At 40.6% G+C, this 72,089-nt stretch overlaps 2 protein-coding genes across 2 annotated transcripts; one reads left to right on the plus strand and one right to left on the minus strand.

The window, feature by feature from the left end:
- Positions 1 to 8,627: 8,627 nt before the first annotated feature.
- On the plus strand, positions 8,628 to 9,968 carry LOC311304760 (zinc finger MYM-type protein 6-like; the record flags this gene model as incomplete). The annotated part of the gene is made up of 1 exon (XM_084431996.1): positions 8,628 to 9,968. One exon carries the CDS (start codon positions 8,628 to 8,630, stop codon positions 9,966 to 9,968), a length of 1,341 nt encoding a protein of 446 aa, XP_084288122.1.
- Positions 9,969 to 23,058: 13,090 nt separating this feature from the next.
- On the minus strand, positions 23,059 to 48,599 carry LOC311304801 (uncharacterized protein C14orf132). The gene is made up of 2 exons (XM_084432048.1): positions 48,385 to 48,599; positions 23,059 to 23,893 (listed from the first exon to the last, which is right to left on the minus strand). Exons 1-2 carry the CDS (start codon positions 48,409 to 48,411, stop codon positions 23,663 to 23,665), a joined length of 258 nt encoding a protein of 85 aa, XP_084288174.1. The 5' UTR covers positions 48,412 to 48,599; the 3' UTR covers positions 23,059 to 23,662.
- Between the last annotated feature and the right edge of the window lie 23,490 nt (positions 48,600 to 72,089).

The following is a 72,089-nucleotide window of genomic DNA, read 5'->3' on the forward strand; positions in this document are numbered from 1 at the left end:
GCACCGGCGCACGATACTGGCGCCCATGTGTGTGTCAGGACATTCACAGGGAGCGTGTTTTCTTTTGTCTTGTCGTGCTTGAATGGTTTAAAAGCATTTGCATGAACAAGAGTGTGATCATATAATGTAACGCTAGCTAAAGGATGACAGAAAAAACGGATGCTGCGTTAATTGCGTTAAATATTTGTTACAAGGTTAAATTGGGAAAAAAAGAATGCATGCGTTAACGCGTTAATGTTGACAGCCCTAGTTTTTGTATTGTTTTTCTATCTGCAGCTTGTAATTCTCTGTCTGCGGCTGATGTTGATGTTGCATGTGCTTCTTGTCCTGCTCTAATGGCCATCCAGCCATGGAAACCTGTGGAACAGTGCCACTCCACATGCTACAACTGGTATTTCACCCTTTCAGTCCCTATCTATTTTGCCATCTGCTCCTGTGCACCCGCCAACTGACATGACAGTTCACAGAAGGGTTTCGCGGCTGCAACATAAAACGAAAGAGTACACTGTTGCTAAAGTTAAATCGTAAACCACTGTACAATTTTGGCCTTGATTTGGCCGTCTGAGATTCATTTTGCAAATCCTAAAAGATTCCTCTGATCCTAGGCTAAAATCTGAAATATTTGAACATTATTTTGACATGTTCACCGACAGCAGATGACTGTTGCGATAACATCTTACCTAGGGCAAAATTCTGGCAGAAACTTGACTCACAGTCCTGCGGTGTGATTTCTCCTAAGACAACTGTCAACTTTTTTCAAGACAAGCCATGACCAAAATTAACGTTAGAGATTTCTTTGTAGCCACCATTTCAAAATTGCTGGCCCTAGCATTTTGGGGGCCCAAAGCAGATTTTCAGATTTCAAACATTAACACATGCCACTTATTACCAAGCATTACTGTCTGAACCCCTAGCATGGGGCCCCCTGGTGGCCCCTATGTAACCGCTTGTATTGCTTATTATCAGTCAGAGAATTTAACCAAGTGAAAATGAATGCATTTTACAAAGTGACATTTTGTTACAATGTAAAACAAATGTATGGAAACCGTTTGAAGCATGTTAAGGTTACCATGGCCCTGGAGTCTCTAAGCCCCCAAAATCAAGGCTTAATATTATATTAATATCCCATATCTCAAAGCTTTGTTTTATTTTCAGTGGTGTGAAAGGCATCTCATTAAATTCCTCCAGCCTCTGTAAAGTGCTAGCTGTTCTCACTGAGCTCTAATGCACTTTAATGGTCTGTGAGACAGTGAGAACACTGTGAAGACATGAGAAAAGACTCATCCTGACCCCAAGGTCCATAAGAGCTCATTGGTGTTTTGACCCTTGATACTCCATAGTTTCTTCTCCCACCAGTTTGCTTGAGGGAGCATCTCGACCATCTTGAAATTGAAGGAAATTAGATGCGGGTGAATTGCCATCCGAGCGTCTCTATGGTAACAGCCACACAGGAGACCCATTGCATGAGCGGTGCCTCTTGTTTTTTTGCCTCTTTGCAGCTGTGGACTCACGGATGCTGCTTTCAGTCAACATCAAAGTGACGAGGCTTATGTTGATGCATCCAAGGGTATACATCACCTAAAGGAAGTAGAGTGTTCCAGATGTGTTATCTGACAGCAGCATTTTGTCACAGAAGGTGCCGATGGACTCAAAAAATGTTGTTTATGCAAAGTCTACACGCCTGCCAGAATTTTCTTACATGGCGTGTTGATAGGAAATAGTGTGCAATAAAAAAGGTATCCTGCAAACACAGACCATTAAAGTGCATTTATGAGTTTAATATTCGAACAGTCGTGTAATTATTTCCATAAACTCTATCCTCGGGTAAAGTTCCAATAATAACGCAGATTCCAGTAAGGTACTTTAGCCTTTTCCTGTCTACGTACCATAAACTTACCCTTAAGAAATTAAGAGACACATATAATAGTAATATAAAACTCCATCTAAAATTCTATACCATGAGATTATTTGTTGTGCATTTTCTTTTTTTGCTATTTGTTAAGTGCCTGAAAACCCTTCATCTGGTAGGCCTACCACCTCAATGCAATTTACAGTTATTATTATTTTTACATTTTTATTTTATTTTATTATTCTATTTTAAGTGTTAGTGCAAGGTCTAACAAGGGCAAAACAAATGAATAAAATAATAATAATAATAATACACATAATTTCACAAAATAAAACAAAAAACATTTTTGTCCTATAAAAAAATTTTGTTATAATATTGATAATACTATGATGAGTAAATCATATAAAATACAGTCTGGTAGTAAATAATATAGTTTAATTATACACTATTATATGGAATCATAACACACATTACAGTCTATTTCACATAATGGATGTTTTTCATATGGGCCACAAAATATAGCTGTATAAAAAAAAATTAAAAAAATTAAAAAGTTTTCATATGCTAAATTTGAATATGCAAATTAAACATATAAACATAATATCAAAAATAAGAGAGGCCCTTATTTTCCGCATTTTTATGATCATAGTGGATCAGCTATGAAAACATGAGGTAGTGTAATTGTATTGATGATTTGCCATACTTTAAAATCTATAGTTTGGAAGAGATTGTTGGTGGGAATTACCCAGTTTGCAATGTGTCTAGAGGATTACGTAATTCTTGGTGTCATTATTGATTGTTACTGTGGATGAAATGTGAGTTCCAGTTTAATAATAGGCTTGAGCTCAAAGTTTAGTGTTTACAGTTTATTTCAGATAGTACCATCTGCATCTGTTCATAAACTCTCTTGTGTTCATATTTTTTAAAGGTCATTGGTCAGATGTAATTGCTCCTTAATGGAGGCAGTCGTGGCCTAATGGTTAGAGAGTCAGACTGGTAACCCAAAGGTTGTGGTTTCGATTTTTAATACTGGCAGGAAGTGACTGAGGTGCCCTTGAGCAAGGCACATAACCCTCAATTGCTCCCCAGGAGCCACAGTGAAAATGACTGCCCACTGCTCTGTGTGTGTGTGTATGTGTGTGTGTGTGTGTGTGTGTGTTTGTGTGTGTGTTCACTACTCCGAAAGTGTGTGCACTAACTTGGATAGGTTAAATGCATAGGACAAATTCCAAGTATGTCACTTTCACTATAATTATGTGTTGACCAGCTTGCTACTTATGATAAAAACAATCCCATGTCGCCAGTGCTTTATAGTCAGCTGTATAAAATATGCTCACACATGCTCTGATCAGGTTTTTTTTTTTTTTAGCATAATTTCAACAGCCACTCTGTATATGGGTTAGTACTGTTTATTATGGCACTTAAGAGTCACAGTGATAAATTAAAAGCAAGACACTGTTATTTTCCAGACTTCTTTTAAACATAACCATAACAAAAGATTATTTTCATCCTAGAATCAGCACTGACAGTAATTTTCTCCAGATAAAGGCCACATCCAGGAAACTATATTATAAATGTTACTTGGTTCCCATAATCAGATACAGTGAAAACAGAGACGATTACTCAGCCAAGTCCGACATATCATGATGAACGAATAGAGACCCACAGGCCCATCTCATCAACCGTTTGCTCTCTTGCTAAATGTTCAAGAGACATAATTTACCTGCCAGGTGATGTCAAACAGAAGGTGACAGGTGGGATCCATTCATCAACATGCAGCTGTTTTGAGTTCTGTAGGATAATTGGAGCCAGGCTCCTCTAGTTCTCTCCATTACATCTCGGCAATGAGCCATCAATCCCACGCACACAGTATGTGGGAGATTGATGGATCCGGCGTGCTGCTGGATCTGCAGTCACAGGATTAATCAGAGAGTATGCATCTAAGTCTGTCGCACACATCCTGAGGAGATGAACGACATCGGTGTGAGTTTTCTTTCTCTGAAATCTGTTGCTTTGTGGTTCATAGCACTCGAACATCAGCTGCAGGGTCACTGACAGCTTAATGCTCGAAAACTGTTAAATTACTGTCGCCATGGTGATGCTGCCATAGCAACAGAGTTTCCGGAGGTAGTGATTTGCAACTAGTCTGCACACATTTGCGGGAGAGCATCACATAAGTGTTTTCCACATGTACTCAACTAAACACAATCCCACACAAAACTATTCCTGTTTTCGGAAACAATGAAACCTGATTCTGTTTCAGCGCAAACGTACAGTACATTCGTGAGATGGAAAGCTGTAATATCGAGTTACCTTAGCCTGACCCCGGGGTAGATGGAATATCTAATTTCATATCTCATAACATTGAAGGGATCATCATCTGTCTGGTTTAAGGGCAAACGCAAGCAGTGAAGAGCTTTACGGGAACATCAGAAAATCTAAACCGAGGCATTCTCGAAATGGACAGATTGAAATGGACAGATTGATGACAAATATAATAGTGACCTTTATGACATTAGTGGTTGTAGCATTCTGAGCTTTTAGCCTTCACGTAAGTGACCTACATGTGTGTGACAACAGCCTGAGGCAGAGAAAAACAGGGCTTGCTGGTGGTTGAACATGGCATGTGTTACAAATCTCTGTTTGGATCACACCATCAATAATCGTGAACAAATCAAACGCTGATGTGGAGGCTGATAACAGTCATTTTTCACCTCCAAAGAAAGCATTTACTTTCACATTAGTGGAGTATTAAGTAATCCATCAGTGATGTCAGAGGGACTGATCTTGTAAACAGGGGTGAAATGAGATCTATGCCGACCTGTCACAACCAACAGTGGATAGTTACCCACAGTGTACTATTTTGATTGGTTAATTGTTAAATTTGGTGGTCAGTTTTTTTTTTTTTTTGCATATTCACTGCAAAACTGTATATTTGAACGTTTTATTCATGGCAACCTGCTGATTGCTATTTTACTGTTTCTTATATCATACAGATGCTTGTGGATGTGACAGGTTTGCACAGTTTCAAAGATCAAAGTGCAGGATAAATTGAGTTATTGTCTCCCAATTGAAAGAACCGATTCTAAACTGCCTGAAAAGAAGTAGTCAGTAATTCCAGTCTCACTTCCTGCACAAACCTACCTAACTTTATTCCTTCATCGAAGCAAGACCAGGAGATGTTGGGATATCGTTCAAGCAGAAGTTATTCTTTATTGAGGACTTCGCTGAGCGTCGCTGCAGTCATCCAACAATCTAAAAATCTAATACAGTATGCATTGTAGTTATATACATTCCAAGGGGGAGGGATTACATAGAGGCGGAGACTCTGAACAAAGCATGCAAATGAAGTAGGAACACACCCTATTCTGAGAGCGCTACCAGTCCAATTGAATCAGCGTAACTATTCAAATGCTGATACTGGCCAGGAACTCCGGTTCCAAGAGCCATCCCAGAGCCATTAAAGACAAAAGGTGAAAGTCTCCCCTACAGCTAATCCAATCAACCTAACGATTCAACGTCTGGGCCAGGGCCTCCGAAAGCCATTTGGGCTCCGAAAACCATTTGCAGAACAAAAGGTGACAATGGAGAAAACAGGAATTGCAACTTTGCTGAGCAGAATCATTCGTGTGATATCATCATCTTAACCTTAAAAGCTAAATACAATATTATTCACCATGATGTTATGTAAGGAAGCATATCTGAAATAGATTCTTAAATTTGTAATCCTTCAGTTTGTAACAAATTTGCATAAGTCCCACCTATGCGATTCATGGTTTTCGGTGCCTGCAAATACTGTAGATGTAGCTAAGGCCTGAAAGAGTTTGGTCCGTGTGTTGAGAAAACGCTGTTTTCGGATGACGACTCATGCTCAGATTGATAGGGTAAAACCGACGCCATTGTTACTGTTCATATCACTGTGTATCAAGCGCTGAGCAAGCTTCTGGAGCTGAAATTCAGATATGGTGATGGGAGTTTCATTTCCGACACATGTTGTAAGTGGTAGACCAATCAAAACACATTGGGCCATCTGACCAATCAGAGCAGGGTACACCAATCACAACATACTGGACCATCTGACCAATCAGAGCAGAGCAGGCTCTCAGAAAGGAGGGGTTTAGAGACTGAATCCTTTATCAAACTGTTTCAGACACTGTGAGAACAGAGGTTATGTTGCAATGTATATTATGTAAAAATGTTAGTACTTTTTGACCTTGGATGAATGTAAACCTACGAGACCTCCAAAACAAAACTAGGATCCTTAAATCCCCTGGAAAGTCACATTTAATCCTGTAAAGATGCTTGCTTTTAAGCAATCTATTGTATAAAGTGATATAAATAAACATGACGTGACTTTACTAGAGTGCGAAATAGCAGTGCTCGAGCAAACTTTTCCACATTGCTATGATCAGATTCTTATGCTTATAAAAATGCTTGCTGTTTTCTCATTTTGTTGTGTGATTATTTTATTTTTGAGAGGAAAGCATGTAGCACATATTTAGATATTTATCCGCTATCAGCAGTGTGGGCAGCGTAAGGATGTTTGCTAAAATTATATTGGCACCATCTTGCAAAATGTTAAATTACAGCTACATATGTTAGCTAATGTCAGCGGACAGAAGGATACAACACAGGTAATCTAGTAGACAAGGTTTAGTAATGCCGGTGACAGAGAGCAGGTGAAACAAACAGGCGAGTAGATGGTGTGCAGATCACTTGAATATATTTAGCTCAATGGTAACAGTCTCTGTTTCTTTGTAGATGCTGATGACTGGAATATGGATGATCAGAACTGAAGAAGAGGATCGACGAAAGCTGATGACAATGGGGATCATGCGTGTAGCAAACAAGTCAGGAGTCAGGTAAGCTGAACAGTAGGTTTCAACAAGACCAGACAATGGTGAATGGAAGTGTGACTGCTTATTTCCGGTGTCCTATAGAGCTGGTGCAGGTTCGTGCAATTAGTATTCAGGTGAGGGTGAATGAGTGGGTGAAGCTGAAGGGTCTGGTGAGGACGATGGTGTAGCCTTCGTGACAGTACTCCCCCTCAACGGGCAGCTCCTGAAGACCGCACAGGATGACAACGACGGGGATGGCCTCGACCTCTGGGAGCCGGACGGTTCGGATGATTGACGTGGAAGTCCGCCAGTAAGGATAGGTCTAGGATGTCATCAGGGCTCACCCAGTAGTTGGAGGAAGGAACGCCAGACTCGGGATATGAACTGGGGCCCACGGTCTGAGACAATATCTTCAGGTAGTCTGAAGTGGCAGAAGACATGATGGAATAGTGATTCTGCAGTCTCTAATGCTGTGGATATCCCCTTCAATGGAATAAGCTTACAGGCTTTAGAGAATCTGTCCACGACTACCAGAATGCAAGTGTATGATTCCGATGGAGGAAGATCAGTGGCGAATTCAATGTCAAGATGAGACCATGGACGGATTCGGAATGGGTAGTGGAACCAGTTTACCAGCAGGAAGATGACAAGGAGTTTGTGAGATGGCACACACTGAACAGGTCATTTTAGGCCACCAGTATTTGTTTCGGAGGAGCGAGAGGGTTCGCTGGCTGCCTGGATGCCCAGAGCCTGGAGATGTATGAACCGAGTCCATGAGAAATAGGCGCAGGGCAGATGGTACAAAACCTGTCCCTCATGACCTCCCAGCGGAGCAGGTTCAGAGCGTGTGGCTTCGGCAATCGGGTCATCCAGAGACCATTGGATGGGACTCATGACTATGGCTGTAGGGAGGATTGGTTCTGGTGCAGACAGTTCCTGTTCAGGGTGGTACAGGCATGAGAGGGCATCGGCACAGAGATTCTTGTCCCCTGGGCTGTAAGTTAAAATTAAATGGGGTAAAGAACAATGCCCAACATGCCTGTCGGGGATTCAATCTTTTTGGCATCACGGAGGTATTCAAGTTACGATCAGTAATTACCTCAAACTGATGTTTGGCTCCCTCCAGCCAGTGTATCCATTCATCCAAGGCGAGTTTGATTGCCAACAGCTCACGGTTTCCGATGTCGTAGTTCCGCTCTGCCGGGGACAGTTTCTTGGAGAAGAAGGCACATGGATGGAGGACTGGTGGATCACCCTGCCGCTGAGAGAGTACGGCTCCAACCCCGGCATCTACTTCCACGATGAAGGGCAGTTCTAGATGGACCAGGGTTGGAGCAGAACAGAAGGCTTATTTTAATTGTTGAAAGGCTTTCATGGCAATGGGATTCCAAGACAGAGACTTGGGCCGGTCTTTCAGAACAGAGGTGAGTAGTGAATTGATGGAGCTGTAGTTGGAGATGAATCGATGATAAAAGTTGGCAAAACCCAGGAAATGTTGCAGATCTTTGATGGTGGTGAGTTGTGGCCAACTGTGGATTACATCCACCTTCCTCTGGTCCATTTGCATGCCATTCCTGGTGATTATGTATCCGAGGAAGTGGATGGTGTCGCAGTGGAACTTGAGATAGAGGTGGTATTTTCTCAGTTTCTGGAGGACCTGCATCACATGGTGCCGACGCTCGGCCAGGTACCGGGAGTAGATGAGTGTGTTGTCGATGTATATGATGATGATGATGAAGTGATGGAGAAACTCCTGGACACCTAGTTCATGAAGGCTTGGAATACAGAGGGTGAGTTCGACAGGCCATAAAGCATAACGTGATATTCATACTGCAGGTGTTTTGAATGAAGTTTTCCACTCATCACCGTCACATATCCGAATGATATCCGCGCGGCACGGCTACGGCTTCCCGGGTTAGTTACAATGCTAGCATAACAGCATGGACAAGTTTGTGACAGCGCTCCCAGCTAAACGCAAACCAGATGATGAATCTTCACCAAATGTAGCAACTTCAAAAGCAAAGACAAGAAAATATGACGAGGCATATCTCGCACTCGGCTTCACCAGCACAACAGTGGGTAAGGAGGAAAGACCACAGTGTGTTGTGTGTCTAAAAATACTAGCTTGCGACAGTCTGAAGCCGAACAAATTAAAACGCCACTTGGAGACAACACATCCCGAGCACAAAGACAAGCCGGTGGAGTTCTTCAGAAAAAAACTCACACAGTGTCGTGCACAGCAGAGTCGCTTTACTAAAGCAGCATCCCTGCCTGCAAATGCTCAACTCGCATCCTACAAAGTTGCCTACAGAGTTGCTCAGTGTAAAAAGCCACACACTATAGCCGAGGAATTAATACTTCCCTCTGCGATCGACATGGTCTCAACTATGATCGACGAAGCCACTGCCAGCAAGCTAAAGGCCATTCCTCTCTCAAACAATACTATCTCAAGGCGTATTTATGATATGTCAAAAGACATAGAAGAGCAGCTAAATGACAAGATACGGGACCGACGCTTTGCTCTGCAGATGGATGAGGCGACTGACAGTAATAAAGACTGCCTATTGATAACATACGTCAGATTCATTGATGCCGATGATTTGAGGGAGGATTTGCTTTTCTGCAAACAAGTGACGAGCAGAGCCACTGCAGACAAACTGTTTAAAATAATTGACACTTACTTGAGAGAGGCCGATCTGAAATGGGAGGACTGTGTGGGGATCTGCACAGACGGGGCTCAGGCCATGGCTGGGAGAAGAGGGGGGCTGCAAGCGCTCATCAAGCGCATCTCCCCTAACGTGCAGTGGACACACTGTATGATACACCGAGAGGCGCTGGCGTCTAAACAGCTGAGTCCCGACCTGCACGATGTTATGACGGATGTCATCACTACAGTGAACTACATTAAAACACGACCTGTCAAAGCACGTATTTTCTCTGCACTGTGTGAGGAAATGGGCTCCGACCACACAGCTGTTCTGTTTCACAGCGAGTCCCGATGGCTGTCACGTGGGAAGGTTTTATCCAGGGTCTTTGAACTGCGGGATGAGATCCGCATCTTTTTGGAGGAGGAGGAAAATGAACTTGCCCACAAGTTTAACAACAACAAGTTCCTCAAGAAACTTGCGTACCTCAGTGACATGTTTCAAAAACTCAATGAGCTAAATCTGCAGATGCAGGGCAGCAACACACACCTTCCACATCTGGCAGATAAAATCACATCATTCACAAGAAAGCTTGAGATGTGGGAGCAGCGAGTTACAGAGGGAAATATACTGTAGACTCGTTTGAGAACCTGAAGTCATTCATTGAGGTCAACAAGCTGCAGAACACAGTGATCCCATGCATGAAAGCTCACATCTCTGCCCTCCAAAAGCATTTCCAGAGGTACTTCCCAGTGCAGGATCCTACACAATATGACTGGATCCGAGACCCCTTCAGTGCAACACCACCTGCCGAATTCAGCACTACAGAGAATGAACAGTTCATTGATGTCACCTCTGATTCAACAATGAGGCTTGAGTTTAAGTCTAAGACACTAGCTGCATTTTGGATTGGAGTGGAGAAAGATTTCCCACTGCTAGGTAAAAGAGCTCTGGCCACACTCCTTCCATTTGCCACGTCTTACCTATGTGAGATAGGTTTTTCTGCTGTGGCCTCCATCAAGACTAAATACAGATCAAAGCTGGACATTGAAAATGAACTAAGAGTAGCAGTCTCACAGCTGCAACCCCGATTTGAGAAGATCTGCAGCATGAAGCAAGCCCACACCAGTCACTGAAAAGATGTGGACATTAAAGGTGCAGTTTTTGCAGAGTTAAATGTTCAGGATTTTGTTATTTTCTTCAGAGAGCTGGTAAAGTGTAAAAGGCCACTTTCATGCAGGAATGGAGTTTATAAGAAGATGTGTTGAAAGCCATGAACACCATTACATGGTAAAATTTTATGATACATGATGCAGTGTCACTTTTAATAATTGTGAAGGTGATTTGTCATTTTTTTTTTTTTTTTGTTCAGGAAGAAGTTGCCATTTTGTATGACTTACAATGTTAAGTAAAGTCCAGTGGAGTTTAGAAACAAAGGATTTGTATGTTTGTGTCAGTGTGGGGGGGCTCGAAAATATTCTTATCTTCAGAAAGGGGGGCCCTGCAGAAAAAGTTTGGGAACCACTGAGCTTAGTGAAGATGTGAGCTCTCCGCAACTGCTCCAGGGAGGATGGGACCAGAGGAAGTAGATGGCAGAATTTGACTATCTGGGCATTCAGAGTGCGTTAGTCTATACACGGCCTCAAGCCTCCGTCCTTCTTGCCAATGAAAAATATGCTGGAAGCAGCAGGGGAAGTTGATTGTCGAATTAACTTCTGCTTGAGTGCCTCCTTGATGTATTCCTCCATGGCCTTTTGTTCCGGGATGGACAATGGATAGATTTTACCTTTAGGTAAGGTAGCCCCAGGCAGCAGGTCCATGGCGCAGTCCCATGGCCGATGAGGTGGTAATTCCATTGCCAACTGCTTACTGAACACATCTTAGAATGCCCGATAATCGTGGGGAATTTCGGTGTTTTGGTGGTTGACACTTGACTCTCTATGGTAGTGGAGTTGAGTGCGACATTTGTGGTAGACGAAGGTGTGTCTGGAGGCAATACTCACTCCACTGAGTTATTTCCCCGTGGTTCCATTTCACTTTTGGAGAGTTTTGAGTCATCCACGGGCGTCCCAAGATGATATCCGTAGTGGAACCCTCCAGCACCAGAAACAAGATTTTCTCCTGATGAAGGCAGCCGATGTGGAGCGTCACAGTGGGTATGCAGTGTTTGATGCAGCCAAGGCCCAGCTGTTTCCCCAGGTTAGAGTGTAGATTAATCTTATGTGAACAGTTTTTATTTTATTTTATGGAGTTGCAGTTTGTGGAGGAGTTCAAGTGAAACAAAATGTCCAGCTGATCCAGTGTCCATGAGGGCTTGTGCTGAAACAGAGTGTTTGGAGGCAGTTAAGGAAACAGTTGTGCGAGTTAAAGGTGCTATCAGGGGAGGTAGTTGGATGGTACCAACCGCTGGGCGTGGCGGACGAATGGGACATTTGGGTAGTTCATAAAAGTAGTTTAAGTAGTTTATAAAAAAGTAGTACATCATTTATTTTTATTTTTTGATTGCAGAGTAATATTAGAAGTAAGTGGTTAATAATAGAAGCCATGGGAAAATGTATAGCCAGCTAGTCATTATGACAAAACAAACCCCTTTAGGATGATACAAAACCTGTCCTGATCACTCTGACTGATTTATTTTATATGATACCAACTGGCGGTAAGTAATTCCTTATATAAACTATTTGGACGTTGTATTATCTAACTGATCTATATGGCAACTATTAACAATAGCCCTGGTGTTCCCTATGTGTCCAGTCCATCCTTGTCTGTAAACCTCCCAGGCACTGTTATTTTCATTGTCAAATAAAGATGCAGTGTCAGAAGCAGAAATGTTATCCCCATAGGATTCAAACTGCTCTAAAAGCATTGCATTGTTCTTGCTCCATGCTTTTATATGCTCCTGCATCATAATACAAAATTAACTATACAAGAGGATGTTACAAGATACAACTTTTTTTCCAAGATTTAAATTAATTATGCATAGCAAAATGTTTGAGTAAAGCAAAGTGGTTTAGTCCCACGACCTTTTAAAACACTAAACACTTTATATGGGCCTAGACATACATGTATCTATGCAAAACAACATTTATGTTACTCTGAAATAAAATAATATTGTAGGGTCACTTAATTCTACAATCTACAAATTAGATAAAAGCATTGGTGAAAACTTGATGGATTTTTTCCCCCATATGCACAGTTTATGAATGACACCTGCTGTATTATAAATATTAACTTACTATAACATAAAACTTTATCTATATGTATGATATGTACAATATTTTAAATAAAGAATCTAAATATTTATATTTATAATTCCTTTAATATATTTATAATTATTCTAACTATTTAAGTTTCCTTATAGCAGGAGTATAAAGATAGAGAGAGAGTCAGAGAGATGAGAATGTTAAAATAAATACTAAGAGCACGAGTAAAAGCTCTTGGGGTAGTCATATTTGGGTCGACTGAAATCAGAACTGAGTGTTCGTGGGAGACATTGAAAGAGACGTGAGAGTTATGTTAAGTGTCGCTCTGAGCACCATTGAGGCGTCTGTAAAGCATGAGCTCTGAAACAGCAGATGTCTCTGGGGGTCCTGCCTCAGTCTGAGTCAACACAGATGAGGGTTTGTGGGAACAGGCTGAAAGGCTCATAGAATATGTATCAAATCAAAGGAAACAGGTTGGATACTGGGATTTTGCAGGCTCACTGCTTCCTCTAAAGAAAAAGAAAAAAAACATATCCATATGTTTGGTCTCCATAATAAGTAGATTTTTGTAGCTCCACAAAGCTTTTGATAAACTTCAATTGTTAAATTATTCTATGAATGGCACAATACTTGTTCTTGTCAATTTAACTCTAATTCCTGACAAGCGGGAGAGTGTTTATTGGGTTTGATGACAGAACTACAGTAGGCTCCATCATCATACTTTGATCTAAGGGAATCAAGCTGCAGTGATCTCTCATTTTATTTCCCAGGCATGTCAATGCAAGCAACAAAAAAGGCAATGGTTTTAACATCATTTGTTGTGTAAAACAAGTTAGTTAGTTTGGTAGTAGTTAGTTTGTTAGTAGTTGTTTGACTTTGGCTTCAAAGACATAAGCACAGGCATCAACATAACTTAAAAACAACTAACAGAAATGCATAAGGATGGTATAAAAGATCTAAAATGTAATATACATTACACTTAAACACACACATGTAATAGTGTAATAGTGAGTACAGGCCGTTTGTGTTTGTACATTTCTTTGTAATATAGTGTGATGTTAATTTTCCAATACTTTTAAATATGGTTTAAATGTTTATTTGTGCTTTATGTTTAAAAAGGAGTGTGTGTTATGCGCATTTATTCATATTATCATTTTCGCTTGGCATACCAGCGTGATGACGTCATCGCACGCATCGCATAGTAACGCGAGCGCTAGTGATGCCTCATTCGTAGTAAATGCAGAGACGAGAAGCCATCACAATAGGCTCTATGCACGAACGCTGCTGACGTATTTCCGGTAGGATCTCAGCCGGCGTCTTTACTTCCGCATAGCGCGTTCTATAGGACAATTCACTTCAATAAAATTCATTTTCTCAGAAACGGAGACAACGATTTTAGAAACTGATTCGCTAGTCGGATTTCGCGCGATATGAGAGAATTCTCACCCTCAAAGTTGTTGATGTAGCTCGTAATTTATAATTTAAAGAACTTCTCTTTTTTACTCATGTGTGACAGTTTAACTGCCTTACAATATTGTTAACTTCATTCACGTTAACCGCTGGAAGTTTTTGTAAACAGCGAGTGTAATTTGCCATTATCTCCACCTAATGCAAAAACTGCTTCTGACGCAGCACCGGATGTAACTGGGCGGGCTGAGACAAAACGCGGAAGCGATCGTGCATAGAGCCTATTGCGTTCTTCTCTTCATTGTCTTCTTGTTACTTACAGGTAACTGCAGAGTATAATGCCAAAACACATTTCCGATTTAAGCATAAACACTGTTAATGAGTTGTGCATATGTTTAACGCAGTTGTTTTGTTATATGAATAGTGCGTCATGAGTTTGTCATGTTGAGCACATGGTTATTATAAGTGCTCCGCGATTAGCGCCAGAGTCCGCCCCATAACTGGTTAAAGTATAAATACTATTTGAATCTATAATGTATAATATTGTTTAGCGTTAAACATTTATTTCTAATTTACATATGTGGTTGTTAATCGACAGGGATGTCTGTAAACTGTGTAATGCTTTACATTTGAGTGAATGTAGTTGATTGAATTTCACATGTCTCGTCATTCAAGGTAATACATAAGACAACGAACTTGTATGTGTTCTAAACTGAGAATAGGGAGTGAATTCTTAATGTATTTTACATCATCATTCTCATGTTATTATTTAGATAAAGGGTTAATGCTAGTTAAAGTGATATATATACATATATATAAAAGATTATCCATTAGGGTGTCACTTTGGCAATTGTAAATCCTGAATATGCAAAATGTTTAAAGTTGAAATGTTTTATTCAGGCATAGTATATAAAAGTCATACATGTGTTGACCATGTAATGTGCTGAAAGGTTGTAATATGCATATACTTTTATTCATTCGTAGTAAATGCAGAGACGAGAAGCCATCACAATTGCGTTCTTCTCTTCATTGTCTTCTTGTTACTTACAGGAGTACTACACACACACGGCACAAACTGCTATCAAGTACAAGTAAAACAGATTGAAAATATTCTGATAGCCTATAATATTGCCTTAAATACCAAATATGTTTTTTCTAAACTCAAATTTAATGTGTGCAAAAATATGCATATCAGTAAACAGCTTGTGATTTTCTCCATTAGCAACAATAATGTGGTGTAAACATATCCCATAGCCACTAATCAGTCTCTGACATCTGTTTTGAGGGCTTTTGCCCACTCTTCCAGAACTATACCTCAGAATTCATAATTTTCTTAAAGATGTGTAGTCATCGAGGCACAGAGGAAGAAACACAGCCAGATCTTGACATTTACACCACCATGCTTAAATGTTTATACAGTTTAGATGCCAAAAGCAGTCAACAAATTGTGTGATTTTAAATCTACTGAAAAAGCATGATCCTAACCTTTATCTCCATACCGAAATCCTAGATGGCCAGACAGTAATTCATCTTTTAAGAATTGTTCAAATACTGGTGACTGGCCAGTGACAGTGTGAGCAGCAGTGTTCAACGTGAGTTTTTAAAAGCTTAGATTAAATGTGATTTGAAGAAGCAGTGCTCATAAATGGCTGGTAAAATAGTATACTCAGGTGAAACGAGTGGAGGCTTGGACCCAGAAACAGTATTCCTTACGTCACAACTTATGTCACAACAAGCAGATAGACACTAAAGCTTTTTTCAGGTTTCATAACCTTTTTTCTCTAGACCCCTTTAACACGCGGAAATTGCCGTAAAATTGCCTTCTGTGTGAACGCAAACACGTCCCGGGATTGATGCCGAGATCGATGCCGGGATGGGGACTTAGTAACATTGCCGGAATCAGTCCCGGAACACGCCCTGTGTGAACAAAAGCCAGGACCAATCCCGTAAGGGGTGTGTCATAGTGATGACGCACGTGCCATCGCAATGACGTAGTTATCGTGCGACTCTGTTGCTCTTAGAAGAAAGTTTGTGTTCGTCATCAATAAAAGAAAGAACGAAAAAATGAAGCAGAGACCAAGTAGCTCCTTACTATCCGCGCTGAAACTGAGATCGTTCGCCAGCTTTGTGGAACGGTACGCGATGCATTAGTGTACAACCGAATCCGGAAAAAAATGCTCGAGCGTGGTTTCTCGAGATCGAAAGCGCAGATCATTAGTAAACTTCGTAAAAAATGCCACCAAGTGCACGACTACAATGGAAAGAGTGGTAGCGGAAGATTAGATTGGCCTTTCTACAACCTATGCTACAGCATATGGGGAACGAGCCACTCTGTAAACCCAGTGGCGCTACTGGGGAGTATGGACTCGTCTTCGTGTAGAAATGACAAAGAGGAGTTATCACCATAACTGTCTAGTTCCTCCACATTTTCCTCTTCTTCTGCTTCTTCCTTGCCCTCAGTTGCCTCCAGTCCAGAGACCATTGAAGAAAACCCTAGAGAAATCCGTTCAGGTGGGCTGCATAACCATTAGCTATATTGTTGGGGACATTTTAAAACACTTAACGTGAAAAAAGCTTATGAAGCCAGAATCTCACTTAAATCTAACGTGCAAAATATCATATTAAGCATATTATTCCCTGTATATAGTATACAGTATTAATAAATAAGCTTTATGGTAAATTTTGTTAATGCATCAAGCCAAGTTTAAGTGTTTTAAAATGTCCCCATGGTTGTAGTCTTTAGTTTGTGTTTTGTCTGCCATGCATTTGTGTGTATTCCTGGTTAATAATCCACCTTTGGGTTTGTCTTTTCAGAATATCGCCTCAACCACCTCCTGCTAAAAAGTCCAGAAAGCCCCTGTCCAGGACTCAAACAATTGTGAAAGAGGAGAAGGAGGAACTTTGAGGAGAGGGAGCGTGTTCACTTGGCAGAGCAGAGGGAAGCTACAGGAGACCCAAAACTGTTTTTTGGGTGAACTCCTACGCCACATGCCCCGCTCCAGCACCTACACATTATTTGACCACGAAACATGTTGTACATAAACAACAAAGTCTGAACATCAACATCTAATGCCTGATCAGCTGCCATGTTGTTCAAAGCAATGCAAACACTTCCGCTGTTGTACCACAACATGCTTTCGACACGTACCTTACACGTCACATCCTGACGTCACATGTCTTTACGAGATATTTACGGGATGTGTGTGAACGCACTCACAGATTCCGGATAATCACCGGCAGTGTGAATGAACCAAAATCAAACGATCCCGGGACAAATCCCGGGACACATTATCAGTGTATTTTCCCGGAAACTGAAATATCACATGGTCTTAAGTATTCAGACCCTTTGCTGTGACACTCATATATTTAACTCAGGTGCTGTCCATTTCTTCTGATCATCCTTGAGATGGTTCTACACCTTCATTTGAGTCCAGCTGTGTTTGATTATACTGATTGGACTTGATTAGGAAAGCCACACACCTGTCTATATAAGACCTTACAGCTCACAGTGCATGTCAGAGCAAATGAGAATCATGAGGTCAAAGGAACTGCCTGAAGAGCTCAGAGACAGAATTGTGGCAAGGCACAGATCTGGTAGCCTGGTAATACCAGACTCTGCTACTTCACTTTGCTTCGTAGACAGAGTCTGGAATAGCATAATAGAGAAGTGTTTTCTCTCTCGCGGGGGGGGCGCTTGTCTGAAGTTTAAAATTATTGGTTACCCGTAAGCCAATCACATAACGTTTGGTTATGGCGTGTGTTATGCGCATGCTCAGCCGCATCTAACTTCCACTGTAAACGCATGTATGATGCAAAAACTAAACCATCGAGCAAAATACCGGAGTGAACATGGCTGTGAACGACTTTTACAGATTATGTGAAGTAAATCTACGCATCCACGGTACAATCAGAGTCTACGTCACGGCTCTCAGCCCGCCCTCTGTTCGTTGATTGGCCCGGCTGTTTTCAGGCCGGTGGAAAACTGAAAGATAGGCTGCTATCTCAGACTGACTACAGGAGCGAAATGAAATCAGCGGAAGTAGGAAGTCTGACGTAGTCAGGCTACAGATCTGGCCAAGGTTACAAAAAAAAAATTCTGCTGCACTTAAGGTTCCTAAGAGCACAGTGGCCTCCATAATCCTTAAATGGAAGACGTTTGGGACGACCAGAACCCTTCCTAGAGCTGGCCGTGGTGAGAGAGGTAAAGAAGAACCCAAGGATCACTGTGGCTGAGCTCCAGAGATGCAGTCGGGAGATGGGAGAAAGTTGTAGTAAGTCAACCATCACTGCAGCCATCCACCAGTCGGGGCTTTATGGCAGAGTGGCCCGACGGAAGCCTCTCCTCAGTGCAAGACACATGAAAGCACACCTGAAGGACTCCAAGATGGTGATAAATAAGATTCTCTGGTCTGATGAGACCAAGATAGAACTTTTTGGCCTTAATTCTAAGCGGTATGTGTGGAGAAAACCAGGCACTGCTCATCACCTGTCCAATACAGTCTCAACAGTGAAGCATGGAGCATGGGGGTGTTTTTCAGCTGCAGGGACAGGACGACTGGTTGCAATCGAGGGAAAGATGAATGCGGCCAAGTACAGGGATATCCTGGACGAAAACCTTCTCCAGATTCGGTCGAAGTCCACAGTAGTCGATTGTCGAGTTCACGCGCGTGATCATAGGTACTAAACCTATGCGCGTGAACTCGACAATCGATTACTGTGGACTTCGACCGAAAACAGGATGTAAATACAGGTATGTGCGCTGGCTGAATAAACATCATTTTTTATATATTTCTTTCACATCTACTGCAGTCAGATTCACCCGCGTTCACTCAGAAGGAATCACTCACATGACCTGTGCACTTGTAATGACACATCAAGGATGTTAAGAGGCTAAAAGCAGGTTTAAAACTTGCCCCATTGAAGTCAACAGGGTGCAAATTTTTAAACGAGGATAACACGGTGTAGGCAACACCGATTTTTGTCGTTGTTCTCTGTACTGACAGCACTCCAAATGTACAAAAAAAATGAGCTCAATGTTAAAATTGACCGGAGTTCTCCTTTAAATGATTTTATCAAATGACTGCAATATAACAAAGAGTGAAAAATTTAAGGGGGTCTGAATACTTTCCGTACCCACTGTAAATTGGTGAGCCTATAAGCTGTCTTTAGGGTAGAGCGTAGACAGGCCTCCTCTCACACTGGAGGATTGTCATGCTGAGGACTCTGCTCCCCAGAGCTCTGTCTAAACAGTGATATCAAGTGTGATGGCTCCCTGTGAGCATCCTTGGTAAGCTGTCTTTAAGATAGAGCATAGACATACCTCCACTTGATCCAGAGGGTTTTCATGCTGAGCCCTCTGCTCCCCAGAGCTCTGTCTTTAAGAATAGTACAGGTTCGGTAGACTGGGCAATACCGCCACTGGCCTCCCACTACCTAATCTGTCGCCCCTCCAGTTTGGATCTGGGGGTGATAATGAGGGAAGCATTTATATACCTTTGACTTGAACAGATAAGGAAGACTGGGCAATACCCCCAACCCTCATCTGTCGCCCCTCCAGTTTGGCTTGGAGGTGACAGTGTGGTCATAGTGGATCTATGTAACACGTTTCCTAAAGGTTTGTGAGGAGTATGGAGACAGTTGTTCATCATGGCGAAGTGGGTATTGACGTTTCAAAAGGGTTAACGCTATGACACAGTGTTGAGTTCCATCGAAAGGGAACGTCTCAGGTTATGAATATAACCCTAGTTCCCTGAGAGAGAGATGCTGTGTCTCATTGCCATGCTTCAGGAATCTGAAAAAAAAAAGCTCTAAATAGTTCAGGAAGTTCTTATTGCCTATTTGTGTAGGACCAAAGCATGTGTGTTTGGCTCTCTAGGGAGCAGGACTCACTGTAATAAGTTGACAATGGGAGTCAAGCGTTTGCACCACGCTATTTAGGCCCCACGGTGCCTTCGATTGTGGGGATCATAGGTGGAGCTGGCAGAGGAATTTGACAAGGGTGTTGCCATTCTTCATGCTCCTCCCGCTAGCTCCATTGCTCTCATGCTAGGTTAGGAAGCCCTCTTCTGATCTGTCTGAGAGCATGTTATTGGCTGTGTCTATCTAGTTCTGTGGAACTAGATGTGGAGGGAGTTGAGGCAGATGTTATCACTGAGTCCGCCTCCTCTGCTGGCCTCGCATATGAGGAGCTAGTGGGGGTAGGCCAAATCACATTTGGTGATCCATTCTCTCATCTGTCACCCTCTCCATCACATTAAATCTGGGATCTGACTGCAGAGGTGTTACCTTGCACACTCCCTTCGGTAGGGCTGCTCTCTAAGAGCTTTACAGTTGTCTTTGGCCGAGGCCAAGAAACTAGTAGGCTGATATGACAGAGAGAGGATGTGTACAGTTATCCCATTTGTTGTCTGCTTCAGCTTCAGATGGAAGGAGTACCATGGATTATGTATTAGCATGCATTTGTTCAGCATGGTGTAGTGGGTATTAATGTTCCCATTGCGTCAACACCATAATGCAGCATTGAGTTCCCTTGAAAGGGAACGTCTTATGGTTAAATATGTTAACTGGTTCCCTGAGATGGGAACAATATGCTGTGTCACGTTGCCATGCTTTGGGCATGCCTGCATGTCTTTCTTCAGACAATTAAAGTTGATGACGTAAAATGAAGTGTATACAAACGGTGCTCCATGTGATGTCATAGGATTGCCGTCAGTCAATAAGATAGACACCATCAGACACCGGTTCTGCAGACGAGTTCCCAAAGCTTCAACACCATGTCTCGTTCCCATCTCAGGGTACCGGGTTAAATACATAACCCTAAAATGTTCTCCATGATTGTTTTCACTTTCTCTTCCTTTACAGTTTATGTGTGGACCAAGCTGCTGATTCCAAAATAGTAATTGATTATTGATTGTAAACATGGACACTCACATGTTAATGTATTCTATTAATGACAACTAAGCCCCTTTCACACAGAGATTCCGGAAAATACACAGATAAAGTGACCCGGGATTTGACCCGGGTTCATTTGATTTTGGTTCATTCACACTGCCAGTGATTTTCCGGAATCAGAGAGCGCGTTCACACACAACCCGTGTATGTCCCGGAAAGACACGTGACATCGATGTGACTTGTAATGTCTCAGCAGCGTCTTCAGTTTGCTTATGAGCTGCGATTTCTCTCTCGAGAAACCACACTTGTGCATTTATTTCTCTGATTCGATCATAAAATTGCGCATTTCGTACCGTTTCACAGCTGGCGAACGATCCCGGCTTCAGCGTCATCACTACGACACGGCATTATTACGGCTTTTGTTCACACAGCGCGCGTCCCGGGACTGAACACGGCAATGTTACTAGGTCCCCAACCCGGCATCGATCCCGGCATTAAACCCGGGTCGTGTTTGCGTTCACACAGAAGGCGTTCCGGCAATTTGCCGGCAATTTCCCGGGTTCAATGCGCTGTGTGAAAGGGGCTCTAGATTATTGAGGTGAAAGTGTCAAGGTTTTGCTTAGTTCATTTTCAGAAAAGATAAGAAAATTTGTTATCATAAGTATATGACAGTCGCACATCTGGTGTTCAATGACTCGTTTAATTCAACAGTGTTTTTTCAATACAAAAAGAAACACATTGCAGTGCAGGTGAAGCAGAATTTAGCTGAACACACCAGTGTTCATTTGCCATAATATATATCAGGCCTCTATATAAAGACCTCTCAACACCAACATACATGACTTTTACTAAAAATCTTAATATCTACATTGTTTTTGCTGAGCAGAACATTGTTTGTTACTTTGCATCACACTTCTAAATTAAGGTTTACTGTTGTTAGTGTATTTTGATTTGAGCTGGTCTAAATAACAGATGTTCCTCTATTAGGAACTGCAATGATACCAGCAATCTGCAGTTTATTCCCTTAATGGAAATGAGACTTTGGAGGACATTTCAATCTTCTCTCCAGTTCGATCGTATTATATACCATAATTAACAATCAGTTCTTAATCAAACTTCCTTTTTATCAGTATTTTTACATATGGAAATCCAGTCCATAAATCAAAGTCAATGATAAAGTGAAGGCCATTTTCCTGTTCAGCATATATTCAACTTCATCTCCTAGTGCAATCCATTGCAGAAAAGATGATAGATGATCATCTTGGCTTGGTCCCAGTCCATTTCATCCAAGTGAACCATAGGTCTAAAGTATGTTGATCAGATCAATACTGTGACCGTCACAGTCTGAAAACTGTCCGGTCAATAATGACTCAATTAGAAATCGTTTTTACAGCGAGGTTTTTATAGTGAAAATGCTGCAGATCTGACTGGTTTGTAAAAATTTGACTGGTATGAAATAACTTTCTAAACCTTTTTTAGTTGGAGACATTTAAGGACGTCTGAAGACTAAGTCTCATAAACAATTGGCAGTTGCGTGATCAGAATTAAAAGATAATTGATTAATCTTAAAAAAAGAGTGTGTTTGCTGTCCCTAAACTACAGTAGTAAACTATCTTCCCTTGAAAGACCATGTTGGTCAACTAGCCAGCATCAGTAAACCTAGAGCAGTCAATTAATTCCTTTTCAGTAGGGATTGTTGGTCCAGTCATATGCTTTGTTAAGGCTTTGAAACGCTCTAAAAAAGACTATTTAAAATATATATAATAATAATGAGCATTCTTCATATGCGTATTTGTTTGGACAGTTGCTTTGTGCAAGTGGGCAGTAAAGATGTTTGCAAGTGTATGATGGTGGGGTAAGAAGCCGAAGCCACTTTCTCCCAGACAGCATGAAACAGTCACCATAGCAACCACCACCTTTTTATGCTGAGCTCATTAAAAGCAAAGCTTTGACCTCTACCAAATACAAGCTGCACTTGTCATCCTCAACTAAGGGGACGGAATGATTTATCCGTATGAAATAATTTACTGGTATGCAGGTTTTAATTAAAATCATTGTGTGGTGTTTCTTAAATGTTAAACTGTACCTTCCATGAACTAAAATTGGTGTGGATATTTAAGTGAAGAGATTGTCTCCAAATTGATGTATCCTGGGGTCAAAAAATTACATAATACATAAAAAATAAACCAATGTGTAAAAATTCCCCACGAATTAAGAAAAATGTAAATGCTTTTATCGTTTATTATCTGTTTTAGACCAAGGTTAAAATATTTTAATAGTATTAAAAAAAAAAGGGTTTAGTGTCCTGTTCTGGGCACTTACATTCTCCACTTCCTACTTTTACATTATTTGATGGTTACTTTTCCAAATTAGGTTTGGTGATTCATTTCAACTTCCTCATCACTGCTCTAAAAAGGATGCTGGATGACTTCCAGAGAGTAGCGTTTGCCCTCTAGACATTTAAAGCTTAATAAAGCATTTCTTACACACTAAAAGCAAAAAAACAAAAAAAAACAAAAAAAAAACACAAACCAATTATTTGGCAAAAGTCTGGCAGTATTAGTCACTCAGAAAAATAAACACAGCGGATTTTCCTCACATTACACTGTTTAGCATCAAACAATCTAGTTAAAAAGTTTTCAACATGAAAATTACAAAATAATTTCTGGAGCTTCTAAATACTGTTCTGAATATAAAATAAACAACTAACACTGTGTACATTTTTTTTTTCTTGAATGATTGCACACACTGTTCGTCTGATGAGGGCCCCGGCACCCTGTATTTGGGGACGAATTTATCTCCAAAGTTCAGTTGGTTTCATTCTAGAGGTCAGAACGTAAAGGCATAAACAACGCCCACCACTATAATGTTCCCGATGGTGGCGGTGATGGCGATCCACAGCCATATGGCATCTCGGGACATGGACTGTTGCTCCTCCTGTTGGTTGTGAGCTGCCAGAGCGGCGGCATGGACGCTAGCAGAGGAGTTGAAGAGAGAGTGATCCGTGCTGTAGTCATCGTGAGGCGATGAGTCCATGAAGGCTCCTGTCATCACAGGGATCTGATGATGGAAAAGAGATAAGGAAAGATGGATGACCACACGACCAAATGATTCAATCTTCTACATCAGTAACACTCTGATGTGCATTGTGGTCTGGCTTTATAGACATCTTACAAAACTCAGTAACAATTCGATAGTCCTCTTTAGACATTTTGCTAACTATAAGTAAATTTGCAACTACATGTCAACTAACTCTCGTTAGAGTATTAGTAGACTGTCTGCCTTTAATATCTGGTAACACTTTATTGTGATGCTCCCCAACAGATATTCTACTGACTATAAGTAACTTTGCAACTACATGTCAACTTATTATACTAACCTTAACCCTAAGCTAACAGTCAACTAATACTCTAATGGGAGTTAGTTGACATGTAGTTGCAAAGTGTCTAAAGTGTTACGTAAAAGTCTCACTGAAATGACTGCTAGCCACAATTACAGTTCCAGATACAATCAATAAGTGCACTTAGATGAGTTTATTCCTAGTCTGGGGAGAGCAATTTAGCAGTGCTAAATTGATAAATGTTTAGCCTAAATGTTTAACATTCCTTAAACATCTTTGACATGTTAGTGTAAAATAAATATATTGCTTAAGTGAGTCAAATGTAATTAAACGAAAACTACATAAAGGCCATTTTTACATTCATCTCAATTATATATACAGTACTGTATATAGTAGAATACCATTCAGTTTGAGATTGTTAAGGTTTATTATTATTATTTTCAATGTTGAAAAACGTTTTGCTGCTTAATATTTCTGTGGAAACCATGACACATTTTTTTCAGGATTATTTGATAACTAGAAAATTCTAAATAACAGCATTTATTTATTTCATCATGTGCCAGTTTTAGTAAATTTGCAATGGATCTATACATTTTGGTTTTGGTAGATTTATTGCAAATAAAAATGACACTAATGCCAAACTTTTTATTTTAATTAACTAACTCAGAAAAGTGCAGACCTTGGCTACAGAAATGTAGCTGATAAAATATAAACTGTATTACTGAAAATATATAAATTGAATGCAGTGTGAGTCGCTTTAATTAAACAGCATCTGCCAAATATACACTGTTTAAGAAGCAGGAGAAATGCTAAAGTCTTATCGGATTAGATGTAACTAGACCTCTTTTTAAGATCTGAATTCTGAAGTCTACACAACTGGTATATGATTTTGTTATTCTGAGAAACAAATGCAGATGTATCTCAAAATAAATGTGTTACTTTCCATAAATCAAGATAATTGTTTTTTTCTAACCTGTGGAGAGAAATAAATTCCCTTCACAAGCGATAACCTCAGGAAACAGGCTTCCCATATACACTCTAAAAAATGCTGGGTTGTTTCAACACAATTTTTGGTCAAATATGGACAAACCCAAACGTTGGGTTAAAAATTTAATTTAAAAATGTAACCCAGCCATTGGGTTTGTCCATATTTGACCCAAAGTTGGGTTGAAACAACCCAGCATTTTTTAGTGTGTACAGTCTGCAATCTGTCATATATTTGTGTGTGGTGTAGCAAAAAAAAAAAAAAAACAAAAAAAAAAAAACAAGCAAGAAAACCAATCTAAATCTAAATTGTAATTACCCATGCATTTCTTTGAGGATAATGAAGACAGATATTCCTATAAGGATTTTGGCTGTTTGTTCAAAAGTTTAAATATGATGAATTATGTTATTTTAACTATTTTAATAACTATGAATTACTTAATTTAGAAATGTGTTTTTATGAAATAGGACTAGATCACCAGAACACCTCATAAAAACTTGATTGTCTAGATGTAGCATTTTATTGGAGTAGTTTTATTGGAAGAAAGGCATTTTCTGAGTTTGAATTGTCTTGTTTACTTGTTTTATTGATTTGAAATTTAATTTCAAAGTAATGCCTGTTGCAGACATTCACATTCAAGGGAGTAAGTTTACGTACGTCTCTTTTTAACTCTTATTATTGTACATATCTTGTTAACAGTTAATGCACCCATTATCCACTGACAGATATTTGAAATTGTGGACGATTTATATAAATAGAAAAAAAGGTTAATATTAATAATAAATCATAATCACTGCTCAAAAATATAATAATAATAATAATAATAATAATAATAATAATAATTGTTATTATTATTATTATTATTTGTGTTAAGTGAGATTTTAAACCTACGACTTTTCACATCAAATGCAAGAAATATACCTCTGTTCCAAACTCTATCTCCCTATGGCTAACATATACCATCATCTGTCTGGGGCTTCTTCATAAAGATAAAGATAAAACATGTTACAAATGAATTGCATTTTATATTTGACAAAACTTGACTGTCTAATAGCCCTTGTCCTCGAAAATGCTCCTTTTTAGTCATTCACAAAGCAGAGCTGTCATTTCCACAACCTTCACAACAAATTGTCTAACAAGTTGCATGCTGATGATTAAAGCGAGAATGTGAATAAGAGCGAATAACAAATCTGGCTATTTCCAGAGAGGTGTCTGAGGTGTTTTAAGACTGATCAAAAGCTGCATGGGGCAGTAAAGAGTCTGACAGCCTCCACTGAGCCAAGATGAAAAGACGCTCACCACCAGGGTAAAAATATCACAAAGAACCCAAAGATGGCCAATTTCTCTCCTCTCGATTCAGCCTGACATGCACACCTGTCTGTGCTGGTTTGTGGGTGTGAACAGTGGTGTAGTCTAGTTTTTTGTAGTGGGTATACTGTAATATAACCCCCCCCCCCCCCCCCATACTCACCCATCCCAGAGCGTCACCCCCCCATAAGCACCACCACACTCACTAATGCATACAGTATTCATCCATTGAGAGCATTATGAAATATTAGGTGTAATCAACATGTCAGACTATTATAAGCAACACAAGACTTTAACAGCCAATGACATTTACAGCTGGGGAGACTGGACTGATTTTCTACTGTTTAGTGTTAATCACCATCTAATTTATCTTTATCTAAAAGAGCTACATTTAGCCTTAGATGTTATATGAATGGTCCCTGAAGCACAGGCTGACCATTTTCACAAAAAAGAAAAGAAAAAGAAAAAGAAACATTATAGGCACAAATACAAATTTACTTTTAGAAATGGTGTTTTAAAAAAAAAAGAAAAAAAAAAAAGGTGTTATTGTTTTGGCAAGTTTACTGTTTAAAATTAAAACATGTATGAAAACTTGTGTGATATTCCCTTAAAATAACGTTTTAATAGATTTTATTATTATTATTATTATTATTATTTTAAAATTAATTTTACTGTGCAAATTCTTTCTAATTTCTTTGAGTTAGACCGAACTTTTATTTTGGTGGGTTGTAGACATTTGAGTTTCTGTGTGTTTTAATAAACTATTATTATTATTATTATTATTATTATTATTAGGCCTACTTGAAGTATACTCTGTGCAATAGTAATATATTTCTGTTATAATTTCTTCAAGTTATACCGAACTTTTATTTTGACAGGTTGTTGTGAAGACATTACAGTTTCTATGTGTAGGCTAACTTATGAAACTATAAGATTGAATGACGATAGTTTTATCAAATGAAATGGTGAAATTCTCGTGCAGTGACTCTCATAGCAGCTCTGCCATGAAAGTGCACATGTGTATCCTATCCTACATCATGTCTCAATACAGTGAAACGCTGAAAAAACCACGAGTGTGAGTCACGCGTGCTTCAGTGTGTGTGTGTGTGTGTGTGTGTGTGCAACTGTGAGCGCTCATTCCCAGAGACGCGTAGAACAATTGCAGTCTCTTTTAACTTAAATATTCACAGACGTTAGTCCATATCGAGATTTGATTCATTGTACAGCCCTACTTTTGATTTATTTATTCAAAAATAGCAAAATTCCGTGACGGTCTGCTTAGCAAGCTCCATTTGTGACTGGATTCCGCGATTCGGTGTCGCTTCACAAACACTGACGGGGTGAATTTATGAATGAAAGTGAAAGTTCTGACACAAAACGAAGTTGTTACGTATCCTCACGATTTTTTAAGTGGGTATACGGAAATCCTTGGCCTTTTCTAGTGGGTATACGGCGTATACCTGCGTATCACGTAGACTACACCACTGGGTGTGAACCCTTACAAGCTGCACACTTCACACATACACAGACGGATCCTTGTTCTGCTTCACTATGGCAACTGGTGACAGAAGAGAACAATGAATGATGGAGGCAAGGACGCTGTGAATGAAGAAGGATGACAAACTTAACTGTGTATGAGCGGCTACCAGTGAACCATCATGAGCTGATAAACAAAACCAAAGACGACATATCTGAAGGCAACATTATGAATCATCCATCTCAGAGTATAATTGTTTATAATGTGTCATTTCACTCATGGCTGAACACTTTTTAAGCTGTATCTACAACATATTCAAACCATTTTCAGGAATCACACAAACACACACACACACACACACACACACACACACACACACACACATAAAACAAATCGGCAAATAATATTGAACAATGTCTGTTTACTACAGTATACATGCTGGTGCCGGCGCCAATTCTACCACAAACATGTATGTAACATTTTTATATAACATATATTTTTAAAATTCAAATACATATTTATTTAATATACAATTAATAATTCAGTATGTCATGCTGCAGCACATTTTGTTAGTTTTGACAGCAATGTTTTTCATTTCGCTTAAGGTGAAAACACAAAAGACCAGGGAAGCAGAGCAGAATGTGAGGTTTTCATATTACTTAGTGTTTACACGACGATGTACTAAAAATGGAAAAGGTTTTGTTTATATATATTATTCAGTTTATTTAGAGATGACAACGTTGTCAAAACGATCCCTGTTCACATGGATCAACGAAAACTACTAAAAACACTGTATTATCATGCCAGGCCAGTAGTTGGCGATGTCACTTTGTAAAGAAGCACTACGCGCCTACAGACTGAACGCATAAGACGCATACGCATGACGTCACTGTTTTCACAAATTCAAGTTTTTTGTAGTTTACACAGAGATGATATTGATAAGGGTATAGTTAAAAAAAAAACAAAAAAAAAAACCTTGCAGTTTGAATACCTTTCTCAAAAGTTAGTTTTTTCAAGACCACAAAATGGCGTTGTCGTGTACATGAACAGCAGTGGGTAAGCGTTCCATATTAGTTTGAAGGTACCCCCGGGCGCCGCCATTGGCTAGCGGACCATCACCTGCTGTTAGCATCCCATTGACTCCCATTCATTTTGGCGTCACTTTGACAGCGAATATCTTCACATCTGAAGCGTTTGAAGACTCCATTTGTCCATTATTTATTTCTAAAGAAACACGAAAATGTATAAAAGGCTCCATTACCTTGTATGTTACGTTATGGCCCCGTAGAAGCAGTTTTTGTAAAAGTAGGCTAACGATTGCGTCATACCCACGCGACTCTCTGTCGCACAGTAGAGAATTACCGTATGGACAGGAGGAGAAGCTCGCGGGCAATCGGGGGGATGTGGAGGCAAAATGACAAAGTAATTAATCAGAATACTTAGCAAAAGTTTCTCCTGCTGCTATCTCATGGACAGCTCCTACTCACACTCTCCGTCTCTGCGAGTTTCGGAAGGGAATGATTCAGATTTCGCTTGACACAGCCACTAGAAGACAGACGGTTTGCTCACGTCACATCTACGTCGTCAAGCTCAGTTTGAGTCTGCGCAGTACGCTCGACCATCAGGAAGTACGAGCTTCTATTTGCCTTCACTTGTCTCCGTTGAATCCAATGGGGTCGCTGTGTCCAGTTTATATACTGTCTATGATGAACAGCCAAAACGCATATAAAGTTTTCAGTTTTTTGTTGAAAACTGTGTCGTGTAAACTGCCCCTCAAAATTAGGCCTATTTTGAGATGTTATGTTGATGTATGACTCAGAGTTCAGTGATTGGCTGATTATTGAAGTCAGTGTAAAACAGAGGTAACTAGGCAGCAATCGATACAGCACTGCACCTGCTGCTCCTCACTGACAGAACAACTACATCAATCTTTGAGGAGAAAAACCTTCTCTCGTCCTTTTGAAACATAAAAACTGACGTACACATAAATAACAGTGCTAATAAATCAGAATGAGGATGTTCACTGGGATTCTAAATAGAACATTTTCAGAGTGCAGAGATTTTCCTTACACATTTCTCCTTTTTATGTAATAACATTGTACAAAAGGTAGCATATGAATCAATGCATGCAATCAAGAGTGGATGTATAAATTCACATTCTGTACTAATAAGCACCGAGGTACATAAGGTACATAAAACATTTTTAAAAATCTGCCATTATTTACTATTTCATTTTCTGCATGCTTTTTAAATGAAAGTGAAGAAATGCTGGAGCTTTCAAAAAAAAAAAAAAAAAAAAAAAAAAAACACCACAAGAGCATCATAAAAGGATTAATTACAACTTGTGCACTATATATTCCAAGTTTTCTGAAGCAGTATGATAGGTTTGTGTGAGAAATAGACTGATATACTGAGCTCTCATTTGGCACTTTCAAAAAGAGTAGGTGATTTGTGAACAAATCGTTCTTTTGAATTTAATATTTTCAATGAATCAACTGATCCAATACACAAAACCAACCAGAACGATTGAATAAAAATCTCACTTAATGGTCAAATTGCAGTGATTAATAGCTCACTATTGTCAGTGAATAACTACTATAACGTAGCTTGAGAGGACTTGCACTACTTTTATGATTTTATTGTGTTTTTTTTTTTTTTATTGTTGGTTAAAACTAAAGGCTTTAATTCCCATTACGAGATGCCAGTCTTAAGAATTTCATATTTTTGGATTTCAAATATTCAAGACTTTAAAATAACTCTTAACCAAACAGAGCACTTCACTGTCAAATGAAGCTGTTCCTTTGCATTTTCCTCTATTACAGTAAATTAAAATGACAATGTCTTAAAGTGTTTTTGCAGAGCAAAAGTTCATAGACCAAATAGTCTAATTTTGAAAAAAGAGAGAGGATTTGGAGAAGAAAAAGTTCACATTTAAATTGCTGCCACCAATTGATGTAGCATTGCAGCATGAAAAGGAGATTCAAGCTGTTCCCTTTTGAGGGAACTCACGCTGCTTCGTATGACAACACTTTGGGGAACGTCTTCAGTGTGACTGCGTCTGAAGCACGTGTGCAACTAGTCCAATCCTGATTGGTGCTGTGTCACCTTGTGACGTGTGACGGCATAAGGTGAAAACTACAAAGGGAGGCTGGCAACACAGCAATGCCAGTTTTTGCTCTTTAGCAAGTGCTCTGTGTTGAACTGTATGTCCTATTCGGTGTTGTTTGTCCCGTAGGAACTTGAAATGTTAGTATAAGCACAGCTGAAAGAGGGTGTCTTCCTGCCCGCGTTAAAACTTCGGGAGGTGACACGCGTGATCTGGCATCACAAGAGATGACCCACTGTCTGCTCTGGTTCTCCCTTAAAGGAGAAGTTCACTTTCAAAAAAACTTTTGCTGATAATTTACTCACCCCCATGTCATCCAAGATGTCCATGTCTTTCTTTCTTCAGTCGCAAAGAAATTAAGGTTTTTGATGAAAACATTCCAGGATTTCCCCCCATGTAATGGATTCTATTGGGACCCAAACGGTAGAAGGTCCAAATGACAGTTTAAGTGCAGCTTCAAAGGGCTTTAAACGATACCAGACGATGAATAAGGGTCTTATCTAGCGAAACGATCGGTAATTTCCAAAATAAATAAAAAAGTTTAAGTTTTATAAGCACAAACGCTCGCCTTGCTCTGTTCTGTGATGCGCGTTCGTGACGTCACGTAATACGCAATTACGTTGAAAAGGTCACGCTTGACGTGTTTACAAATGTGCAGGAGGAGGACCATATACACATTTTCAAATGTATTTGTGTCAGTTTATCGTTTAAAATGCCCATTTCGTGTGCGTATCCTGGGTGTTTTAATATTAAAAAGCCAAAAAGAACATTTTCTTCAGGACAGAAATTTTTCAAGCGTGACCTTTTCAACGTAATTGCGTATTACGTGACGTCACGAACGCGCATCACAGAACAGAGCAAGGCGAACATTTGTGCTTATAAAACTTAAACTTTTTTATTTATTTTGGAAATGACCGATCGTTTCGCTAGATAAGACCCTTATTCATCATCTGGTATCGTTTAAAGCCCTTTGAAGCTGCACTTAAACTGTCATTTGGACCTTCTACCGTTTGGGTCCCAATAGAATCCATTACATGGGGGGAAATCCTGGAATGTTTTCATCAAAAACCTTAATTTCTTTGCGACTGAAGAAAGAAAGACATGGACATCTTGGATGACATGGGGGTGAGTAAATTATCAGCAAAAGTTTTTTTGAAAGTGAACTTCTCCTTTAAGCATCCTGCCCCGTGGGGCTGGATTCCATGGTACAGACTTAGCTGAGGCTTTGTCGGTGACCCCTAGTGGTCAGGGCAGTGTAAATGCAACAAAAACCCAGGCCAAACATGCATGAAAACACCTTTTACAAATCTATTGCAATTTTTTTTCATTGAAAGTAAAATCTTTCAAATGCAATTATCTAATCATCTAATAAGATTATCAAGTGTCTATATGTTATTTTATCAATTGTCAGGGTTTGTTTTGTTTGTTCTGTGAATGGCTCAGCTAAAAGGCAATAAGAGACTATTAACTTCCATTACTCATTTTAATTATACTAATTAAAACGTCTACAAATGTATAAAATTGATCAGTTATCAGGTACAACCCACAGAGATCATTGCTTCAGAGGTGAAATTTCGAAACGTTTCGAAACAGTGTTATGACGTAATGAAGCCTCGTTTACTGAAATCACGTGACTCTGGTAGTTTGATACAAGCTCCGAACCATTGATTTGGAACCAAAGATTTGAAAAGGTTTCGAAGCTTCATGAAGCAGTGTTTTGAAATTGCCATCACTACCAATTACCGACTAGTTGCACACGTGCTTCAGATGCAGTCACGCTGAAGGCGTTCCCCAAAGTGTCATCATATGACGCAGCAACTCGTTCCCTTCTAAGGGATCAAGGGCTACAGTCGTAACCCGAGACGTTTTTCATCATCATTGTTTTTCATATGAAAGTAATATGCAATTCATTTATGCAAGTAAAATGAATGTATTTTGTTTGAAAACATTTAATTTCATATTGATGATATTTTGTTATGGATTATATATATATATACTGTATATATGTCAAAAAAATCTGAAATATGCAGGGAAAGAAATGCTACATGAACATTTGATATGAAGGCTTTCATACAATGCAACTGTCACATGAACTCAGTATCTTGTCACTGCAGAGGCAGTGGTTGAAATTAGTTGCCTGGAGCTCAATACCATTCAGAGAGCTGCATTAAGTCTTAATGATTCCCATGCTTCCTGTAGCCTCTGCTCTGAGCGAAAAAAAAAAAAGAAAAAGAAAAAAAAAGGAATGATTCAATGCACAACTGCTAAGAGCCCAAGGGCTCACAATAGTGAATAGGCACTCTGGACAGGAGCACCTATTACAAAATAAGATAACAAACCCAAACAAATGCATACCCACTTAAACCACATATTTATAGATGTCCATGGCTTCTTTATTCAGTCTACAAACTCACAAACTCACATGCACCAATAACAAACCATTCCTGTCCTGCCCTGATATTCTGAATCTCAACTTTTCACTACTTTTTTTTTTTACGTTCTCTAACCTAAACATTCTAATCACGACAATTTTTTAATTGAAAGAATTTAATTTCATATTTAGAAATTGAAAGATGTAACAGACAGAAGTGCTAAGCTTAAAAAATATATATCATATCATATTTTTATAATGTCAAAATAAATGATCTACCTGTAAACACTTATCTCCATCATACAGGTAAAATTAATTTCAAGTCTAAAAAAATATATCATGCATGTTGGTTAATGTATAAAACCAATGTATAAATTAAGATGGTTCGGGGTAAGTTGTGTAACTAACTGATGTGCCTCCTAATGCAAACAAACAAATAAATAAGCACACTTCTTAAATTACAAATACTATTACAATATGTTAATATCCAAATAATCAGTTAGTAAACCACTTTCAGTTTATAAGAACTACAACAGATGTTACCTGTCTCATGTATGTATTAATGTATTACAAATATGCTTCATATTAAGTTTAGTTTATGTTAAAACTGTGTAATCCAAATGGATGGAAATTTTATAGGCAATTCAAATACATAAATCTTCAATGTAGGTCTAAATATTTTGTGGCAATATGTTTCAGGACCAAATTTTCATGGAGAAATCATTTTTTCTATGGATATATGTGTGTGCATGCTTTCTTTTCTATCTCATCATCATTCGTTATTGTTCAGTGCCTGAAGGACAACCAAGTAGTAAAATTTGGCACAGCTTACCCCACTCTCCCTTAATTTATTACAATATTATTATAATGTCAATGGATTGTTGTCAGTATGATGAAGCCTCATTCCTTCAGACAGGTGTTATCGCTGTGCCAAAGACAATGCGCTCCCATACAGCAGGGCTCAAAGCTATTTTTTCCCTCGTTCTATTTTAATGTCACATTTTTTAGACAAAATCCTCTTTTCTGTTCACAGCCACAACTCTTTGTTCTTGTTTCCAGTCTTAGAAAACCTCCTTCAGCAACTTCTTTATGAACTTCTGGTTTATTATGGTTGAGGTGCAGTCCACTGGCACTTTGGCCTTAAAGGCACCCACAAATTAAAGAAAGCCAGAGAGAATAACATATCCTCGGCTATAGCAGGAGACTAGGGTCCAGGAAAAGTTTGGACTTTATAAATATCCAGAGCCATAGGAGATTGGCAGCTTTTTTCATAGTTTTGGATTCACTCAATATGGTAATATATCTTCTGCTGTGCTTTTGCCTGCCAGTCACAATCAAGTTACATTCCAAATTGCACCTCTTCAACTTCTGGCAGTGTGTGATTTGATTAAGAGCGGCAATCCATCACTACCAATGACTGATTGCCAAAGTGGTTTATTCTTAAATACGCATTCAAACTTTGAATGAAAGTTCAGAATGATGAAGTGTCTCACTTGATGTGGCCGGAAAGGACGTTTCCCTTAAGCTTATGATAGGATACATCCATGGATATCTTCCACCAAGGGCATGACATTTGCATTTGCTGTCAGTTAAACTATTGTATAAAGATTTCCTGAAGGAAAGTTCTGCTACTGATTGTGAAACTATCTAACATAAAACATAATCTAGCATGAGTAGCTAGTTTTGAACATATTAAATGTCTGTAACCAACCCTTAAAATTATAAATTTGGACTGTCACACCTCAGATATCTTGGCCTTTTGGATTGTATCCAATTTTTACATATTATTTTTAATTGCAAATTGCTAATTTTTAATTGACGTGATAATTCAATGTAATTTCAGTTATGATATTATATTTAAAAATGTTCACACAACTCTGTTACAGGAATTTTATTGTTTTTATTTTATTAATTCCTTTGGTGTTTTTAGCCCCCAACGGCGCCTTCCAGGCAGCGAGGGGATGGGTAGGTTTAAGGTTGAGGTTAGGGTTAGATGCCTGGAAGGAGCCATTGGGGGCTAAAAACACCATCGAGCGCAAAAGACCTGCAGCAAGACCTGGTGGCAAGATGCATTGAGGTTTCAGCTTGCACAATAAGGTGTGTGGTAAATGCATGCCAGAACTCCAAGACTACACCACTACTGACCTAAAAGCACCATAAAATAGCTCAAAATCATATAAATAAGCCACAGAAGTTTTGGGATTCTGTTCTGTGGAGCGATGAAACAAAACTGGAACTTTTCGGCCCTATGGATCAGCGATATGTCTAGAGGAAGAAGAATGAAGCATATGCTGAAAGATCACTCTGCCTACAGTTAAGTATGGTGGTGCTTGGTGATTCTCTGGGGCTACTTTGCATCATCTGGCACTGGAAACATGCAGCGTGTGGAAGGCAAGATGGATTCATTGAAGTATCAGAAACTCCAGGAGAAAACTTCATGCCATCAGTGAGGAAGCTGAAGCTTGGGCGTCATTGGACCTTCCAACAGGTCAAATTCCACCAAGGCTTGGGTGCAGAAGAAGTCCTGGAAGTTTCTACAGTGGCCACCACAGTCACCTGACTTGAACCCCATAGGAAATCTCTGGTGGGATTTGAAGAAGGCGGTTGCAGCACACAAAACCAAGACTATTACTGAACTGGAGGCCACTGCTCATGAGAAAAGGGCTAATATTCCTTAGACATGCTGCCAGAAGCTGGTGTCTGGTTATACATCTCGTTTGCAGCAGGTCATAACAGCAAAATGGTGTTCTACTAAGTACTAAAGATGTTTGCCATGAAGGGGTTGAATAATTTTGAGACTGCAAAAGTCATTAAAAGTTGCATCTTCAGTTGAATTTGGGGAAACCACTTGACACATTTGCTGTGTTGAGCTATTTCAGTTACTTTTGTTTGATTTGTTCATTGCAAACACCTGAAAGTCTGTAAATTTTGCCACTAAACCTGGGGTCTCATTTATAAAACTGTGCGTAGGAACCTTACTAAAAGTGTACGTGCGTCCGAAAGCCAAAAATGTGTACGCAAAAAAATATTCAGACTTATAAAACCGTTCGTACGCCAGAACCGGCGCAGAATTCACTTTATAAATCCCAGTCAGCGGAAGATTGTGCGCACATGCGTCTCCACCCCGAAATAACCATATATGGAGCTTACAACGCCTAGTTTTACTATGCAGATCCTCATCTGCATATCATTTGCATATGATTATTCATCCACGTGATAACATTTAACGGTACACATTACATTAATAAAAATCATGTAGTTGCCTATCCTTGCCTTGTTTTTGAATACATAAATCAAATAGTGTAAAATACATTTCAGAGAAAGTTTTTCTCAATCTTTTCCACTGGCCGCATTGTATTTTTAATTGATTTATATTTTTAATGGAAACAGATAGGCCTTGGGCATTATTTGCACGAAACTATTTTCTCAGACAATCTGGTATTATCATGATAAGCAATTATCTCTGTGGTTAAAACATTAAAACACAGCACGCCACAGGAAAAGTGTTCAAAAACATCGCATCCACAACAAATATTTCTATTGATTGAATAGGCTATACATTTTTTTTGTAACTTCTCAGTAATGATTTCATGTTTAAGTGTTTAACTCCATTAATTTGAATGGCATATTTAATCTAAATGCCAGAAGTAAAACATAGTTTAAATCATTATTTTATTTATTTAAACTGTTATTTGCGTGTTTCAATAAACGGCCCAACGCGCTCGCTGGCGCGGACATTTAAGAAGGGATGGATATTTGCTTCAAGTGATAGGCTTGGTGAGTGAAATAATATTTTGTATTATCTTTCTGCATATGTCTTTAGATTTTCTGTCTAAAAGTGACCAAAAAGACATTTAACTCCAGCTCACCATCAGTGTCGCCAAACTGCTCCATCTCCAAAACGTTCGTACGCATGGGTCAGAGTTTGCGTGCAGGTGCGCAAATTTTCCCGTCAAGTTTGTTTTTATAAATCACAACTTGTGCGTCAGAAGTGGCGTACGCCTCTTTCAGGGCCTGTTTTGTGCGTACGCAACGGTTATAAATGAGGCCCCTGATCAGCAAAGGGGGTTGAATAATTTCGATTACAACTGTATATTGTCAGCGTTATGTTATGTTTTCCTGTGTTTTGTGCATGTTTCCTTTGTTCCAGTTTTCCTGCCTGTTTGATTCCCGTATTTGTGTCCTTAGCTACTGAAAGTTGCACCTATTCTGAGTTACAATGACGATCTCCCTGTGTATTTATAAAGCCTGTGTTTCAGTTGCTCTTTGTCTGTTCTCGTCATTAGTTACATTGGTGTTGTTCTGGGCTGCATTTCCCGATAATGTTGTCTCTTAGCGCGCTACGAAGACTCTTAAGGTATAACTTAACTACAGCCAGGTATACCATTTCTAGGCGTGTTCCCCGAACCATACCTTAGGAAGCTGCTTAAGATATCCCCTCCTTACGTGCGACGTTACCCGGTGCTGTCCGTGGCGATGGTGCTGAATTGGTTGATATCGATGGCTCGAGAATAAATTATTCTCTCTCACTGCATTATGTGAGAAAGCTGTGTTCTTTTTAAAAGAAGCACTTCAGAAATAGTTGAAATTGCATTTATTAGGACTCATGGGATTTTATAAAAAATAATCCAAACTATAGTGAATTTTGAATCTCTTCTTGTAAACTCAGAGATGTGGATTCAGACGGCAAATCACCACACGACCTGTTTGTCAAAAAACAGTAGGCCTAGGTATTAATTTGGCCAGGGATTTTTATGCGGGTTGGGAAAAAACACTGACATTATGGATTTGGAATTTGGATGGCAATAAAATCACAGACTTACCCCTGTAAATGTTTAAAATACCGTACGAGCCCATGAGAAACAATTAGCGTCTGAATAGGACTTAACTGACAGTAGCCTATGCTTTCACTGGCCTTTAAAAGCACTCCGCAGACGGCGCCGTCTTTTAGAACAACTATTCGCTGTATCGCTGCCAGCGAATCATTTGAGCAAACTCCCCACCACAATCATTCCCTTTAAATAGACTATTAAGCCTTTAATGGTTTGCCAGCTGATGTACCTTTGGATAATATAATTAAAAATCTAACAACAATCAGTGTAATGACACTTTTATTCTTTGCATGAAAACACTTGAATTCACCTAAGTGAACACTGTCTGGGTGTATTAAAACTTCAGAATTATATTCGTATAGACCTGCAACAGTGATAAGGTAAAGCTAAGAGTGGTCCAGACCAACCTTCCGAACGTATGACTTACAGATGGTATACTTACCTAAGAACGTTTCGGGAAACACGTATTAACGATAAGGTACAGCTTAAGGTGTAACTTAAGAACAACGTAGCGTTAAGAAGGTTTCGGGAAACGCAGCCCTGCTATCTGTGTTTTGTTTCTTGGATATTCTGAAGTGTACTTTGAGTTTAGAATTAAATAATTCAGAAGTTGTTTTCCATTTTTGCAACACCCCAGCATGATAGATTTAGTTCATGATAATTTTGCAACTATTTCTATTTAAATTGTTATGTTTATTAGCAGAAAATAAAATAAAAGTTTAAACTAAATGTAGACGTGTATATAGCATGATTAGTTTTATTATTCCACATACACTAATTTTTCGAGAGTTCAGAAGAAAATTGTGTGTATTGATTTAACATTTTAATTCTGTTTCAAGACAGAGTTTGCTGTTTTTCCTACTCTATTACTCTTCTGTCTCAGCCTATAAATGATACAGAAGGACGGAGTGTAATTTAACCTTAGTCTACTGTAGTGGCATTATGCTAAAAGCTGTTTTACATTATGTGGTAAGACACAAAACTGTCCTCATCTATCCAAGCCAATGGTCGTGCTCTCAAACCAAAGCTTTTCTTTCACAGAATAACAATTACTCTTCATCCTCCAGAGAGAGGGCCGCAAAAAATGGAAAAGAGTTGGAGCAATTTGCAGAGGGTTTGGACTGATCTCATCTTCAGCCACTTCTGGAAGGAAAAGGAAGCTTTTAAATTATGTAAATGCTATGCAACTTAAGAGAACATTGTCTAGAAATGAGAGTTAAAGAGAACAGCCCAGCGATATAAAGAGAAATGCGATATGAATATATTCCAAGTAATAGGCTAATATTCATACCCACTGTAATAATCCACTAACTCAAAAAAGGGAAACAAGAATCTAGTTGTTGAAGGCAGAATGAAGTGTGACCACTTGACTTTCTATCAATTTAAGCAGTTAAACTAGGAAATTAAAGGAGACCAAGAACAGAAAAAAGAACCCCAGTCCTTCAGCTCTGCCAAGATAACATGCATTGATGTTGACTAATGAGTTTCTGCATTTTAGAAATGAAATCTCTTCAGAGTCTGATAGCCCTCATGCCATGAAGAGATAAAGGCCTTTGCCACAAGTGGCTGTTACACACTGCATGCAGATATGCAATGAGAAAAGCAGAGATAAAGGTGCCACTATAGAAAGCTTGGTAATGATATTTATTAGAAAGACAGGATTATCAAACAAGTCTACTTTGCTAAGGTTTGAACACAAAATATGATTCATAATTCTCATTGTGGGATATCTGTGGAAATTTAAATGCAGATCATTTTTTCTTTTTATATAAATCACTGAACATCACTTTAATTATTATTATTATTATTTATTTTTTTGAATTACTTATTTTTCAAATTAACCAAAGTAATTATTCCTTTGAATAGAAAGTAAATAGTAAGAATAGAAGATTGGATTTTATACACAAAAAGGATTGAGGGCAGACTAAGCCACATGAAAATGTTTGCTCTTTTCTACATTTTAATATTTTAGTTTTAGTTTAATTTATTATTAAGTGTAAACATTATTGACATTATTAGAGCTTTATGTTTCTTCTTGTTTTATGAGCTTTATTTGTCTCTTAAAGTTTATACATATAACAGCACTCTATTTTTCAGACTATAAAAGGGGTTTTATACATGAAAATATTAAACTGGGTGTCCATTGCATCAAATAAGTATGAGACCATGCCAACCATGCGAAAGTGGGGTGGTGGTGAATCTTATAGCATTACCAATATGTGTTGGTAATATTTTAACCTTTTGACCTCACATAAAATGTGTTGCATCCAGCACACATCAGTTAAATACATTAGGTTTCTCCATCTGAGATTGAATCACATGCATTCATAAATGTGACGGCTTACATAAGAGTATCACCACATGTCGGAGAACTGCTCACAAAATACAAGAGAGGCAGATGGGAGGAAAAGCACCTTATGTGAACCATTAGCTTGTGCCTCTGAGAGAAGGAATCCTTTGGCTAGAGCAAATTAATCAGTGTGCAATGAACTCCACAGCATTATCTACAGTGAAGTGCCATTTCCATTCACAGCAGTGCCGAACAAGCTTCCGGCCCCCCTCCCGCTGCCTTATCGTCCTTATGGGCCCACATTTACCCATCCAGGCATCACTGTCCTTAGAAAACAGGGAGATGCGGGGAATGACACTCGGGTCTCAGAGGAGGAGATTTGAGATTGGTGATGTGGCATTTGTTCAGCTGGCTGAAACGGACGAGAACTCCCTCATTAGTAGTTTGCAAATTTGTCTTGGCTCACAGACACTAACATTTGTAAAATAACCTGAATTAACCTTGATTAAAAGATTATAACTTCCAGCATTGTGCAGTAGCTTCACCTCAAACACTCAATTTACATTTCTCAGTGGTGAGGTGGAAGATTCTTTGTTTATAAAAGCATGAAGATTTTCATTGATTAAGTAGCAGGGTAGCATTGACACAAGCTATTTGTTTTGTTTTCGCTAACAATATACAACATACCATATGGATATATATTCAGTCAGCTTCTCAGAATCACAACTATTGCGAAGCCCGAATCATGAATGAATCAATATTGTAAGTCAGCTCTATTTAAAGAATTGATTAACAAATCGGTCTGAATCTTTTAGTTAGCTCAGTCACACACTGAATCAATTGGAGTGCTTTCTCACTCCATAAAACACAGACATGAAATTTTATTAGGTTCAACACCAGCAGCTTGTGAACAGCTCTGTAATGCAGGTGAAGACATGTTAAAACAGTGTGCAAAAACAGTAGTAGTACCAAAAAAGTGTCATGGCATTTCCATGGCTTCGACATGGTATTCTTTAAAGTACCTTGGAGTACCATGTAAATATCATGGTACATGAATGGGGGTGGCACAGTGGCTAAGTGGGCAGCACGGTCACTTCACAGTGAGAAGGTCCCCAGTTCAAACCCCGGCTGAGAGTTTCTGTGTGGAGTTTGCATTTTCTCCGTGTCATCATGGTTTTACTCCGTGCTCTGGTTTCCCCCACAGTTCAAAGACATGCAGGTTAGGTGGATTGGATATGTGTGTGAATGTGAATATGTGAGGAAGGGCATCCGAAGTAAAACCTATACCAAATCAAATGTGTGTGTGAAGCTGACCCTGCAAATTAGTGGGAAGATGGATGGATGGACCATGGTACATGAATATGGTAATAATTTAGTATCAAGAAATAGCTAAGGTATACCTAAAGCAGAATCCTGCACGCGGGCGACGGGTGAACCGCTAATATTTGATGTAACAGGTGAAATATACAGAACAACATAAATAAGGAGGTTTTAGAAAAAAAAAACGAGCTTCTAACTCCACCTGGAGCGTGTTATTTGTTTTGCAAAAATCCACCGCTCCCGTCTCATCGGGTCCAATCAGCGCAGGGAGGTGTGAGATCTGACTGTCAATCACTGTTCGTGCACACGCCACAGATCCCCCCTCCCTCGCGCAGGCGCGCACATTACAATATCACATGCACACGACATGCCTAAAGTTCGCCTGAAGATTGTACAAAGCGTGATGGCGGAGAGAAAATCTACTAACAAGCTTCCAATTCCTCGGTTATTGCTATCTATGGATAGATTAGCCAGGGCAGCCTACCTCCGAGCCCATGGTGTTGATCGATGCTGAAGAGACGCGCGCGTTCACAGAAAATCAGGTACACACGCACTGACGATGGGCGGGTGCTTGTTGGTAGTGGGGGAGGGGCATGAGAGTTGTAAACATTCAAAATTTTGGCTAAATCCACTCAATCTGCCAGACTTGCCAACTGCAGCTTTAATTGTGTTCACACTCTTCAGTCTTACAAACGTCTAAATAACATTTCTAATTGCAACGCGATTTGCAGCACTGAGCACAGCGTTTCCACGTGATTGATAGATTCAGTCATTAAAGGAGTGTTCTTTGTTAGCTTTCTGTATATAATCTATTCGCAATTTAAATAAAAGTTGTATCTTTCATGCTGCTAATAGGATCACCGGCCATGTATACACTGCAGTTTCTGGAGAGACAATCGGCTAAAATATTCCTGATATTATAGGTAAAGGAGAGTAAAGGCTCATATTGTAACATGTATGCTGTGTCCAGTGTTCCCTGTGACCTAGTTTCGCTGTCTGGTTAATTAGTCATTATTTTCACCTGTTGTTTCATCAATTATCCCATTAGTTCCATTTGTTTGCTCTATGTATTTATACCCTGAGTTCTCCCTCATTCTCTGTTTGTTCTCAACAATGTTAAGTTGTGTTTATATTAGTTTCCTGTTTGATCTCCAGTATTGTCATTAAAGACATTTATACTTTATCACTGTCGTCTTCATGCGTGTACACAACCAACTCGTGACAGAAGAACGACCCAAACCGAAAATAGACTTCCCGGCTGTCCAGCTTTTATGCCTCAAGCAGGAGCAGCAATCTCTCGAGACCCACACCAGAGGATTTCTAGATCTGGCGTGCCTCACCAACTTCCTGGACGATCGATGTGCATCTTCCATGTAAGCCTGAATGAAGAAACGAAGGCACACCTGCCTGGTGTGGGTCCTTTGGGGAATTTGCATCTGCCATCACCCAGCTGCAAGGTAGATGAACCTGAGCCCATCGCAGATGGAGGAATTCAGTCTGCTGCAAGGAATGAGCTGGAGCCGATGAAAAAGACCGAGCTTAACATTGCCTCAGAGCCAGAGCCTCGACAATCGTCTGACCAGGTGTGTGAGCCGGCAACACTGTGCACCGCTGTAGGAGTCCTCGTTGAGTACGAGGGAATGGAGTGGAGCCCCGCCCACACTACCGCCACAAAAGGTGGAATGTGTCTGGATTATTTATTTTGTTGTTTTAATGAGGACTGTGTTGAAGAGGAATATTCCCTACCCCTGCTGATCCTACCCAGCCCTGAATCTCCAGTCTACCCGCTGGTTCCGTCCATTCCTAGTTCTACTGTGTCTCCGATGGATCCATACAGCAATAGTTCTCCAGTACTTCCAGTATGCCCTCCCTCTCCTGCCTCTTCAGATCTCTGTCAGTAACTCTACCCAGCCACTGCTGTCTCCCATCAGTCCCTCTGTTCCTTCTCCACCATCCTTCTGTGGTGTGGATCCATCTCGGGCCAGCCTTATAACAGCACCATCTGGATCCCCTGGCTCAGCCTCCAGCCACTGATCCAGTCGCTCCACTTCGGCCCGTCGTCTAGACTCCTCCGCCCTGGTTCCTTTTATCCTGTGGGGCATCATCTTGGCTGGACTCTGGATTTCCACTAGACTCCTGCTCCTGGCTTCCCCCTGGCTCCTCCCACTGGCTCCTCCCACCCTCCACTGACTACATTGCCCTGGACTGTGTTGGTTTTTCCTAGTTTTTCCATGCCCTCCTCCAAACCCCTCTCCCTGCCTCCTCAGTTAGACTATTTACGGCATAAGGACACGCCGAGGGGCGTACTGTAACGTACTGTATGCTGTGTCCAGTGTTCCCTGTGACCTAGTTTCGCTGTCTGGTTAATTAGACATTATTTTTACCTGTCACTTCATCAATTACCTCATTAGTTCCCTTTGTTTGCTCTGTGGATTTATACCCCGTGTTCTCTCTCATTCTGTTTGTTTTCGTCAATGTTAAGTTTGGTTTGTTAGTTTTCTATTTGAACTCCAGAGTCTTGTCATTAAAGACATTTATAACTAATCTCCTTCGTGATCGTGCATGTACACAAACCAACTTGTGACATATTTGGCTATATGTTCTTTTAATTTAGAGACATTTAAGCATATAGCCTATTGTGTGTAATTATACATTTGTTCAAAATAGCCTGCATAGGCAGATTGTTCACATGTAGGCAAACGTTTTGTATTGTTTGCATGACGGATGCACGTTCTCATCGTTTTTTCCTTGTTGGGCTGCTTGTCTATTTTTCTTAAATGCATAAACTCAGAATGCATAATGGTGGTTTGATTGCTTGTGTTACATGATAAAGTAAATCATTTTTGTCTACATGATGTAGTAGATTTAAAGTGGGTGCAGTTCGGGTCACGGTCTTTGACAATTTGGTCAGGTACGGATTTAAATTGATGCTGCTGTAGGATAATAGGATGTGTGTTCTCTTAACTAGTGCGGGTTTACCAAACAGGACCCTTGCAGGAATCTGGCCTAAGGTATACAAATACTACGGTATACCATCACTGTATCATAGCTACTGCCACAAAGTGATACTAAGGGAATTTTAAGATGACCAAAACATCTATTTTATGCTTTTGCGAATTTGTATGATCTCATTTTTACATTTTTGGTATAATCTGGGTAAACCGATAATAAATGTGTAGATGCATAAAAAAAAAAAGAGAAATCACTCAAAATAAAAAGGTGGACCCAATTTACATAAATAATAGGTGATAAGACTGATGATATATTGAGCATTACCACTACTATACAAAGACAAAAAATATATATACGTCAATTTCAAAGATGCTTTTAAAAATTCTTATGCAAATGCAGTATGATTAACTAGATGACTACCTTTAACAAAAGGTACCAAGGGCCAGGTGAAAAAGCCAAAGCATGTGTTATCACTCTAGAGTATTACTAGTACAGATTTGTCCCAAAGGAGAACTGCCCACAAACGTGTAGCATGCATTAGGGATTCAGTGACTGTCAGAGAGTCTACAGACAGACCCAAGGCTAAACCTCGGCAAAGCATTCACAGAAATAAGACATCAGTAAAGAATCAAAAAGCAGCCATGGGCCAATGGGGAAATAAAGGAAGCCGATATGCATGTAGTGAGGTTCAAAGGCTGATGAAAAGGTGCACAGGCGAAATGAGGATTTTTTTTTTTTCATTTGCTGGAAACAAGGGATGCAGATGACAGGGAAACCATTCAATGTGGACTGTAGAAAATAGCACAAACGAGCACTTGGAGTGTGTTGAGACCAATAATGTTTTTGAAGGCAGATGGTGTATTTATGGCATTTCCAGATGTGACTAACTGGACTGTGATAAACAGCCAAACTTTTACTTGAAGTCATGAAGACTAAGAATTCTGCTCATGACATCTTCTACGCAGGTACTATGAATAAATTGTGTGAACCAAGCAACACACCAACACAAAAAAAAGAAGTAATCTGAGGGCACATCATATGAGTAAAACAGCATTTTATGTTGGTGATACCCAAGATTAATTACCCATCTAAAGGGCTCGAAATCTATGCCAAAGACTCATATAACCTAAAGTTATCAGACAATATAGAGCGAAAAGAATAAGCCACTTTCTCTTTAATATCTGGCTTTGATGAGGGCAGCAAAAGAGGTGCTGAAAAGCATAGAGGACAGATATTGAAAATACTTCAAGTTCGTTACTATGGAAGTCAACAGTGATTTTCCAAATTCCTAACTGTTAACACATAATTGATCAGATTTAGAACACTCTACATAGTCAGCAACTTACAAAAATAGTGCTGCACACCGGAGACTCAACTTGCAATTGAGTTCATTTCACTAAGTGCAAATATGTTCTACTTTATACATCAAAATCTTAGGTGAAAGAATGAAAGTGAACCATTTCTGAAAGCCTGTTTTGAACAGGAAAGAAATTAGTTTTTCCCTGCATTATTAATACAGTACTCTATGTATAAGTTGCATAACGTTTTGTAACATCACTGATATAGTTTAGCTTGTTCCCAAAAAAAATTAGCTCCACCATTCTACACCATCTGAGCAAAGTGAAGCGATTTAATTAAAGGCAGATATCCAACACTATCTGAGATAAATGAGGCAAGTTGGAGAATTAGTGGAAATCTCGTTAGCAATCAGGGCCATTGTGAGAAACCACGGCCATCTTTTATCACCTGTCAAAACACATAAAGCCAAAGATTAATTTGCATCAAGGGCACAAATGTGGGATGAAACCAAACTGAAAAATCATTAAGCCTTGAACTGCCGAATATTCGGATTTGGCCCAACTCTAAAACTCTCCACTGAGAGTATTTATAGCATATAGAAACTAAGACCTCAAACCAATTTGTACAGTCACTTGGTCGGTTCTGAAATAGACCAGACTTGGCATTAGTCAAACCAAATCTTACCTATCAGACATGACTTTATGAGGGCCATGTCTATTCTTGGTGATAGCACTGTTCTGGCAGGCTAATTTTGAGCTAGCATGGCTCTAAGTTAGTCACAGCCATTAATATTAAAGCTTCTGCTTCTAGGCTGTCAAGAGAAATGACACTGAGAGAAGACACAACACTGATGGAGAGATCACTCTTTGATGCCCTGCAACCTATCTCTTTATGGCCTTTGATCAAATTCATATACTGCACAAACTACACCTAAAGTTATTTCCATAGCCCATCCACTAAGAGGGAAAAGGTTGTTTAGTTGCACTCCTGGCTGATGTTGCAATGATGTTCACTTCGCTTGGATACATCCTTTTAAATGACTCTGCCAGTGCAATTTTCTGATGTCGCTCCAAGCAAAACTCGTCTCGCTCGTTTGCCTACAAGAAAGTATTCATCCAAAGCAAGCACTGTGTGTGATCACAGAGGAATGGCTTTTTTTTTTTACATCAAACTCCAGTGAAATGGCTGCCATGGGGGAGTTTTCTTTTAACAAACTTTCCTCTGCTGCAGTGTTTTAAAAGACTTTATACTTTTGCCTTTAGATTTTTTTATTTTAATTTTTTTGCAAAGTTGCAAACACAAGGAAATGAACATGACTATAAAGCTTGAGCACTGCTGTTCTCTCCTATTAGCCTTTCATCAATAATTGCTTTACAGCTCATTACAAAACCTGCAGTTGTTCCTATCATTTCTTAATTTTATTGCTCTCCGAATCATGCACACTGCACTCACATTCTCATGGTCTAATAAATTAAATAATCGTTAATCAAATTTATTAAAATTGCATACACAGTATACATGTTTAGGACTTATTTAATTTCAGTAAATTGCTACTTGTTGCAAAATGAGTGGATGAAGCAATTAATCCAGGATAATTTTATGATTACATTTACTGTATGCTTTTGGCTTATGCTTTTATTTAATTTATACACACACACACACACACACACACACACACCTATCTATCTATCGTCTGTCTGTCTGTCTGTCTGTCTTTTCTTATGTATTTCTGTGTATCAGTAAGATCGCAATCACTGTTTACTAAATGGCAACTAGATCATTTGATTGTTATATATAAAACTAATGGTTTCTGATTGCAACAGTGACAATAAGTGCACCTGACTTTTTTTTTTTAAGTCAAATATTGTTTAAGTAATAGCTGTCACATGGATACAGGTTGGATTTTTAAAGTGCGTCAATAGGAAGAATGAGTATTTGGCTTGTCATGAACTCCACAAGTTGCAGAAATCAATGATCTATGTTACCCAGCATGATTTGATAATGTTACAAAGCAGTTCAAACACTTAGTATCACAAAATGTATCTTATTATTAACAAGCAGGCTACATAGTCATAACTTCTCTTTGTTTTAAATTTCCTTTTTACACTACCGTGTAAAAAACGTTTTTAAAAATCCCATTTTTAATGTTGTCTCAGAGTTTTGGACCCTACAGTATATACAATACAAATCGAATTAGTTTGGCTGATATGATAAGCTAAAGTTTGTATTGAGTTCCACATAAACTTCGAGACGAAGCGTGAAATGTCTTACCTGCGCGGCCATAAATGACAGATCCATGATGATTTGCTTATCAGAAGAATAACTAAAGCTTCAGGAAGGTCAGGTAAGCTCGCTTTCTGTGTCGTCTCTGTCCGCGGAGGTAACCTATTTACTCCCAAATAACATCGTCGAGGTACAGCCTCCAGGTACATGAATCCTGAACATCTGATGTGCGTCTGCGATCATTTTAGAGACGGATCAACAGCGAGACGAGGATGAGACAGAGCAGAGGAGAAGAAACACAGAGAGAGAGAGAGAGAGAGAGAGAGAGAGAGAGAGAGAGAGAGAGAGAGAGAGAGAGAGAGAGAGAGAGAGAGAGAGAGAGACCTTGTGTGACGCCAAGCGAACGTCTCGAAAAGATTTTAGACAAAGCTTTTGTAGATGCGCCACATGTATGAGCTCGAAATATTTAGTAAGAAAAGCTCCTTCAAAGCCAATTATGTTCGATTTATCGTCACCAAAAATATGACTAGAATTTATTTCTACAGCCTTAAATGGTAGTCAACCAAAAACGTTATTTTACTTATGGATTTTCTAACAGTAAACAAATTAGCTAGTCAAATCTATTTAACGGAAAACATATTTTGATAGAGGTAAACGTACAAGCCTTTCTGTTCGTAATGGTGTGCTCAGGCACGAAACCAAATGCAGAAAAATTATTTTAAAATTAATACGGCAATCAGGACGTGTCAAATATTTAATGTATCCGGATCCATATTGTTATGACAAGGCTACCATAAAAATATAATGAATTATTTTTTTATATATTTTTTTATGTTGCAAATATATAAAACTGGTGCTATTAATGACAACTAATTTTGGCACCTTCTACCTTGTTGGCATCTTTCTAACTAATGGTAAATAAAAGCAATATGGGTTCAAAATAAGGTCATTTTAAAAATGAATCATGTTGGAATGCCATATAATCAAACTGGCTCTCTTCCTGGTTCAAGATTATAGTCAAAAACACGTTTGAGGAGCTGGTGGTCTCAAAGTCAGTACTTGTTGACACATGTATACAATCTGTTAATGGAAGATTATTGCCACACTCTCTCTGTTTTGTGCATGACAATAATCTGAATTGCAAATGCGAGAGGCATTCAAGTCTGTGAGCACGAATATGCCACCCTCTTGGCAGCTTAATGGGGTTTAGAGGACAGAATCGCTGTACTCTTGGTGAACTTTCGCACATTTGACCACAACATTCAAGATGTACCTAGCATGCCTTACCACAATGCATTGAAGTGTGATGAACAAACAAACAGATGAGCTGCATTGTGAAAAAGAAGTGTTCTTATTTGCACTGAATTGCTACTGTAGTGTACTTCAAATCTTAAAAGTATAATTGAATATAAATATAATATTAATGAAACAAAGGGTCAGTTAATTGTACTTAAAGAGATACTTCACCACTGGCAAAATGGGCTTTCAATAAAACGTGGCTGTCTAATGCTGTGTTCCAGACAGCTCTAAATTATTCCCACCTCGTTCTTGGAAATAATATCTGGAATGCACTCAAAGTCGGACATTCGACCTGTGAACTCAGGGTACATCAACCAACCTCAGCGAGACACGTCATTTGACGCCACTTCCAAAATGTCGGCAAGTTCTGCTTCCGATGAGCATAAATATAATTTTTTTTTAAAAAATTTAAAAATACCTTAGTTTTTGCTTTTCGTCAGCTGATTTCAAAAGCGATTTTATGTTGTTTTTATTCAGTTTTTGCAATAATTGACACAAAAATAATGGTCAACATGTGAACTTGACGTCTTACTGCCTGGAACTCACTGGTCTGAAGTGGGACATTTAATTTGGGATATTCCCACATCCAACCTCATTAGTCATTAGTCTTCCTTTTTGCAAAATAGGACACCCATGATGCACTGGGCATGTTGCCGTCCAAGGCCCTGCCTGTCAACAGTCTGCTATACACTTACCAAGGTCAAATATCGCCTTGCTTTAGTAGGAAATACTTCTTAAGCTTTGTGTCATAATTATGTCGACTTGTATTGTTCCCGGGTTTGTATTGAAAAAACGTTTGGCGGGAGTGAGTTTCGGTTTTCAGTGAAGGATCCAGCGTGTTGTAGGCAGTGGCTAAAGGCAAACTAATGTAAATACCACGAGAGAATGCCATGACAGAAAATCTGAAAAACCTCCCTGTTTGTAGTCAACATTTCAAACCGGATGACCATGAAAATAGGTCACCTTTTGCATCACCCGGCGGACTTTTGCTGACAAATAAAAGTGAATTTCTCGGTCCAGGTAACACAAAGAAAGAGTAAATATTGTCCATTTACATATACTACAGACACTGTAGCAATACAAATCGAGTTACACTTTAAAGAGAGTACATTTTCATGACTTTCTTAACACACGTAAGTAAAAAGTGCACTTTGTAATAACATTTATTTTAAAGTATATTTTAAATCATTGTTTGAATAATCTTTTGTAGTGTTTTAAAGAAGTACACTTGTGTTGATTAACATACTAAACCACATGTAGAGTACTTAATTATCATTTTAGGGGAGACCGGGAATGGTTGTAAAACGGGGAGACTCCATCAATTCCACCAATCAAGGATAACCAAGGTTAAATCAAGGATAAGGAGTAATTGATTGATCCTATTATCTTTTCAGTTTTTACTCACTTCCTCCCAGATCCTATATGAATGGTTGCCAAGGCTGGAAATAGGCACATGCAGATTTTATAACTGCATGTGATTTTAGAAAATGATTTTAAGAATGGTAAGAATGGAATTATTTTGACCAAAGCTATATTTTGTTTAGTACTTAAACTTTTGCAGATAAAAATATTTGAACTTACATTAGATTCAATTGTTTTTCCTCAGGCAAAATGTGCTACCTTTTTGCTAATACAGCTAGCTAAACAATTGCTGACACATTAAAAAGTGTTACAACCATGCCCTTACATACAAGAACAGTTTATTTTGAAATATTTTAAAGAATGTGTAGACATTGGAAAAGAAAGATAGATGGAGGTGTGCCTGCCAGTGTTTAAAAAAAAAAGGAACTGATGAGGAAAAAGGGCAGGTGAGTCAGATCAGTTGCAGAGACAATATTGAAAGCCAATAGTGAGGATTCTGAAACCTCAGACAACGAAAACTTTTGTGCTGTCTGTATGGAGCCATTTGACAACTCAAGACCAAATGATGTGTGGGTAAAATGTGCCCAATGCAGTCTCTGGGCCCACCAAGCCTGCACTCCAGTGTAAACAACATTTATTTGTAACCATTGTGAGAATATTTACATTGACACAAACTCACACAAACATTCACAGTGTTTTTCTTTACACAGTCACGCTGGAGTCAAGAGTTCATTAAGCATATATAACGCTAAGGAAGTAAGTTCTAGTAATTTGTACACACATGCACACATTAACACACACCCCAGACAGCAACATACTGTCGGTCCAGATCAGGCCCACATCTGGTACACGTGGATTCCACATGGCCCAGATGTGGGCTGGATCTTGGTCGACACTATGTTACTGTCTGGGACATGCACACATGTAACAAAGGCACACCATGTATTCGACGTCAAAAATATAAATATAAAAGCTGGATTGGTGCCTTTTGAGGTAAACAAACGTGGATACTTTGTATAAAGGTTTGATCACTCTAGCTCGAAAATTCAGTGAGTTACAGATGGTGAAGCAAAAAGTCTTAGAACCATACCCATAACCAAACTTCGACTTGACAGAGACGCCGCTCCTGCATGCACTTTATTAGACGATGAGCAAATGTCCATAAAACTAATCAATGTTATATAGCTCAACATGATGCAATGTTAGAATATGATCTGTATGTTATTCTAATGTTGATCTAGCTTACTGCTAGTCTCATAAAGATAAACTAACACATAGAATAACATTATAACTTTCAACACACTCAAATGCAGTTTAGTGTGATAGTGTAGACCAAGTGAAACAGCACTGCGTTACCTCACAAGTTTAATTCGTCAAATAAACTGACCTGTGTGAGTAGTAATACAGCACTTGCGGGTAGTTCGGTATAATGAAATGTCCTTATTCCTTTATATTTGCGGGACTCGCTTATAGCTGATATCTGTCTCTTATTAGCAATCGTGACCTGGTTCATACCACAGTCATGTTAAAAACATCAATGTATTCACTCATCCATAAACATTATTAGATCCTTCGGCATGACGACAAGTTCAATAATTCCGTCAACACCTTTGTAAGAGGTTAGCGACCCCTAGCGGTGAAAAAAACAAAACCATATTGTAGCTTTAAGTATATGCTTTTAAAGTATAGCCTATTATTATCCTGACAAGCCAGACCCACATCAAGATGTTGGGTCTGGGAACAAACCATTGGCAGGGCTCAATCCGAGGGGCGGGATAAACGGCTATCCCTTTCAAATTCCCTCTGCACACAATAGGATAGCGCTGCAACCAACCAGAGCATTTTCCCACCAGCGGAGCTAGTTGATAGATTCAACTTTTGCCGTATACGGTCGTATACCTTTTTTAAGAATGACTTCAGTGCCGTTCTTTGTTTTTTTCTCAAAGAAAAGCTTAACTCCAAGTCTTCCAGAGTTGCGGCCAAAGCCGATTCGAAAGACCGCTGTTCGCCAGCAGCAGCAGCCATCTTCTTTGTTTTCAAGTAGCAGGGAATTCACGCGGAACCATCACAACTCTGCCATCATTATGTTAAGCCCGCCCACCGACTCTATACACGATGTGATTGGCCTGACTAGAGTTTGTTTTTTCCAGCTCGCAAGCCAACGGAGAGATGCTAGACGACACTGGCTGCAAAATAAAATTTGCTGCCGCTAGGGTGCATCTAGATTTCTTGACTAGCCTATTATTTCTATAATATATAATCTTTTTTAAAGTGAAATATCTTTCAATGTAAGTAATGTGTAATTATTTTTGCAAGTGCTGTCTGTTTTTTTGTTTTTTCCTGTTCTCGTTTGCCTGTGTTCTGTGTGCCTAGTTAGTTCCCTTTCGAGGGAACTCGCACTGCGTCGTTGGAAACGACTTTTTGGGGACGCTCCCTTAGCGTGCGCCTCTGAAGTATGAATGAAACTATTCCAATCCTGATTGGTGTTGCGTCATGACGTAACATGTGACAGCATAACCGGATGCATAAAAGTGACGCTGGCACAACACACACTAGCTTTCGCTCTTCAGCAAGCGTTCTCTGTTGTTGTACGTTCTATTTGGTGTTGTTTGTCTGTGAGAAAGAGTTATTTATGATGGCGAGTGAACAGTTCAAGCAATGTGTGCACCCCTGCCCTAGATACATCACGGGTGGGGACACACATCAGCTGTGTGTGATCTGTTTGGGAGCGCAGCACGCCCGAGCAGCTCTCGAGGGGGCTGCTTGCGGCGACTGTGAAGCACTATCAATAAGAGTGCTGCGCTCCCGCCTGGCTTGTTTTGATAAACATGATCAAGCTCACGCTCCCCACGGGTCTGGTCCCGCGTCCGTTGAGGCGGCGCGGCGATTGAGCTCGTGGGGTTCGCAGAAGGATCTTACAGATGAGAATGAGACGCGGCACTTTCTCATTCTTCATCTGAGGATCCTGAGGTCCCTGCTTGTGGTGCAGAAGCCCGCGCTGCGGCTTCTTCTGCCCATGATCAGGGCCCGATGCTGGAGCTCTCTGCTTCCGAGGAACAAAGCTCGCCGGTTCATGGTCATGCGTATGAGGAGCTGATTGAGGTTGTGACTCGTGCTGTGGCCAGACTCAATATTAGCTGGCCACAAGATGAGCAGGGAACGCAAATAAAAAGTAAATTAGATGAGCGTTTCCTGCAGCACAGGTCACAGCCTCAGCGCCGGGGTTTACCATTTTTTCCCGATCTCCACAAAGAGATTTCGAGATCGTGGGAAAAACCCCATTCGTCCCGTGTCTATAATCCAGCGGTGGTTGATTATAGTAATGTTTTAGGGGCAAGAGATATGGGTTATGGAAAGATGCCAAAGGTGGAGGAGGCACTCGCTGGATACCTCTCTCCTGAAGCGGCATCTTCCCTTAAAGCCCCGGCGCTGCCCAGTAAACCATGCAGAGATACCTCTGCATTGGTTGGGAGGGCTTATATGGCGGGAGGTCGTGCTGGTTCATGTCTGCATTCGATGGCTATTTTGCAGGCATACCAGGCCGACCTCCTGAAAGACTTGGATGAGGGGGAGGGACCAACACCCGAAGATATTGCCGAACTTTGTAAAGCCACAGATTTGTCTCTCCGTGCTACTAAAGAGACGACCCGCGCTATCGGCCGTTCTATGGCAGCTATGGTAGCCACGGAGAGACATCTGTGGCTGAATTTATCAGGCATCAAGGAGAAGGATAAATCGTTTCTCCTTGATGCGCCGCTTTCGTCTTCTGGCCTGTTCGGCGACGCAGTTGCGGCTGTCGTCGACAGGTTTCAGGAGACGAAGAAACAATCTGCGGCGTTTCAGCAGTTCCTCCCCCGTCGATCTAAACCGAAGTCGAGTAGGGTGGGGCAAAGAGATCAGCCCCAGCCGTCATCCAGCTCCTCATACCGCCAGGAACAAAAAGAGAGCGTTGCCTCTAGAGCCCTTCCTTCGGGAGCTTGGCAACAGAGGAAGCGTTCTCAGCAGAAGTCCTCCGGCCAGAAGGGCGACTTGAGAGACGTCCTTCAGGCTAGGAGGGCTTCGGGAAAGAGGTCCTAACTGGGGTAGTAGGACCTCTGAGGGCTCCCCCCCCCCCCCGCTGCAGAGCAACCGAGGTTGTTCTCGCAGCGGAGCCCTCGGGGAATCGATGTGAGTTTCCTGCCGTCTCTGACGCTTGGGGCCGCATCAATTTCCAGCGAACGCACACCGTGTCGTTCGTGTCAAAAAATAGAAAACGAGCATCAACTAAGGTCACGAAAACCGTATCGACTAAATCCTGCCGATCCTTCGCTTCAGGAGGTCGAGAACAGTGCTCGGATAACACCCGAGGCCAGCCTCGAGAGGCTGGTTCCCTTAGTAGATTTTGTAGAGGCATGGTGTCATCTTCCCAACATATCTGCATGGGTCCTGCGTATAATAAAATTAGGATACAGACTGCAGTTCGGGCACCGCCCCCCCAAATTCTCTGGGGTGGTGCAGACTACAGTGGTTCCAGAGCAGGCTCAGGTGATGGAACAAGAAGTGCAATCTCTGCTGTTAAAGGAGGCCATAGAACGTGTCCCTCCTTCAGACAGGGAGTCCGGGTTTTACAGCCGGTACTTTTCTAGTTCCAAAAAAGGATGGAGGACTGAGGCCAATTTTAGATCTAAGACATTTGAACCGTTCTCTGAGGAGGTTCAGGTTCAAAATGCTCACTATTCCCATCATCGTGAATCAAATCAGATCCGAGGACTGGTTTGTCACGATAGATCTAAAAGACGCTTATTTTCATGTCTCCATCCTTCCATGTCACAGGAGGTTCCTGAGGTTCGCTTTCGGGGGCGAAGCTTACCAATATCGGGTCCTTCCGTTCGGCCTAGCACTCTCTCCCTGCACGTACACCAAATGCATGGATGCAGCACTAGCTCCATTGAGACTTCATGGCATCCGCATACTCAATTATATCGACGACTGGCTCATTTTGGCCCAGTGTCGAGAAATGGCGGTTCGGCATCGAGATGTCATCCTTGGCCACATTCAGAGCTTGGGGTTGAGACTCAACACGAAGAAAAGTGTGTTGGAACCATCCCAGAGCACAACGTTTCTGGGCGTGGTGTGGAATTCAGTTACGATGCGGGCACGGATGTCTCCTGCGCGTATCAAGTCCACTCTGGCAATGGTGTCCGGGATAAGGCTAGGCCAGGCCATCACTGTAAAGCAATTTCAAAGACTGCTGGGCCTCATGGCAGCGGCATCCAACATTATACCTTTGGGCCTTCTACATATGAGGCCCCTTCAGTGGTGGCTGAAAGCCAAGGGGTTTTCCCCCAAGGGGAATCCGTTCCGTATGATCAGAGTAACGCGCAGATGCCTTCGTTCTCAAGTAATATGGAAGAAACCTTGGTTCCTGTCCCAAGGGCCAGTGTTAGGAGCGTCGTGTCGCCGGAAAACCGTTTCGACAGATGCCTCCCTCACTGGCTGGGGCGCGGTCATGGACGGCCGCTTTGCCAGGGGTCTGTAGCAGGACCATCATCATTCTTGCCATATAAATTGCCTGGAGATGTTGGCTGTGTTCAGAGCTCTGAGGAGCTTCCTCCCAGACATCAAGGTTTACCATGTCCTGATATGATCGGACAATACATCAGTGGTAGCTTATCTGAACCGACAAGGGGGACTCAGGTCGCGCCCTCTATCCAGATTGGCGCATCAGATTATCCTTTGGTCCCAAGGGAAACTATTGTCTATCAGGGCAATGTACGTTCCGGGGGTTCAGAATCAGGGAGCAGACATCCTGTCGAGGCAGGGGCTGAGGCCCGGGGAATGGAGACTTCACCCAGAGGTAGTGAAGTTGATATGGGAGAGGTTTGGACCGATGGAAGTGGATCTGTTTGCGTCTCGAGAGACGTCCCACTGTCCACTTTGGTTTTCCCTCAGGCATCCAGCCCCACTGGGGTTGGATGCTATGGTACAGGCCTGGCCGAGGCTACGCCTGTATGCTTTTCCCCCGATCGCTCTGCTCCCGGGAGTCCTGGAAAGGGTCCGTCAGGAGGGCATCAGTCTTCTTCTGGTAGCCCCGTTGTGGCCGGCCCGAGAATGGTTTTCAGACATAATTTCACTCCTGATAGCTCCGCCGTGGCAGATTCCTCTGAGGAGGGATCTGTTGTCTCAGGCGGAGGGCACAATATTCCACCCTCGTCCAGAACTGTGGAAACTGTGGGTCTGGCCCCTGAGGGGGTTCAGTACCTAGATGCTGGTCTATCAGCCGGGGTGGTTGAAACCATACTTAGCTCCAGGGCTCCGTCTGCTAGGAGATTATATGGCCTCAAGTGGAATGTGTTTTCCACTTGGTGTAGAGAACATGAGTTAGATCCAGTTAACTGCCCGGTGGCTTCAGTTCTGGAGTTTCTTCAAGATCGTTTCTCTACGAGTCTCTCCCCTTCCACACTTAAGGTGTACGTGGCTGCCATTGTGGCGTTCCATGCACCATTGAGTGATGGGCCTCTGGGGAGGCACCAGCTGGTCATTCGTTTTCTCCGTGGTGCATGGAGGATGAGACCGACAACCAGGTCCAGGGTTCCTGCCTGGGACCTGGCGGTAGTTCTCGAAGGGTTATCCCTGGCCCCCTTCGAACCCCTTCAGTCGGCTTCGCCCAAGGACCTGACGTTCAAGATGGCTTTTCTCTTAGCTATTACCTCTCTAAAGAGGGTGGGAGATCTTCAAGCTCTGGCAGTAACACCAGCTTGCTTGGAGTTTGCCCCTGGGGGAGTTAAGGCCATTCTGCACCCGAGACCTGGCTATGTGCCTAAGGTGCCTTCTAACACGGCACGGTCTACGGTCCTGCAGGCATTTCATCCTCCACCTCATGTGTTGGCGGAAGAAGAGAGGCTCCATCTGCTCTGCCCTGTCAGAGCTCTGAGCATTTACCTCGAGAGGTCCTCTTCTTGGAGGAGGTCGGACCAACTGTTAGTGTGTTTTGCGTCACCTAAAAAGGGGCTCCCGGCGTCCAAACAAACTATTGGTAATTGGATTGTTCAGGCTATTGCCTCGGCCTACAAGGTGCGCAATTTGCCCTCACCTTTGGCCATAAGGGCTCATTCTACTAGAGGCATGGCGTCTTCTAGGGCCCTCCTCTCGGGAGTGCCCCTCCAGGAGATCTGTGAGGCGGCCGGTTGGGCTACCCCGCACACTTTTATCAGGTTTTATAGTCTGTAAACTATAGTACGCCTGGTATAGTACCTCCCTAGTACGCCTGGTGCACGTGTGCTCTCGTCCTAGCTGGGTGCCTGAGATCGGTTTCACTCCAGGGCAGGCATTTTATCGGTGCGTGGCCTAGTGGGCATTCGTTCCCCAAAAAGTCGTTTCCAACGACGCAGTGCGAGTTCCCTCGAAAGGGAACGTCTCGGGTTATGACTATAACCCTTGTTCCCTGAGAAGGGAACGAGACACTGCGTCATCCTGCCACGCCCCTCAGTGCCTGAGAGCGGCTTGCTTCATCACTAGGCTAGTGTGTGTTGTGCCAGCGTCACTTTTATGCATCCGGTTATGCCGTCACATGTTACGTCATGACGCAACACCAATCAGGATTGGAATAGTTTCATTCATACTTCAGAGGCGCACACTAAGGGAGCGTCCCCAAAAAGTCGTTTCCAACGACGCAGTGTCTCGTTCCCTTCTCAGGGAACAAGGGTTATAGTCATAACCCGAGACGTTTCCTTGGTTATTAATTTACCTTACACTTGTTCCTAGTTCTGTTCAATATCTCTCCTTGTGTATTTAAACCCTGAATTCTGTCTGTTCCTTGTCCGGTATAATTTATGTTGATGTGGTGTTTGTATTATCCTGTGTTCCTGAGTTTGGATCTCCAGTGATCTATTTTAAGGAATTATTCTAATAATATCCTGTTTGAGCGTGTTCCTTACCACACCAGCCGTGACATTGTCCAGACATTGAATGCATAATAGAACTTGAGCTGATACAGCTGAGCTGAGAGTTTGGAGGCAGAGGGACGCCCACAGCTGTTCTCAGAATAACAGGTCACAGCGCATCAATTATTAATGTAGAATCTGGAAATCCCTTCAGCCATCGATAAAGGTTAGGGCATATTTTCTGGTTAAATGTTTGTCTCATAGCAACAGACCTCTCTGATTGAAGTCTTTGGAGACTTTTTTGCTCATAATGTTATCTGAGTGGAAGGGTAGATCTAATGCCATTGCAGGCCTGGAAAGTGAACAAGTTTATATTAATTATATCATATTAAATAGATGATTCACCCTCCAGGCATATGTTTGTGATTGGGGTGTAGGTCATATACAGTAGTTTTTGATATGCATGAAAGCACAATGAAATGAGAGCTTAGACAAATACAAAATTATGTTAAACAGAGGCCTGAGGCTATGGGAATAGCTAGTACCTATTTTTTGCGCTATATTTCTAATACACTTTTTATACAGATGCATATAAATGTGTATGCATATACCCAGCATGATAGTTCTCTAATAGTTCTTTATGCACATACTATCATTCTGCTTTATTTTTCATTTTATACATGAGATTTACTTTTCAGTTACCCACAGCCCTATTTTGTAAAGTGTAATCCAGACAGTTGACAAAACATATTCACAGCCCGTATACCAAAAGCCATTATGATGCTAAGCAGATGATGCATAATTGGGACGATAAACTCTTGTCCCCTCTACACTCTTGAATATATCTCATCCCACTGTTGTTTCTAAATACTGTGTCTCCATTACTCACTTTGAAACTGTCTGAACCTTGTTTATCAGTAACGTTACTATTTTTATGGAACAATTAAAAAAAGTTACTTTGCATTATGTTTCTCATAATGTGACATTAAATATAGCAAATGCAGCTTTGATTCTCATAATGTGACATTCATTCCTAAAATGCCACTAGTCGAGTCCCAAAATAGATAAATAGCCCTGGATAAGATGCAGTAGGCATTTTTGAGGAAAAGTACTTCAAGTGTTGTTTCTATATGATTTTTAGGTGCTGAATCCATTTCTGCCGTATAACAAGTTGTAAACATCACTGTTTTGGCATAAACAATAAAAACAAAATGGCTGCCAAAAAAAAAAAAAAAAAAACGTTTTAATGCATTTATTGCAGTTTAAACATTAAACATTATAACTAAACTATGCATTCTCAGAATATTTAAACATGTAAACAATGAAAAAACAACATTAACATGAAAGGGACAGTTTTTAATGGCTGCTGGAATTATGCCAAGGTACCAAGGTACACTGGGAAGCATATATCAGTGGAAATATGCAATTATGCCCAGCCCGAAGGGGGGGACATGGAATACACATGACCCCAGGGGGCTGCATATTGAGAATCACTGGGGTGTCCAGCCGCAGGTGGAATATTTCAAACCCAGGGGTGGCAAGGTGGCTTGCCGAGGGAAAGACACATGCTCAGAGAGGCTTACAGTGGACTACACACGTGGGGGTTGCCCAGAGGCCGTGTTAGGTGTCACCTAGCCTGCAGCTCTACAGATGTCTGTTAGCGAGGCGCCATGCGCTAGAGCCCAAGAGGATGCCACACTCCAGGTGGAGTGGGCCGTCACACCAAGGGGGCATGGTCGACCTTGCTGCTGGTAAGCCAAAGCAATGGCGTCCACTATCCAGTGAGACAACCTTGGAGAGAGCCTTTCCCTTCAGCTTCCCACCATGACAGACAAAGAGCTGGTCTGAAGTCCTGAAACACTGCGTTCTGTCTTCGTAAGCATGGAGAGTACTGGACAGAGCAGTGCCAAGGCTGGGTCTGCCTCCTCCGAGGGCAGCGCTTGCAGGTTCACCACCTGGTCTCGAAAGGGTGTGGTGGGAACCTTGGGCACATATCCAGGCCGGGGTCTCAGGATCACGTAAGAGTTAGCCGGTCCAAATTCCAGGCACGCTTCGTCAACCGAAAATGCCTGCAGGTCCCCTACCCTCTTGATGGAGGCCAATGCAACCAGGAGCACTGTCTTCATTGACAGGAACTTAAGCTCCACTGATTGCAGAGGCTCAAAGGGAGGACTCTGCAGAGCAGTTAAAACCACTGAGAGGTCCCAAGAGGGAACGAGAGGAGGGCGAGGAGGATTCAGTCGCCTCGCCCCTCTCAGGAAACTGATGATCAGGTCGTGCTTTCCAATGGACTTACCATCAACTGCATCATGATGTGTGGCAATGGCGGCACCATACACTTTCAGGGTGGAGGGAGACAGCCTTCGCTCCAACCCTTCTTGCAGGAAGGAAAGCACGACACTGATCGGGCCTTTCGTGGGTTCTTGAAGTTTAGAAGAACACCAGTTGACGAAGAGGTTCCACTTCAACGCATAGGCATGTCTCGTGGACGATGCTCTAGCGGAAGTGATGGTAGCCACCACCGCTGGTGGTAGGGTACTCAAACCTGCCTCGTCCCGTCCAGGAACCACACATGGAGATTTCAAAGATCGGGACGAGGGTGCCATAGGGTGCCCCGTCCCTGAGAAAGCAGGTTCTTTCTCAGAGGAATTGGCCAGGGAGGTGCTGTCGCGAGGAGTACTAGTTCTTGGAACCAGGTGCGGTTGTGCCAATACGGGGCAACCAAAATGACCTGCTCCTCGTCCTCCCTGATCTTGCGCAAAGTCTGCGCAAGAAGGCTCACTGGGGGAAACACATACTTGCAGAGGCCCCGCGGCCAGCTGTGCACCAGTGCATCCGTGCCGAGCGTGCCCTCGGTCAGAGAATAAAACAGGTCGCAGTGGGACGAGTCGTGGGAGGCAAACAGATCTACCTGTGCGTCCCCGAACTGATCCCAAATCAGCTGAACCGACTGGGGATGGAGTCTCCATTCTCCAGCGAGAGGCCGAAACCGAGACAGATCGGCTGCACGGTTCAGGTCTCCCGGGATATAAATGGCTCGAAGCGACCTCAGATGCTTCTGACTCCATATGAGGAGGTGGCGGGCGAGTTGCGACATACGACGGGAGCGCAGACCACCTTGTCGGTTGATGTACGCTACTGTGGCGGTATTGTCTGATCGGACTAATACGTGCTGACCCCTGAGCAACGCACAGAAGCGGTGCAGGGCGGAGACGTACAGCCTGCAACTCGAGGCAATTGACATGCCAAAGGCGCTGGGGTCTTGTCCAGGAGCCCGCGGCAGCATGTCCATTGCACATGGCGCCCCAGCCCATTGTGGAGGCATCTGTTGATATAACAACATGCCAGGAAACTCGTTCTATGGGCACTCCAGCCCATAGAAAACTGAGGTTTGTCCACGGGGTGAAGGTCTGACGGCAGGTCGAAGTCACTGGGACTCGGAGCGTGCCGTGTTACCATGCCCACCTCAGGATTTGATCGCGAAGCGGTCTCATATGAAGCAAACCGAGCGACGTTACTGCGGCTGCGGATGCCATATGCCCCAGGAGCCTCTGAAATAGTTTCAGTGGAACCGCACTCTTGCCCTCGAACTGACGAAGGCAAGTTAGCAGTGACTGCGCGCGCTCGCTCGTAAGCTGCGCGCACATGGCGACCGAGTCGATTTCCATACCAAGAAAAGAGATCCTCTGCACGGAGCAGAGTTTGCTCTTCTCCCAGTTGACCCGAAGGCCCAGACAAGCTAGGTGCCGGAGCACTAGGTCCCTGTGTTCGCAAACCTTGTCTCGAGAGTGAGCTAGGATCAGCCAGTCGTCGAGAGGAACAAGGGCTGCCTCGACAACCTTCGTGAAGATGCGAGGAGACAGGGCTAGCCCGAAAGGGAGAACCGCGTACTGGTATGCCTGCCCCTCGAATTATATATATATATATATATACACTGGTATGCCTCATTTGCATATGTAAACATGACATTGTAGCGACAATGGCATCTGCTTTTCAGATTAAGTGAATCATGTGATGGCGAACACATCGTCTTTGTCCTCAGGAAGACAGCGCTGGTTAATAATTGCCCCACGAGGACCAATTTACCAGCACCCATGTGACTCGTCTCCCGCAACGTTACAGCCTCATGACATTCCGCACACACACACAAACACCCTTTTGTGTATAACTGAGAATACGAGAAATATCTTTTCTTTTATTTTCATAATGTGTGTACATTCCTATATGCACGTGTAATAGAGGTGTGGGTTGCTAAGAGTAAAATCTTGAATTCTAAATGTTCACTGAAAGAAGGTTCCTCAATAGTGTCTTGTAACTCGACCTGGTTCGGTCTGGTAATTTGGTCATAAACTTTATGACCCAAAGCTGCATCTTATCCAGTTCCTATGCAAGCCAACATTCCAACACATGGAACTTTTCAGGGAACTTTTCAGAGAAAACCCTTCAAATGTTTGATACGTATTCCTTTGTTTCCCAGGTGTCTTCACTTACCATAACGGAAACACTGACAATTTTATTGTGTGTTTAATCAAACTTTATTTGTGTGTAATTATGCATATAAATGTAACGTTATGTTTCCCCAATCGTTACCTGTCATAATGGATATCTATGTAATCCTCTCCATCTCACGGAGACGAATCTTGACTGCAAGGTACAATAATACTTAAATTGTTCCAGGAACTATCACATTTCTAAGTATGAATCCTTTCCCTCATAAGACATATGGTAAAAGGGGGGCGTGTTCTTCTTCACACAAAGAACTGTTTCCCGCTTCATATCAGGAGAGCTGATTCGCTCTGTCACAAAACAGGGCGTAAACAGATGTCTGTTAAAAGGACGAAACCCCCTCATCTCACTCTCTGATCGCTCTTCTCTCATCGATCCCGCTTGACCTCCTCCTCTTTCTCCACGTGCAGCGCTGCTCCGGTTGGACAGGCCCTCGCCTCGGCCTCTGGGACACATGGCCCGCGTCATGTAAAAGCCTGCCGTCTTTGCAACCAAGCTTTGCAACCTCTTCCGCACGGAAGACGAACTTTCTCGGTAATGTTACATCCAGTGAGCCTTTAAACTTCGCGGCACCTGAAGACGCAACAGAAACAGGACACCATCCGCGCTGTCCTGCCAGTTTCAGCATCGCGCCGAACAGAGAACAAACGTGCAAGTGACGGTAACCTTATCTGATAAAACTGCTTTCCAGGTTGTCTCGCGAACTTTGGTTTCTGTATGTAATAATTACTAACTTTTCTCTTCTCTTTATTCTCTTTTCTTTCTTTCTTTCTTTCATTTCATTCTGATCACTTAGGTTATTGTTTGTTTAAATGTTTGTTTGTTTATTGTTTGCATTTTTACGTACGTTTATATTTGTAGCTTATAATCTCTAGCGTGTGCCATTTTATTAATAAACCCATTTATACTTTTAACTGTCTCTGTGTTTGAAAACCCACTTTTTATAAAGTCAATGAAACAAAAGATCTATAAAGCTACAGGCTCTATATTATAAAACTACTTTGAGTAGTTTTAATTTATAAACCCAAAGGGGTTTTGTCTTCGTGGCCAGAAGATAAACTTTCTTGGAGTTTTGTAAACAGGAATACTTCTTCTTAACTGTAATGATCAGACAGTACAGAACGAGGCATTTCCTATAATTGATCAAGTAAATGCATATGCGATTTATGAATTATGAATATGAGTCATAAATATTAGTATACCTAAAATTCCCTATATCCTTGAGCTAATTCGCATTAACCCAGAGGCATTTACGTTACAACATTTCAGAAAACTTGTAATACAAAAAATGTCTGTCTCTATGTAAGTGAAAAACTGGAAAGGTTTTATGGTGATATCTATAACTTAAAATTTTTACCCTATCCACCTGTAGTGTTTTGGCTGTGAATAATGCACCTATTGTTTAAATAACAATTACAAGAAAATGGGACCCTTATTTCAATGTTATACGGTGGATCCTTATTCAGGAGACATTGAACTTTCTAAAAATGTGGTATAACAACTTTTCCTCAAAAATGCCTACAGGGTTACACAATCTTGAAGATTCGGACCTGACTACACATTGTTTCTCGTAATTTGACTTTAAGTCTCGCAAATTCGTCTTTGCTTCTCGCAATGTGACTTAATTTCTCACAAATGTCATATTATTTCTCGTAATCTCTTTAAAATCTCGTAAATTCGGCTTTGTTTCTCATAGGCCTGATGTAACATTAAATCTTGCAAATGCAACTGTTTCTCGTAATTTGATTTTATATCTCGGAAATGTATATTTGTGTCTTCTAATGTGACCTTGAATCTCACAAATGCGACTTTGTTTCTTGTAATTTGACTTTAAATCTCACGAATGCAACTTTTCTAGTAACATGACCTCACAATTGTGTAATCTCGTTGGGTAAAGTCATAAATTCACTTACATTTCTCAGAAATGTAACTGCCTTTCTTGATGTGGTTTTAAATCTTGCAAATTCAACTTTGTTTCTCGCAATGTGACTTTTTTCTTTAACTTTTCTAGTAAGCTGATCTCATAATTGCAACTTTATGTCTCAAAATGAGACTTTTGCAATGGTTATGGTCTGTTTTGTCCTGACATAGTCCTGATTGATCCTGTTTGCCTGATTTATGTCTCAAAATTAGACTTTTGCAATGGTTATGGTCTGTTTTGTCCCGTTATAGTCCTGATTGATCCTGTTTGCCTGATTTCCTAGTTTATTTGTTTGTTAATTAGTCCCACACACCTGTCCTGTTTCATCCTGATCACGTTTCCTCATGTTTATAAGCCCCGTGTTTCCTCAGTTCTCCGTCTGGTATTGTTTGTTAAGTGTAGTTGCTATTCTGATGTCTCCTACAGTACATGTTCACGTGGTTTATTAAAATACTTTTCATTGAACTTAGATTTTGTACGTGTTAGTCTACATGTTACAACTTTATATTGCACAATGTAACTTCACATGTCACAATGTGACGTTGAATCTAACAGCTACTCTACTAGTAGCTACTTTTTTCCCTCATAATTTTATTTAGACTTGATATCTCCCAGGTACAGTTTAATATTTCACAACTGTTACTGTCATTTCTCACAATGTGACTATTTCCTATTTTAAAAGTATTACAAATTACAAGTGTGGAAATCAGAGTGTCAGAGTAGTTCTTCAGAGTAATACACAAGCTAAAATAAAACTGTGAAACTAAGAAGCACAATAGACGTTCCCTTATGTCTTTTTCTCTGTTACATACTTTTTTTCTGTAATATTTTATTTTGCTTTGTATACTATTCATCACATTTGAGTTAACTTTATTTTTCAGTGCTTTTCCTGCAAGGTCTCAGTGATTGTCTATGGCAGATACACTAATCAGATCTGATGGTTGAACCTATTTTTTATGATCTTCTATGCATTTTTATTCATTGCTTAAACTGCGTGAACATTAGAAGGAAGCACCCTATTGAAGCAAGTTTTAGTGTACTAATTGCAAAGAAAGTTGCAAAACGATGCACTCTAAATCATGAGTTAGAGACCAAAAATGGAAGCAGAAGCAATGTGTTATTGTTTCAAAATGAATAGGATTTCATGGGAGAGACAAGCTCTTCCTTTCCACCAAGAAAACAAACACAGTAAATGCAAATAAAGGTCACAAGTCTGGTACTCCTCCATGGGGCAGATTTTCTGCTCCGGTTGGCTTTTCGTCAAATAATGGAATTCCTTTTCCCTCTACAGTCTGATAACAGCTGCTCCCAGTAAAGTACAGTAATCTATCTCTGTGTGGTTGCATCAACAAAGACGTATGCATTCTTCTGTCGTCCTAATTCAGGAGTGTTTCTGTAACTAATGCATGGGAGAAGCCCTGCTTTAATGGAAGTATACAGAAGGAAATGTTGATCGTGGCTGTGTGGTATCAAGCATGCATAGCTGTTGCCTTTTCAAAATTTATTACAGGAAACATTTTATATAAAGCAATTTATATAAAGGGGCCAAGAGACATCCCTCTGCTTTCCTCTCCTTCAATGATTTACTTACAGCCTAGATAAAAACACAACAGTACCGATGTAGTAAAACAGGAAGAGGCCTCAAGCTAAGATAAATAAATGATGAATTAAATAAAAGATTGTGATAGACTACCATTCAAATGTTTGGGGCAATTACGAAAAAATAAATTAATACTTTTTATTCAGCATGAACACATTCAATTGAACACATTCAATTGACCTAAAGTGACAGTAAATATACAGTGGGTACGGAAAGTATTCAGACCCCCTTACATTTTTCACTCTTTGTTATATTGCAGCCATTTGCTAAAATCATTTAAGTTAATTTTTTGTCCTCATTATTGTACACACAGCACCCCATATTGACAGAAAAACACAGAATTGTTGACATTTGTGCACATTTATTAAAAAAGAAAAACTGAAATATCACATGGTCCTAAGTAGTCAGACCCTTTGCTGTGACACTCATATATTTAACTCAGGTGCTGTCCATTAGGGCTGGGACGGTATGGATTTTTTCTTACCGCGGTTGAAAAGCAAGAAATTCCCGCGGTATTGCGGTAAACCGCTTTAAACCTCAACCCCCCTTCCCACCCTCCCCCAGTTTTTTTTTTCTGCGACGTTGCGGCTGGAACAACAAACAAAGTGTGACAATGATATTCTCAGGTACTGTTTATGTGCTTTATTTAATGTTAAAAGGATGCAATGTGACTTTGAATATCGTTTAGTGCTCCAGCTTTGTAGCTGTAAAAGCAACAATGGATAATTCACCTCAGATCTTGATATTAAACAAATGGAAACCAGAACGTTCAAACTGTGAACATACAAGTGTATTCTTTGACAAATATTGTTTTAGTAACTCAGTAGTCTATGTATTTTTAATAATGTTTAAATGGTGTAATATTTGTGAATTTGATTATGTAGTCTACTTATCCATTTTCTTGCAAGTGCCGTCAAGATTATTCTCTGGTGCTGTGAGTGTGCACTTGCCGCGACTCGCAAGGGTTGACAAATGCGGTCTTCACGTGAGAGAATTGTGTTAAATAAGCACGTGCAATTAAAAGCTGAGGTCCTTTTACTTTTTTTTTATTTACGGTGCGGCTTGGACGCGGCGTCCGTCGAAAATAGACTAGGCGCCTATCTTTATCGAAGCGGCGCGGAGAGACGCTTCTGAAACGCGCCGCGTCGTGGCTGTTGTAAACACACAAGCATTGACTAGAGTGGGCGCGATCAGCTCCGGTAGCCGCGTCGCAGCCGTAACACGCCACAGAGTGTAAATAAGGGGTTATAGTCAATAGCCTACGAATGGAATGTTATTATGTGTCATGGAACAACTTGTGTAGGCTACTTGCGAAAGGTCGGATTTGCTCCATCTATTGATGATAAGTTTTGTTTAGAAAACCTTTAATCCATGCAAGACACAATGTTATTAGACACAATCCATGTCATTAGAATCAATGAATCCATGTCATTAGACACAACGTGAACACATGTGAAGGCCAGTGTTTATTTTTTTCATTTTTTTTTTTTTTTTTGCGGTGATGACGGTGAGGAGCTCAGACCCGCGGTAGGCGTCACGTGACCGCGGTATTGCGGTAATGTGGTAACCGTCCCAGCCCTACTGTCCATTTCTTCTGATCATCCTTGAGATGGTTCTACACCTTCATTTGAGTCCAGCTGTGTTTGATTATACTGATTGGACTTGATTAGGAAAGCCACACACCTGTCTATATAAGCTCACAGTGCATGTCAGAGCAAATGAGAATCATGAGGTCAAAGGAACTGCCTGAAGAGCTCAGAGACAGAATTGTGGCAAGGCACAGATCTGGCCAAGGTTACAAAAAAATTTATGCTGCACTTAAGGTTCCTAAGAGCACAGTGGCCTCCATAATCCTTAAATGGAAGACGTTTGGGACGACCAGAACCCTTCCTAGAGCTGGCCGTCCGGCCAAACTGAGCTATCGGGGAAGAAGAGCCTTGATGAGAGAGGTAAAGAAGAACCCAAAGATCACTGTGGCTGAGCTCCAGAGATGCAGTCGGGAGATGGGAGAAAGTTGTAGTAAGTCAACCATCACTGCAGCCATCCACCAGTCGGGGCTTTATGGCAGAGTGGCCCGACGGAAGCCTCTCCTCAGTGCAAGACACATGAAAGCACACCTGAAGGGTGTCTGATGAGACCCAGATAGAACTTTTTGGCCTTAATTCTAAGCGGTATGTGTGGAGAAAACCATGCACTGCTCATCACCTGTCCAATACAGTCTCAACAGTGAAGCATGGTGGTGGCAGCATCATGCTGTGGGGGTGTTTTTCAGCTGCAGGGACAGGACGACTGGTTGCAATCGAGGGAAAGATGAATGCGGCCAAGTACAGGGATATCCTGGACGAAAACCTTCTCCAGAGTGCTCTGGACCTCAGACTGGGCCGAAGGTTCAACTTCCAACAAGACAATGACCCTAAGCACACAGCTAAAATAACGAAGGAGTGGCTTCACAACAACTCCGTGACTGTTCTTGAATGGCCCAGCCAGAGCCCTGACCCAATTGAGCATCTCTGGAGAGACCTGAAAATGGCTGTCCAACAACGTTTACCATCCAACCTGACAGAACTGGAGAGGATCTGCAAGGAGGAATGGCAGAGGATACCCAAATCCAGGTGTGAAAAACTTGTTGCATCTTTCCCAAAAAGACTCATGGCTGTATTAGATCAAAAGGGTGCTTCTACTAAATACTGAGCAAAGGGTCTGACTACTTAGGACCATGTGATATTTCAGTTTTTCTTTTTTAATAAATGTGCAAAAATGTCAACAATTCTGTGTTTTTCTGTCAATATGGGGTGCTGTGTACAATAATGAGAAAAAAAAAAAAAAACTTAAATGATTTTAGCAAATCGCTGCAATATAACAAAGAGTGAAAAATTTAAGGGGGTCTGAATACTTTCCGTACCCACTGTATTTATAATGTTACAAAAATTCTTTTTTCAAATAAATGCTGTTATTTGTAACTTTCTATCATCAAATAATGTATTCCACAACATGATTAGGCAGCAAAATGCTTTTAACATTGATAATAATTAAGAACCATTATTAATATTTGAGCGCCAATAATAATTGGTAATAATTAAGAAAATCAGCATCATATAATGATTTTTGAAGGATCATTTGACATTGAAGATGATGCTGAAAATTTAGCTTTGCCATCACAGGAATAAATTACATTTTAAAATATATAAAAATAGAAAACATTTTTTTTTTTTATTATTATTTTTTTTTATTATTGTATTAATATTTCATAATATTACTATTTTTCAGCCTTGGTAAGCTTCATAATTATTCTAAACTTTTGACCGAAAAATTATGTTTCGAATCAAACTATTTTATGTTACATTACAGATTACAGATATTTCAGTGACGTGATATTGATATGCTGTCATGTATTTGTTTTCAGTAGCACTTTTAAAGAATAGTAATAATAAAATCTTTCTAAATACTTTGTGCAACTTTGAGGAATTCAGGAAATATTATTTGCTTTAGGTCAAAAATGAACTTATTCACCATTTTCCAGGTTATTGTATTTTTGTCTCTGCACTATTTTCATCTTCAGATTGTTTGAAGATCACATCTCCCTTGAGCTTTAATCAGTTTAACGGGCATCTATCCTTGCTCTTTATCTAATGAAGGTCGGCAGCTCATTGAATATAAACACTCCCCTTACATAAAGCAGATGAGAAGCTGACACTATTGAGTGAATGGTGAGGGCCAAACACATGCTGAGTCGAAATTAATTTTGGGGATGTTAAAGGTCAGAATGATTTACTCAATATGATCAGAGCTGCTTCACTACAGATTATGTTTCTAGAACACCAAGACTGAATCAATCTGACTACCCTAGGTTATGCTAATGAAAGTAACTTTTAAGTGTCAGGTCAGTTTTGTATATCTTTTGTCTAGTTTTGAGACAGGTTTCAAGAAATTTGAATTTCTCTCCATGATATTTCATGATATCCTTTTTGACCCTTTGTGGTCAGAATGGCACCCCTGGTCAATATGTTTAAAAAATGGCTGTAAAAATAAATCTGCATTGTTTATCCTTTTGATCTTTCAAGTGGGTGGGGAAATCACATTATGAATTAAATGTTCTTCTCCAAAACACTGTTATAGTAAAATATCTCTGAAGTATATTCTTATTAAAACTTACATGTTTTAGCACTCCAGGGTGACTAGGGACATGCAATTGTCTAGCTATGGCTTCTTGTTTCACAGGAGTATAAATATGAGGAAACACAAAGGCAAACTTCCCTTAATCATTCATCACAATGAGTAAAACCAAATAATATAGTTCTGATGTGCAGAAAAATATTGTTGAGCTTCGCAATATAGAAAGTGGCTGTAAGAAAATTTAAATGCAAATTCCCATTTCCACCATCAGGACAATAATTAAGAAGTTTCAATCAACAAAAGATGTTACGAATTTGCCTGGAAGAGGACGTGTGTCTATATTGTCTTAATGCATGGTGAGGAGGAAAGTTTATGGAGAACTGCAGAGATGAGTTGAGTTTTGGGGGTCAGAAAGCCCCCCAAAAAATCAAACAACCTCTACATCACCATATGTTGTTTGGGAGGGTTTCAAGAAAAATCCCCCTCACTCATCCAAAAACAGACTCCAGCTTATTCAGTTGTCAGACACGACTCAATCTTCAAAAGGGATGCTATCTTGGCAAAATGAGGTTGCTAAAAGGGTGCCAATAATTATGGCCAATATGTGTTCTGGAGAAAAGCATTTAATTCATATTGTGATTTTCCTTTCCTCTTTTTTAATGAAAAATCAAATGGATAAACAATGCAGATTTATTTTCACAGGCATTTTTGTTCATAATTACCAGGGGTGCCAAAAATTCTGACCACGACTGTATATATGTACATGTGTATGCATATGCATATACAGATGAGAGTTTCCCAGATGAGAGTTTGATTATAAACACCAGAATAGCAAATTTAGGCTTAATTAGGCCTGATTCTGGTTTGATGATGTCACGTCATTATGATCATTAAAAGTTTCTATTGATTGTTGCCCTTTCTCTGAAGGATAAGATTTTCTCTGGATCTTACTGCACAAGTCCTCAAAAAATATTTTTAAAAAGTGAACTCCGGAGACAATATACCAAAGTCACATCAGCATCTTTTGAGTTTAAAGCTGAAGTGTGTTTTGCATCACTAGTGGCACCAAAAAGGAGTTGCAAACATTTTG

The sequence above is a fragment of the Rutilus rutilus genome (genome assembly GCF_951802725.1).
Source record: "Rutilus rutilus genome assembly, chromosome: 15".
In the NCBI taxonomy this organism is placed as follows: Eukaryota; Metazoa; Chordata; class Actinopteri; order Cypriniformes; family Leuciscidae; genus Rutilus; species Rutilus rutilus.

Bases quoted from the DNA above. Each gene is read 5' to 3' on its own strand.
- LOC311304801 (XM_084432048.1), bottom strand. From the start codon at position 48,411: ATGGATCTGTCATTTATGGCCGCGCAG. The intron at 23,894-48,384 runs GTAAGACATTTC...TTCCATCATCAG, and splicing joins TGTCATTTATGGCCGCGCAG to ATCCCTGTGATGACAGGAGC.